Source organism: Heloderma suspectum, chromosome 6 (genome assembly GCF_057233095.1).
Source record: "Heloderma suspectum isolate Gila_16-S chromosome 6, 16-S_ref, whole genome shotgun sequence".
Classification (NCBI taxonomy): Eukaryota; Metazoa; Chordata; class Lepidosauria; order Squamata; family Helodermatidae; genus Heloderma; species Heloderma suspectum.
This window is the reverse complement of record NC_139463.1, coordinates 93,342,343-93,403,290: the sequence shown is the minus strand read 5'-3', so window position 1 is coordinate 93,403,290 and position 60,948 is coordinate 93,342,343. Positions and strand designations below refer to the sequence as shown.

Here is a 60,948-nt window from a genome sequence, read left to right as displayed (position 1 = left end):
AAATGTGTGTGGGGGAAATAGCTGAGCAAATGGATTTAACACTTAGGACCAGTTGGGGATGCTCCAGCCTTCACCAAGTTATGCTTTGGTGGGGAAATTAGCTGCATTCTTGGTGAAGATGAGCTCCAGGCCTAAAAGTAGCTCTCAAGATATTGGGAAGCAGTCTTCCTGAGGCTTGAAGCATGCGCACAGAGAAAGAGAGAGAGAGAGAGAGAGAAGGGAAAGTGGGGCTCGAGGCTACAATTTTTATTAAGAACCTCTAAAGCAATATACCTTTCCTTGGGGTGAAGCCCTTTCCTGCAGACAGGAACTAGTGCATATTGCAACTCCTGGTCTCAGGTGAAGAGGAAGGAAAGCCAAGAGCCTTGACTAGGGGAGGCAAAGCACCCACTGTTGGCATCTTGCTCTGGCAAGCAAGGAGCTTAGTGATTTCAGTGATTTCAGCACTGGGGGGAGAGACTCTGAGTGATTTCAGCAATAGTGTGGCACCATACCCCTGGAAGGCTGAGACACCTAGTGTTTTCTGCAGCATGGCCCCACACCTCTGGGAAGAGGGGCAGTGGGGACTGCCTTAACCTGAGGCCTCTTATACAGTTCAGAGAAAGGCAGTGACATCACAACTCTGATGAGCCAGACACTACAGGCACTGGAAATGGTGCTACTTGCTATGAGATAAAGACTGAGTTGGGCTTCCAGCCCATATAACAAAAGAGTGTGCTTGGAGATTATGGCTGTACTTGCCAGTTGCCCTTATTTTTGCCGTAGTCTACGTAAATCTTTACGTAGACTACAGTGACCAAATAAGGAACGGGAATGGCGGCTCCCTATGGGGGCCGCCATTATCCGTACGTGCTTTTTTTTTTTTTTAAGTCACCCGTGATAGGGTACGTGACGATTAACGTAGCCTATCACGGCTGACTTTGCAAATCTAGCCATGATAGGCTACGTTAATCGTCATGTAGCCTATCACGGGGGCATTTTTTCTTTTCTTTTCTTGGAATGGCGGCGGCAGCAGCTGGTCAAAAGACCGGCTGCCGCTCCCGCCCCGCACGAACACCCGCCAAACCGCCGGCCGGACCCGCCGCCAGGAGGGACATTCGGCAAAGGTAAGGCCCGTCCTGGGGGGGGGGGGTGCGGGGGCGGGGGGGTGCGGAGAATTTCTCCCCAAAACTTGTTCGGGGGGCCGAACACGTTGGCGCTCGGCCCCCCGAAGTTTCGGGGAGAAATTCTCCGCCATCCCTACTTGATCTAGTCTTGCATGTTGCTCTCCACCCCAACCCTGTGCCTTTCTCCCACCTTTGCTGAGGCTGGGGATGAAGGCGCCTGTGTCTCAAAACGGAGTCAGTACTGTTCACTCAAAAGAGAGCTACTTCAAAACAATATGCCATGCCACAGATTGGGGGCGGGGGAAGGGTCAATGTGTCAATTTTCAGCATTTTTAAATTTGCTCTTTAGCCATTTATATCAGATTAGTTTAATTTTGCACAATTGTAGACCTCATCAGGTAGGTCATGGATGCCAATATTCAAATTATTAGCTTAATAGTTTTCATTTTATAAGTAGTAAAATTATGAGCCTTATAATGGCAGAATGCTTTTGTGTGTGACACACATTAAGTAAAGGGGCATTCCCATGCACCATACCTACCTACCTACCTACCTACCTATCTTGAAATGCATTCCTGCAGTCTTTGGAGTACTGGAAGGACCAGAAGGGACATAAGAAGATGTACATTCTTCCTACAGACAACATCTGTGCAGGACTGCAGGTCATATTCCAAAACAGGCCAGTTCTGTTGTTTCCACACAGCATCTGAACTAAGATCTTCTATTTCTGGAATCTCTCTCTCTCTCTCTCTCTCTCTCTCTCTCTCTGTGTCTGTGTTTCATTCCAAGGAAACTATATCTTGTGTTATTATCCAACTAAGTGGAAAAGAAAGCTGTCTTCAGATGTGAAAAACATGTTTCCATTTGCATTTCCTAGAGAATCCACAACTTTGAATTGGTGATTTCTTTGCCCTTTAATTATCTAAATGACCACACTTAATACTTATACATGTCAAACCCCCATGGGAGTTTTATGAACACTAGCAAAATAAATACCAAAGTTAATGAAATAATTATAAATATAACCTGTGCCATTCAGAGGCAAGGGAGTAGGAAGAAAGAAGAATCACCAGACTGATCTTTGATACTTTATATTTTGTATTCCAGGGCTGAGAACTATCACTTCATTGCTGTCAAAACCATTGAAATGCTGAAGACTCTAAAGAACATGTTCTAGATTAAAATAGAGGAATTTGTAGAGAGGCAAGATTTGTACTTGTTCTCAGGATGGAGAAATTAGTATTGTTTCTGCTGATACTATTTCCTCGCAAACTTTGCAAGGCTCACATTGTTAAATGTAAGGTCCGCTATCCCCACCAGCCACTTCACAGTTATTATCAGTCAGGTGACCTCTTTCTTGGTGTCATTACATCACAGGCTTTCATTGTTTCCAGTTCAATAACCTTCACTGAAACCCTGCCGCAAGCAGTGTTTGAAGAACTTGCGTAAGAAATTGATTTCTTTTGTTGACTAATGTCTACCTTTTTGGTCATCTGAATGATCAGACCAATGAGCTGCAGTCTCAGAACAGTGGCTTCATGCCTTAATTTGTAGAAAAAGTCAATTCAATTAAGGGTGTGTTCAGTAAAATAAACTCCCTTTACAGGGAATAAAAGAAAAGGGGAACTATGCTGGATGTGTGTCATCTTTTAAACATTATTTTACTTCCTGTTACATCATCTCTTTATCCACCTGTTTTCAGTTCTTTATTCCCCAGTTACTCAATGCTTACTTTGTTCATCTTGTTCTTCCTTCTCTCTGTTCCTGCCTGCACTTTCCTCTTTTCTCAGAAGTGTAGCAATGTTAGTCAATTGTGACAAAAACAACAAGGAGTCTTGTGAGTGTGACACCTTAAAGACTTGACAAATTTATTCTGGTATAAGCTTTCATGGACACTGTCCACTTCATCAGATGCATGCAGTGTTAATCTCAAACTGACAGATCTTTATACACATGCCATTTTTCATAGTAAATGCCTATCTGTATATGTTCATAGGATATATTCCTAATCAGATCCTGAAAGGGTTAAAATGATCCTATTTATAATTTCTAAGGTACTATATTTAGCCCACCAAAGAATCACAAATACGTCTCAACCCTGTAAAAAGCTGGGTATTTGAATGCATACTACTTTTGCTGTTAATCTTCTCTCAGATTTCCTACAGAGGTTTGGTGTGAAAAGGGCCTCTAAAATGAATACACAAAACTTATTCTCAGCCATACTTTTTGTCTACGTAGCTCAGTATTAACTACTTCAAGATGGTTTGGATTATATAAGGCTAAACTATGGTTTGATGTTAAATGATGTTACATACATGCACAGTCCTTGGGCTCATGCACTCCTACCTCCCATTTCCTTCTTTGGTGTGGCTGCAAGGAGGGAACTGGAACCTTTTGCCTGCATTTTCTATTAACTGCAGTGTACTGTTGCATCCAAACTTGGAACTGTGGTTAATCTTAATATGATTAATGGGGAAATGCCAGAGCCTTAACCCTTAACTAAGACTAACCACAGTTTATGTGGGTTGAGACATAGTGGGCAAAACTTCCTACCTCCTCTTCGCAGCTGCACTTTTAGTTCTTGAATGCTAAAATTATAGCTAGGATATATAGCTATAGGATATATATATATATATATATATATATATACACACACACACACATACCCCCCCCCACACACACACACACATATATAAATAAATAAAAATTATAGCTGGGTCAGCTTGTCTTCATACTTAAATAGCCTTTGCTTTGAGAAGAAAATGTTATTTGCACTGTTATGTGCAAATTTCTGCCCTTTACAGTGGAATATGGTACATGTCTCCTCAAAAGTTAGCCCAGTTGAATTCGGTAGGTTGTATATCCTGGTACGTGTGTACATTTCTTTCTCCTTGTCTTGTTTAATAACTGCTATCTAAAATGTAACATATTAAAATTAAGTTTTTGGTTTTCTTTTACTTTGTAGCAAGAGATTTTCAATTTCCAGTTATCTGCCGTGTGCAATTTTTGTTCTAGTGTAGTGACTAAGAATTACCAGCACATCCTGGCCTTGGAATTTGGAATAAAAGAGTTGAATGAAAATCCACAGATCTTGCCCAATGTTACCTTGGGCTTCCACATCTATGACAGCTATTTCACTGCAAAGTGGGCCTTCTATGCCACAATGCTCCTTATTTCAACACCACAGCTATTTGTCCCCAATTACAAATGTGACCTGCAGAACACCCTGCTATCAGTCATTGGAGGACTAGACGTGGAAACATCCTTTCATGTGGCAACTGTTTTGGATATCTACAAGATTCCACAGGTAGGATGTATGTGTACAACACACACAGGGATGTTGAACCTCTTTTAGCTCAAGGGCTGAATCCAACTTGAGAGAAGCTCTTCAAGGCCACATTGCAATGGTGGACAGGGCCAAAGGGAAAAAAAGGTGGAGCCAAAGCCAAAAGGAGTGTGGCCAAAATACCAAAAATACCAGCATATTTCAGCCTAAAGGTCTCACTGCCAGTAACTGAACCTTTGGAGAGGCACTTTAACTTTTTTTAGAATGGGAAAAATTCCAAAACAAAAAAAGCCTGGAAACCAGCAAATAATTGGCAGTCAGGAGAAGGCCAGGGGAAGGAGCTGTGACTATCTGTGGAATCCTGGAGGGCTGGATTGGGACCCCAGACAGGCCTGATTTGGCTCAAGGACCTGAGGTTCAACAGCTCTGGTGTAAGTATAGAAATTTAACACTTCATTCACACTTCCTTTCTCCATTTAGATGTGATTAGAGACGGGGATGGGTGTACTTGCACTAAATACACAGACATTACCTTTCGTCATTGATAAGCAGAAATTTTTATGCAATACAATTCTATATTGGTCTACTCAGAATTATGCCCCGTTGACATCAGTGGCACTAAGTCCACTGTCTTGAAACATTAAAGTAGTTTAACAGTTACTTCTTTCTTAAAATTGGTTTTCACTCTTAATTAGCTACATTTTAGTAAAGGTAACGGGAACCACTTTTGTAACTATTTCAATGAAGTGAACTAGTTTCAACTATTTCTTTATAAATGCTCCCTTGCCCTGGTTGAAAATTAAAAATAAAGACTTTAGACAGGCTGGACATTTTTTTTTTTTTAAATAGCAACCTGAGACTTTTTGTGCCAACCATTATCTAACCTAATTAACCAATTACACCAGTAGGGGAGATACGACACTGCTATGCAGGTGTAACAGCCCTCAAATCCAGTAATATAATGGCAAATTCAGAAGTGCAGGGTCCCTTAATGATAGTCATAGTCACGCCCCCTCACAGTCATGCCCCCTTCTAAAATTATACAACCTTGTAAGATTATACGATACAAATGAGCTTTCGGTCACTTACTTTGTTTGGAATATCTGGTTACCCTAATTCAGAATTATTAAAAAGTCTATTTGAAAAGAAAACGCACACACAAAAAGTAATATCCAGCAACTTGCTAGAAAATATTATTTGGTTAGTCCTTTTTAATTCAAGAAACATGCATTATTATTATTATTAATAATAATAACAACAGTATATTTATTATTAATTATTATTATGAAGAGCCATTGCAACCAGGTGTGAAGTAATGCCCCATTAAAATAAATGGAACTTAGTCCGCGGTGACCCACAACTCCTTTAAGGCTGTAATCCTATACAGACATACGTATTTGGGAGTAAATCCCACTGAACGTAATGGTTGTTGTTGTTCAGTCGTTCAGTCGTGTCCAACTCTTCGTGACCCCATGGACCATAGCACGCCAGGCCTTCCTGTCCTGAGCACTCTCCCAGAGTGTGCTCAGGTTCATATTCATTGCATCGGTGATGCTATCTAGCCATCTCATCCTCTGCCGTCCCCTTCTCCTTTTGCCTTCAGTCTTTCCCAGCATCAGGGTCTTTTCCAGAAAGTTTTCTCTTCGCATTAGGTGGCCAAAATATTTGAGCTTCGGCTTCAGTATCTGTCCTTCCAATGAGCACTCAGGGTTGATTTCCTTTAAGATGGACTGATTGGACCTCCTTGCAGTCCAGGGGACTCGTAAGAGTCTTCTCCAGCACCACAGTTCGAAAGCATCAATTCTTCGGCGCTCAGCCTTCCTTATAGTCCAGCTCTCACAGCCATACATTACTACTGGGAAAACCATAGCTTTGATTAGACAGACCTTTGTTGGCAAGGTGATGTCTCTGCTTCTTACTATGCTGTCTAGGTTTGCCATAGCTTTCCTCCCAAGGAGCAAGCGTCTTTTAATTTCATGGCTACAGTCACCATCTGCAGTGATCTTGGAGCCCAAGAAAGTAAAATCTGTCACTGCTTCCAATTCTTCCCCTTCTATATGCCAAGAAGTGATAGGGCCAGATGCCATTATCTTCGTTTTTTTAATGTTGAGTTTCAAACCAGCTTTTGCACTCTCCTCTTTCACCCTCAACAAGAGGCTCTTTAGATCCTCTTCACTTTCTGCCATTAGGGTGGTATCATCTGCATATTGGAGGTTGTTGATAATTCTCCCAGCAATCTTAATTCTGACCTCTGATTCATCCAACCCGGCATTTCTCATGATGTACTCTGCATATAAGTTAAATAAGCAGGGTGACAACATGCAGCCTTGTCATACTCCTTTCCCAATTTTGAACCACTCGGTTGTTCCATGTCCGGTTCTTACTGTTGCTTCTTGACCCTCGTACATGTTTCTCAGGAGACAGGTAAGGTGGTCTGGTACTCCCATCACTTTAAGAATTTGCCACAGTTTGTTGTGATCCACACAATCAAAGGATTTAGCATAGTCAATGAAGCAGAAATAGACGTTTTTCTGGAATTCTCTTGCTTTCTCCATGATGCAGCGAATGTTGGCCATTTGATCTCTAGTTCCTCTGCCTCTTCGAAACCCAGCTTGTACTTCCAGTAGTTCTCGGTTCGCATACTGCTGAAGCCTAGCTTGTAGGATTTTGAGCATCACCTTGCTGGCATGTGAAATGAGTGCAATTGTGCAGTAGTTTGAACACTCTTTGGCGTTGCCCTTCTTTGGAATTGGAATGTAAACTGACCTTTTCCAGTCTTGCGGCCACTGTTGAGTGTTCCAAATTTGTTGGCATATTGAGTGCAGCACTTTAACAGCATCAACTTTTAGGATTTTAAATAGCTCAGCTGGAAGACTGTCATATCCACTAGCTTTGTTGTTACTAATGCTTCCTAAGGCCCACTTGACTTCACTCTCGAGGATGTCCAGCTCAAGTTCAGTGACCACACTATCATGGCTATCAAGGACATTAAGATCTTTCCTGTATAGTTCTTCTGTGTATTCTTTCCACCTCTTCTTAATCTCATCTGCTTCTGTGAGGTCCCTGCCTTCTTTGTCTTTTATCATGCCCGTCTTTGCACAAAACGTTCCCTTGAGATCTCCAATTTTCTTGAAGAGATCTCTAGTCTTTCCCATTCTGTTGTTTTCCTCGATTTCCTTGCATTGTTCATTTAAGAAGGCCTTCTTGTCTCTCCTTGCTGTTCTCTGGAATTCTGCATTCAGTTGGATATATCTTCCCCTTTCTCCCTTGCTTTTCGCTTCCCTTCTTTCGTGAGCTACTTGTAAAGCCTCATCAGACAGCCACTTGGCTTTTTTGCATTTCTTTTTCTTTGGGATGGATTTCGTTGCTGCCTCCTGAACAATGTTACGGACCTCCGTCCATAGTTCCTCAGGCACTCTGTCTATCAGGTCTAATCCCTGAAATCTATTCCTCACCTCCACTGTATATTCATAAGGGATATGATTGAGGTCATACCTGAATGGTTTAGTGGTTTTCCCTACGTTCTTCAATTTAAGCCGAAATTTTGCAAGAAGCAGCTCATGATCTGAGCCACAGTCAGCTCCAGGTTTTGACTGACTGTATGGGGCTTCTCCATCTTTGGCTGCAAAGGACATAATCAATCTGATTTCGATATTGACCATCTGGTGATGTCCATGTGTAGAGTCATCTCTTGTGCTGTTGGAAAAGAGTGTTTGCTATGAGCAGCGTGTTCTCTTGGCAAAACTCTATTAGCTTTTGTCCTGCTTCATTTTGTACACCAAGGCCATGCTTGTCTGTTATCCCGGTGATTTCTTGACTTCCTACTTTAGCATTCCAGTCCCCTATGATGAAGAGGACATCTTTTTTTGGTGTTAGTTCTAGAAGGTGTTGTAGGTCTTCATAGAACTGATCAACCTCAGCTTCTTCAGCCTCAGTGGTTGGGGCATAGACTTGAATTACTGTGATGTTGAATGGTTTGCCTTGGATTCGTACTGAGATCATTCTATCATTTTTAAGATTGTACCCCAGTACTGCTTTTCCCACCCTTTTGTTGACTATGAGTGCTACTCCATTTCTTCTAAGGGATTCTTGCCCACAATAGTAGATATGATGGTCACCTGAATTAAATTCGCCCATTCCTGTCCATTTTAGTTCGCTGATTCCCAAGATGTCGATGTTCAATCTTGCCATCTCATGTTTGACCACCTCCAGCTTACCTTGATTCATTGATCTAACATTCCAGGTTCCTAAACAATATTGTTCTTTACAGCATCAGATTTACTTACTTCTGAATAGACAAGTAGGATTGCCCTGCAAGGCTACAAGCATAACTACACTCACTAGGGGAGTAAACTGAAGTCCGAGACAGCACCCCCCCACCCCCCATCAGTAGCCATGGATGTAGACAAAACACACTCGAGTGGTGGGTTAGGAATAGACTTTCACTGGAGATATAACAAACTTCCATCTCAAGGTAAGCCAGCTGAGGTCAGCATCACCTGCAGTAGGAAGATGGAAGAAGATAGGAAAGTAGAGGGAGGAGACAAGGGAAAGGCAGAATGACCTCTCAGAGATCCACTCCCATCAGGTACATATTAACCCTTCAAGTTCAGGATAAGTGACTCATGGCCCTAGTCCCTCCAACATAAACTCCATTGAATTCATTGGGACTTGTGCAGTCGTTCAGTTGTGTACGACTTAGGGATGTACGAAAGTCACTTACCTTTTCGCAGGAGTGCTTCGCGGTGGGGGGGAGGCGCTTCGCTTCTCCCCCCGAAGTTCAGGCGAGGGGGGGGGAGGCGTCCCGCCTCGCCCGGCCGACATTCAGGCATGGGGAGAAGCGCCCCATCTCCCCGGCCACGAAACAAAAAGTAAAAAAACAAAAACAAAAACCCCGTGATAGGCTACGTAATGATTAACGTAGCCTATCACGGCTAGATTTCCAAAGTCAGCCGTGATAGGCTACGTTAATCGTTATGTAGCCTATCACGGGTGACTTTGGGAAAAAAAAAAGCGTGTACGCAAATGCATTTTGCATTTACGTTCCTTATTTGGTCCCGGTACTCTACGTAAAGATTTACGTAGACTACCGGGACCAAATAAGGAACGCAAATGGCGGTGCCCATAGGGCGCCGCCATTTGCGTACGCGCTTTTTTTTTTTTCAAAGTCACCTGTGATAGGCTACGTAACGATTTATGTAGTCTATCATGGCTGACTTTGGAAATCTAGCTGTGATAGGCTACGTTAATCGTTACGTAGCCTATCACGGGTTTTTTTTTATTTTACACTTTACTTTGTAATGGCAGCGGCGGCGGCCGGTCGAAAGACCGGCTGCCGCCCCCGCCCCTGACGAAAGGCCGACGAACTGCTGCTGGGACCCGCCACCGGGAGGGACATTCGCCAAAGATAAGTCCCATCCCAGGGGGGCAGGGGGGTGGCAGAGAATTTCACCACTGATTTCGGGGGGCCAAATGCGTTGGCGCTCTGCCCCCCAAAGATTCGGGGAGAAATTCTCCACCATCCCTAGTCCGACTCTTCGTGACCCCATGGACCATAGTACGCCAGGCCTTCCTGTCCTGCGCTCTCTCCCGGAGCATGCTCAAGTCCATATTCATTGCATCAGTGATGCTATCCAGCGATCTCATCCTCTGCCGTCCCCTTCTCCTTTTGCCTTCAGTCTTTCCCAGCATCAGGGTCTTTTCCAGTGACTTTTCTCTTCGCATTAGGTGGTCAAAATATTTGAGCTTCAGCTTCAGTATCTGTCCTTCCAAGGAGCACTCAGGGGTGATTTCCTTTAGGATGGACTGATTTGACCTCCTTGCAGTCCAGGGGACTCATAAGAGTCTTCTCCAGCACCACAGTTCAAATCATTGGGACTTAATTCAGAGTAAACAAGCCTAGGATCCTACTGTCAACAAGAGGAGTTGGATCCACCCCCTGCCCTCCACCTGCACCTTGAAGGACAAACTTGATGTGCAAACAAACAGCAGGTGAAAACTTTTCACTGCATGGTGCTAAAACACGATCCCCTGCTAACGTCTGCACATCAAGCCCACTAGAATCCCTCTCCCACACACAGCAAACCCCACACATAAGCATGAGCAACAGACAATGGTGGCAGCATCCCCGCCCCCCCTGCTCCTTCCATGGCCAGCAGCAACCCTGAACAGGTGGCCAGTGCTGCAGCACAACAAGGCCAGCAGAGGAGAAGAGAACTGTGGCAAATCTCACACAGCCCACCCAGGGTGCAGTGACGGAGCAGGAATGGGCAGCAGGGTGGGAAAAGGGGCAGGGAACTGAGGGGCTGGCTGGGAACAGTCGAGTTGCAAGGCGTGTTGCTCAGGGGGTAGAAGCCAAAGAAGCTGAGGGCTGAGGAGGAGAATAGGGGGTACCTCCTCCCCTGCTGAGGAGGGGAGCAGCTGACCTCGGGGCTACAGAGCTCCCTCAGGCTCCCTCTCCTGCCCCTTTGTCGGGCCTCTGGTGAGAGGCAGCAGCCAGTCACCCACACTCCCTTCCTCTGCTCTCTCCTCCTCCTGCCACATCTGTCCCTGCAGCAGCAGCGGACTGGGACCCAACTGGGAGCCAGCTTCAATAAAAGTGCAGGAGCAAAGCCCCAGTGTGACCCACCAGCACTACACCTATGTTCAAATCCTCTACTCCAGTCCAGTCCAGGATATGAGTGGGGAAACACATACCCCCCCCCATAAAAAAGGATAAAAAATGACAGTCCTGCACACACGCAGACACACACACACACAATTTCCATGGCAACACTGCCAGTGCCCACCACTTATGGGCCATTACAGCAATAACACCCCAAGGTCGGCTTGTTGGGGTAGTTAACAAACCACCCAGAACCCATGGCCACACCGAGAAAGGATAATTATGTAAATTGACTGGCACGGTGAAATGAATGTCATTATTTTTGGTTGTGTGTTCATGGTATGAGCATAGATCTGTTTCTCCCATGCCCCATCCATATCTCCTCCCTGTTTGGGCTGCTCTGTCACCAGAGATGCATTGGTGAAACAAAATCATATTGCAATGAAAAAGGATATGAAGAAAGCAATTCTGCATAACAACATGTGTTTCAAAGAGGTCTCTTGCATGAATAAATGTTCTACAATGATTGACTGAAAGCATAATCTGAACTCTGGATTGGGCTCTAATTGATAAAGAATAAAGTTGATACAGAATGAGACTTTTGATCCAATTAGTTCCCAGTGCAGTTCTCTCTGCCTTGAACTAGATGTCTTAAGGACAGCTTCCTGCCATTCATTTCTCAGTATCAATCAACATTGAACCTGTACTATGGAGGGGGGGCGGATCCCTTGGCATGCAGGGTTGTTGTATGGATCACTGTCGTAATATATTTGAAGTATATTGAGCATCTGAAATTGTATAATTATTGTTATTATATTATTCTCCCTTCCCTTTCCCCATTCCTTTATATCTCTCTTTAGCTCATATATGGCCTTGCTCCAGACATGAATGATAAAACTCCAGGCCTCTCTTTCTACCAAATGGCCCCTAAGGAATCCCTCCAGTATGCAGGGATTCTCTCTTTGCTTCTGCATTTTGGGTGGACATGGATTGGGGTCCTGACTGTGGATAATGAAAATGGAGAAAGATTTGTGCAAACTGTGTTTCCATTGTTTTCCAAGCATGGGGTCTGTTTTGCCTTCATCGAAAGAGCCACAAAAATAACTTTTGTTACTGAAATTGAAGCCATGCTGCTACAGGGGGCAAAAATATATGATAAACTCATGGGAAGCAAAGCCAGTGTATTGGTGACCTATGGAGATTCTTACTCCATGGTGACTTTGAGGTGGTTGTCACAACTTTCAGAAGTAGAACATGTGACAAATAAACCAACAGGTAAAGTGTGGATAATAACAGCACAGATGGAGCTCACTTCATTGGTCTTTCAAAGGACTTGGGATATGGAAATATTCCATGGCGCTATATCCTTCACAATTCACTCCAGTGACCTACCAGGATTCAAGTACTTTCTTGAGAGCAGAAACCCTTCCAGCACAACAGGAGATGGCTTCATCAGGGACTTCTGGCAACAGGCCTTTGGATGTGTATTCCCGACTATAGTTGTGAGTGAAGTCAAAGGAGATATTTGCACAGGGGAAGAGAAGATTGACAACCTTTCTGGGCCTTTTTTTGAAATGAGCATGACGGGCCACAGTTACACCATCTACAATGCTGTCTATGCCGTGGCCTATGCTTTACATGCCATGTCTGAATCTAGACTCAGACACAGAGCAATAGCAGATGAAGAGGGACTGAAGAGGGACCATCACCACTTACTGCAGGTGTGAATAAACAGGAATGTCTTCCATTGTTGTATGTAGTTTTGGGATGTTGTGGAGTTAATTTCTGGTCTGTGTGTGCTAAAACCAAGTGGTCAAAAGTACAGGCAGCCAAGGAACCTCAGATGCGCTCAGTGCCAATATGTCTACGGAGCAAGGAAGAGGGCAGGTGGTTCAGCAGAAGGTCAGGAGTCTTGCTCAGCTTTTTGGTTCCAAAATTTCTACACAGATTTGAGTTTTGCAACAAATTTGCAAGAGGTTGGAGGAAGAACACAGGCTGAACAGATAGGAATGTAGGGAAAAGCTGAGCCCTCCTGATTTGTCAGAGCTACAAAAGAAAAAGCTATTTTTAATATATGAAAGCTTGAGGCCAGGAGGAGAGAGAGAGAGGGAGAGAGAGAGAGAGAGATTGGAAGGAAGAAATGAAATTAATGAGAGGCTTGGGAGAGAGTTAAAACCAGGAGGAAAATGCAGGTCTTCTGATAATAAGGTATTGCTGGGAAGGAGGTTAGATAAAACAGGGACACAATCTAGGGCATCTCTAAACCAGCCTAAAATCCTGCATTTCAAATGGGGCTTCCTGCTTCTGTTTTAAATGCAGGACCACAATGACCCCACTTTTTCACGTGCTTCCTTTCTCCCCACCCCTTTCCCCTTCCTTCTCCCAGTATCTGAGTCTTCCATTATCTTTCATTAATCTCACTCCTCTTCTTGCTGCTTTAACCCTTTTGACGGAGGGACTGAAGCAGAACACAACGGGGTAATTTGATAGCTAATTATCTGTGATCTATTTAAAAAGGGAACAAAGGGCATTTAGTGCAGGAGATGCCTGGGATGATCACTGCGTCATGTAAAGAGCCCGCAAACTTCCGTGAAGGAGCAATCCCAATCGCAGGATAAAAGCCCGGTGTGAAGGTGAAGGAGCCTTAGTTAGGCTCACTGGATGCATGCAACTCTATTTTACTACCTTATTGCTTTTATGGTTCTGTTTTTCAGTCTGTGAAAATTCAAATTGTATCCCTTCAAAAGTTAACCCCTTTTTCATATTAGCAAACCTTTTCAGTAAACTTTTAAATTTTGTTGTTCAAACTTTTGGGTCTCATTTCTTGTTGAATTACCAAGCCCATACCTACTAGCCAACCCACACACTACCATAAAGTGGTTTCAAGCAACACAGGTATTTTTAAATTATTTTTTAAAGGCTGTTTGGTAAAGGTAACCAGGGAAAACAAAGATTTCCACCACATGGCAGTGGTGATATCACAGGAAGGGAAGGGAGTAAAGGAGTGGAGCACACTAGTTTGGTCTCCCTTCCATACATGGAACAGGGTATTGCTGCTCCATGACAGCAGGTAATAGTCTGAAGGGGGGGGGGAATACATGATGGGGAATGTTATTTTAAAACATTGAAAAACTTTTTCAACCATACTGAAAGGCTTCCTTAGGAAACCTCTGGCCAAAAGGAAAAGAAACTTATCAATCTATGTATTAAATTGTATCCGTCTGCAAAGTCTCATTCTCATATTTCTTTCTCTCGCATCAATGAGGAGGGCCAGCACTACCATTATGCAGGGCCATGTGCCCACATTAGGTGGCGGAGTGGGAAGAGTGGTGATTTGTGATGCTCTTCCCCTCCCTCCCCTTCTGCCAGCCCAGGAGGGTCTGCTACTGCTGCCTCCCTGCTGCCTTAGCTACAGCCACAGCCACATCCCCCCCCCCCGCCCCATTGCTCATTTGGTCTCCCTCACTTGCTCCTGCCTTCCCAGCCACTCTTGCATTGTGCTGCAGGCCTCCTGCAAGAGGTCACCCCTTTCTCTGCCAGCAACAGAAATGGGGGCACCACACAAGTCCATGGAAGGGCAACCCCAGCTTCAAGGCAGCCCCACTCCTACCCAGGCATGCATGGGCAGGGTGAAGGGAGCCCTGGGGAGGTGGTAACAGTGGCTGCTGCAGCAGGGGTCAAGTGAGGGAGCGGCTGGCTGATTGACCAACCAACCGAGTGAGTGTGGGTGGGCGGGCAGGGGTGGCAGCATTCCCCCCCCCGCCAAAAATTCTCCTTTCTGCTATATCTGCATCATAAAAGGTGAGCTCATCTTCCATCACTCACCCCAACTCTACAGAATACCCATCCTTTCCTTGTTGCTGCATACATATAAAACTTCACAAGGTCATCTCTATTTCTCAGCTCCTCTGCATGACTTCTTGTGGCTGACGAATACTGTAGAAGGTTGCGTGTGAGACTACATTTTAAAATGACCAGCAAAATGGTTTCAAACACAATTGATACTTTGAAAGGGATTGAAAGTGATCTTGGAAAATCGATGCAAGAACAGTTATCTTGCATAAGAAGTTACAATAATGTCATTCCACAGGTTATGTTTATATATTTTAATTTTGACAGCATTTAAAATGGAATTTTGACTTTTATTTTGTAATTAGGTATGTTGCACTGAGAGTTTTAGCTGCAGGGTGACCCATGATGGTGATGGTGCAAAAGAAGAAGACGAGTTCCAGCTTCAATGGGGTTAGGTGAACTTTTGGCCCTGGGGGCACATTTGGAAATTTGATCAACTGTCCTGGGCACAAACATAAAGAGGGTGGGCATAACTAGTCACAAGGACAAATAAACTGCCTAGAGTAATTCATGGGAAACTAAGATGGCAGCAGCTAGAGGATCCACTTCACTTTAAAACAATCCCAGTTGCCAGTACAAAAATATTAAAATATTGTTTAAATACAAACTGAGAGGAGTAGGGTGACTTGGTGGTCACAAAGCACCACATTGGCTACCCCTAATCTACCCCAGCTGTACCACTGCAACCTTTTTCTAAACCCTTGGTTTTCCCTTTTCTGTTTAGCTTCATCACTTTCTGAGGGGTGTCTCATTTAACAACAGTGCTGGGGACAAGGTTTCATTTGACCAGCATGGGGAGTTAATAGCTGGATTTGATGTGACCAACTGGATTATTTCTTCCAACCAATCTTTTCGTAAAGTGAACATTGGAAGTGTGGATCCCCAGGCTCCTCCAGACCAAGTGTTAATCATCAACGAGGATGCCATAACATGGCACAGCTGGTTTAACCAGGTAGCATCAAATTATCAAATGTCTGGGAAATATTCTAATAGTCCAGTTTTTAATCAGGTGTGATGTGCAATGTCAATGCTCCATTTTCCTCCAACTGTAAATAGCAGGCACGGAGAAGAGTGATTATGATCAGGAGCATGGTAGAAACAAAGGCATACAAGCCCCCTCTGCTTATGCAGCAGCCTCAATTCTGCACGATCTATATTTTTTGTATTTATAAAAGCCAGTTCCACCAAGGCTAAAGACATGCATCACGTTGTGTTAAGCTTGGCCCTCTGTCCTCTTCCCTTAAAGCTTGTCAGACAAAAACAGTGGTTCAAAAATATCCCCTTTCCTTTCTGCATTTCAAACACAGGTGTACCATATTTCAATATATATCCTTGGAAGTTCAACTGTGTTCAAGATGACTGAGTCAATGACATGTGACAACTGTTTCTCATGGTGCTTCCAGATGGGGATCTCCTAGTGGTATAAATGTAAAGGCATTGTGCAGCTATTCCTTTTCCCCCTCCTTAATAGGTTTTTTTTTCCTCATAGGAAAAAGCAAGATGGGCAAAATGGTGGGAAAACATGGGAGGGATAAAAGCGGAAGACATCATAATCTGGACTGCCCATAAAATTTTGTGAATAAGGCAAGACAATTGCACAATACAAGCCTTGTGTGAAGTACCCTAAATGATCAATATGCAGTATTATAGGGCCAGTGTAGAGGTCCTGAGTTAAAGGTGGGTTGGCTGCCACTATAACCAGAAATTGGGGTGGAGGCAGTAGATTCTATGCCTTATATAGGAAGGGGGGGGAGCTCAACAGCCTTATCTGAAAATTCTCAGTGTAGGACTGGGGGGGTTGAGTATGACCCATTCCCATTTGGAGGGAGGAAGGGCAATAAATGACTTATTTATTTGAGTTTAAAGTTTATCAAATGCCCACTAGCAGTTTGAAAGTTATTTGTAGGGATGTACGAATCCCTTACCTGGTTCTGGTCTGGGGCTTCGGCGTTGAGGGGGAGGTGATCTGTCCCTCCCCCTGGAATCCTCCACAGCCGGCTCCAAGCCGGGGCTGCCTGCAGCCGGACTTCCGGCTGTTGCCGGGCTGCTGCGGCAGCCATTTGTGTCCCTGCATTAAGCCATGATAGGCTACATAAGTATTTACGTAGCCTATCATGGCAAAGAGCAGGGGCACAAATGGCATTGCGGCTGCCATTTGCGCCCCTGCTCTTTGCCATGATAGGCTACATAAGTATCTATGTAGCCTATCATGGCCTAATGCAGCCACGGAAATGGCGGCTGCTACGATGGCTGCCATTTGCGGCCGCAGCAGCCTGGCAGCGGCCGGAAGATGAGCTGGAGATGCCACATCCACCGCCACCAGGTAGGTCTGTTCCAGGGGGGATTTCGGGGGGTGGCGGGGAGGGGAGGCTGTTCTGCCATGGACGCCGGGGGGGGGGCGGATTCTGAAGAATCCGGCCTCACTGGAGTCCGTGGTGGAATTCTCCAACATCCCTAGTTATTTGACATGGTATTTGGCATAGGGTTTACTCTGTCAGAACATTTCTCCGTTTGTACAGCATCTTTTGAATGAGTCTTTATTGTTCCAAGCCATAGGCCATCACAATTTAAAAAAGGCACACAGGATAAAATGCAGTAAAAACCAATTTAAAAACAGTTGGCAAACAATAGTGAAAATGACACATTTGCATCTCACTTAGCTGCAGATTCCTTCCCCCTAGGTTTATAAGGGGTTACAGCATGATGCCCGTAGGGATGGGGGAGAATTTCACCACGGACCCCAGTGAGGTCAGATTCCAAGAATCCGGCCTGATTGGGGCCTGTGGTGGAACGGAGCACTCACGTCTGCCTCCCCCCGAATCCATCCAGGTCGGATCCCTCTGTGCATTGTTGCTGCAGAGCTGGCCGCCTGCTCCGCATCGCTGGGGATATGGCCAGCAGTCATTGCTGTGCCGTATCACTGTGCTAAGTCTCTGGATGCAAATGGCGTAGTGGGCACCATTTGTGGCTGTAAAGCTGGTAGATTAGCCTAAATGCAGCCATTTACGGCTGCATTTAGGTTAATCTACCAGCTTTACGGCTGCAAATAGCGTCCACTACGCCATTTGCATCCCTGTTTTTTCACGTGATAGGCTACGCAAATATTTGCATAGCTTATCACATGAAAAAACAGGGATGCAAACGGCGTAGTGGGCACCATTTGCATCCCTGTTCACGTGATGGAAGTAGTAGGCAGGTAAAACTTCTGTGCTAAACCCATAAGTATGTAGGATATGTCTTATAGAATTTACCCAAAAACTTTGTGTTGGAATTTGCAGTTGTTCCAAGCAACATTTTTTTGGCATGCAGGAATCATTCATACAAGACAGCTTCAGCCAGTATCTTTTTGGGAAACAGCTTGTCATGTTAGGTAAGGGAGAATGTGTAGTACGTGTTGTGTAGGTTTTGAAAAAAAAAGTGATTTTTCACCCCATTTTTCACTCCATTTCACTGATGGTGTTAAAAAGTTCATATTTGCAGGATAAGAGGGGGAATAGAATTTATTATTTCTTTATTTCTTTAAAACATTTCTATCCCACCCTATATCATTAAGATCTCAGGGAGGCATACAGATAAAATCAATTTAAACATTATAAAACAATAAATAATTTAAACACCTAAAAACTTATTAAACGATCAAACAAGTTAAAACCAGTTAAAATCTAAAACAATAAAACAGTGAAAACAATGTGCTAGGGAATGCATTTAGCCCTCAAAGGCTTTGGTAAAAAGCCATGTTTTTACTTGATGCTGAAACAAGACCAATGTCTGCGCCAATTGGGCCTCCAAGAGGAGGGCATTCCACAACTGGGATGCCACAGCAGAGAAGGCCCTCCCCCACTTATTTATTTATTTATTTATTTATTGCATTTATACCCCACCTTTCTTCCTCTCGCAAGGAACCCAAGGCAGCTTACATTATCCTCCTCCTCTCCATTTTATCCTCACAACAACAACCCTGTGAGGTGGGTTGGGCTGAGAGTCTGTGACTGGCCCAAAGTCACCCAGTGAGCTTTCATGGCCAAGTGGGGACTAGAACCCATATCTCCCAGCTCCTAGTCCAACACTCTTGCCACTACACCCCACTGGCTCTCTTCCCACCATAGTGTATGTCTTGTACTGGGGACACACAGAGGAGGGCCCCACCAACAGATCTCAGTTCTTCGGCAGCATATATAGGAAGAGGCACTCCCTCAAATATCGAGGTCCCAAGCTGCATGTCAGAATGGCATGTCAGTGCAGAGTGACAACATCTCCACTCTTTTTGACCTTGATGAGCCACTGTAGGGTGATTCTGAAGGGACAGTGTAAAAGGACAGATTGGGCATGGTGAGGCGAGATTGTGAGGAGAAAGAGCATTTATAAAGGGAGGTTCTGAAGGAACTGTGAAGAGACAGAGACAGAAAACAGAGGTCTGGAGGAAGCTGAAGAAAGACCAGGAAAAGGAGCAGCTGTAGTAGCTTTCTGCCTTACAGCCAGTTAATAGTCAGCAGCAGTGGCCTCACCACCAATGGTCAGCGACTAAAGCCAAGTACAACTACCTGAGTCCCTTCCAACTCTGTCATACTATGTGAATGGTATTGGTTGAAAGCTGGATACCTGTAACATGACATTTTGCATGATAGTTGCAGGAGCTGCATCGATTCAGTGAACATACAAATCTGGGATTTAGCTTCACCACTCTGCCACTGAACGCCATCCAGGTCAAAGATGGTGGTAAAGCTTAAAACTAACAGCAACATAGGATACCATATACATACTGCCCTAATACCATGTCTCTTAAGGGTGTGGCCCTTAACAGCTGTAAGTTTTCAGCATCTTGGAGCTTGAGTGAACATGGAAAGCTTTTAACAAAACATGATAAACTGAAAGGGTACTTCTGCTTCCTGTTAATTGGATAGGTATTCACTTTCCACCAGATAGATATCTAGGGATGGCAGAGAATTCTGCCACGGATCTCGGGGAGGCCGAATGCCAGTGCATTCGCCCCCCAAAATCTGTGGCGGAACGGCCTGCCCCCCCGCCCCCCCGCAGATCCCCCCGGGATGAGACATACCTGGGGCAGATCTTCTGGGCGGCGGCTGCGGTGGCTGGTCTTCCGACTGGCTGCCATCGCCGCCATTTGCGTTTTTTTGGTGTTTTTTTTTACACAGACATGATAGGCTACGTAAGTTTTTATGTAGCCTAAAACGTCTGGGTAAAAAAAAAAAAAAGGCATATGCAAATGGCAGCGGCTATGGCCGCCGCCATTTGCGTTCCTTCTTTTGGGCCGTCTTACTCTACGTAAATAATTACATAGACTAAGACAGAGAAAATAAGGGGAATGCAAAAAGCGCCCGCTACGCTATTTGCGTTCCCCTTTTTTTCGCCGTCATAGTGTACGTAAATATTTATGTAGATTAAGACGGCCAAAAAGAAGGAACGCAAATGGTGGTGGCCATAGCCGCCGCCATTTGCATACGCGGAGTTGTTTGTTTTTTTACCCAGAGCCCTCCGCGGCCGGAAATCTGGCTGCAGACGGCTCTGGCCTGGCTGGGTCTGGCCAGCTGCTCTGTGGAGCTGCCGCGGAGCACAGCTGGCCACAGAGGATTCTGGGGGGGAGGAACGGAGCACCTCCCCCCCCGGCCAGGATTCCGGGGGGAGGGATGGAATGCCTCCCCCCCACACCATCAGCATAATCCGCGAAAGGTAAGTGATTTTCGTACATCCCTGTAAGATATCTGCAAGCATACTGAATGCGAAGTGCAAAATCTCTTCACATTTTGCTAGGGATGTACAAAAGACTTACCTGGTTTTGTCCAGGGACATACACAGTGGGGGGGAGGCGCTCCGTCCCTCCCCCTGAAATCCTCGATGGGGGGGAGGCGATCCGTTCCTCCCCCCAGAATCCTGCCCGGCCGGCTCTGCTCCACGGCGGCTCCATGGAGCCGCCGGCCAGGGCTGTCAGCAGCCAGAGTTCCGGCCGTGGACGGGCTGCTGCAGACGCAAATGGCGGCCGCCATACCTGCCACCATTTGCGTCCAGCAAAGCTGCTGTGATAGGCTACATAAGTATTTATGTAGCCTATCACAGCAAGCCCCCCAAAAAAACAACAGCGTACACAAATCGTGGCGGCTATGGCGGCCGCCATTTGCGTTCCCTATTTTTCACTGTTTTAGCCTATGTAAATATTTACCTAGGCTATTACAGCGAAAAAAAGGGGAACACAAAGAGCATACTGGGCGCTATTTTTGTTCCTTTTTCTTTTGCCGTTATAGCCTACGTAAATATTTACGTAGGCTAAAACAGCGAAAAAAAGGGAACGTAAATGGAGGCCACCGTAGCCGCCGCCATTTGCGTACACTGTTTTTTTGAGGGGGGGGGTTTGCAGTGATAGGCTACGTAAATACTTACATAGCCTATCATGGCAAAGAGCAGGACGCAAATGGCGGCCGTGGCCGCCGGTCGAAAGACCAGCTGCTGCTGGAGCCGCCGCCGCTGGAGCCCCAGGTAAGTTTCATTCTGGGGCTATTCCACGAGGTGGCGGGGGGTGGGAGGCCGTTCCGCCATGGGTTTCGGGGGCCTCACTGAATTCAGCCTCACTGAAATCCATGGAGGAATTCTCCGCCATCCCTCCATTTTGCTATATAATCTGGACTAGTCTCTTTTCATATTTACATGAAAAGCATCAAATATGCTATGATGTGTCCAGGATAATAGATTCAAATTATGAAGAAATACTTCTTGCTATTGTAACGCTTTCTACAGGGTCTCTAAAGGGACTCACGGCAAAGGTCTTATACAGGGACAATTTACACATATCATTTAATTTCTTAATTATCAACAATAATAATACACATATAAGATTTTTACATAAATAACAATTCACATATCACAAACCCCTAAAACAGAGCACAACCCTCCCAAAGTTCTGTCTTCCAGATGGGGTCCACAACAAAAACTTCTCCCTGAAGCTTTTGTCTGCAGGCCAAAGAGGGAAAACAGGCTCTTCTCATTTCACCTCAACTCCGCTGTAGTCTTCTCAAAGTGGATCAGAGTCAGTAACATGGGAACAAACTTTACAGGCAGCCCTTTATATAATATAAAAGAACATAATCAGACAAGGAACTCATAGTGTTTGTGAAAATCATGACTCTTTAAACATTTTAAAGGAAGCCTCACTACTCACCTGTCTCAAGGGTTCAGGGACTTACAGAGAGGAGAAAGCAAGCTTCTTCCAAACTGCATTGAGGAAACTGCCCATAACGGTGGCCACTCCTTATCTCACTCCCTTACTGACCATGCAGGAATATCTCCCCTCCAGAATTCTTAAAGGGGAATATACCAGCGGGTTACACTATCTCAGCTGGATCTACTGCCAATCATTTTTTTGTGGATGAACCCAAGTTCAAGTATTATGAGAAAGGGAGAAAAACCCACTTATAGCCAATTTCTTCAAAGAATATATACTTCTTCAAGGTTATACCATGTCCACTTTAGTTGCCTGGTTTTAAAAATTCCAACTGAAGAAAAACATTTTACCCCTTTGTTAGATAAAAAGTTCTTGCTTCTGGTTGAAAGAAAGGATGCCAGGCAGGCAGCAGTGGATCCAACACTATTTTATTTGTCGTTTTGCAAAATGGGTGCAGAGCAGTCTGGACCCCGAGCTAAGCATGCACAAATCTTTTATACCCCCCCTCTTTACAATTTTCTGTTAGCCACAAGACATGTCAACTGACTGAGCCGTTAGCTGACTCATTAGAGCATGACTGTGTCAACATGTTTATTTCTGATTATGCTTATGTGACTGTCTCGCTAGACTTCCCCTTTTTCTAACACCTTCATAGAATTGTAGGGTTGGAAGGGGCCTACAAGGCCTTCCTCAGAGAGGATCCTTTTCTTTTCTTTTTTTGCTGTTCTCTCTGCCAGCTTCCCAGTTCTAGAATACCATCTTTTTAAGATGGGGCAACCAAAACTATATACAGCAGGGGAGGTAACATGGTGCCCACCAGATGTTTTTGACTACAGCTCCCATAAGCCCCAGTAAGCGTGACCAATGTTCAGGATTTATGGGAACTGTAGTCCAAATATCTGGAGGGCACTAGATTGCCTACCCCTGGTATACAGTATTGCAAATGTGGCCATATAATAGATTTCTATAAGGCAGGGGCACAAAATCTCTTTCAGCCCATGGGACAAATTCCCTTATGGAAAAGCTCTTGTGTGTGTGTGGGTGGGGGAAGCATATTTTAGTGATACATGGGGCTGAAGACAAAAGGGGCCTGGGACAAAATACCAAAAATACCAGGATATTTTAGTTTAAAAGTCTTATTCTCAGTAACTAAGCTGTAGGAGTCTTTTAGTATGGGGAAAACACTGTACAAAAGGTTCATAGACTCACAGAGTTGGAAGGAACTATTTACGCCATTGCATCCAACCCCTGGCTCATTGCAGGAATCCAGTTTAAAGCAACCCAGATAGCTTGAATACCTCCAGCAACAGAGAGCCTATCACCTCCCTGGGCAGTTGGTTCCATTGTCTGGCTGCTAGGACTGTTAGGAGATTTTTACTGATGTTCAATCTAAATCTGCTTTTATGTAACTTAAGACTGTTATATTTTGTCCTACAGCCTTGGATGATAGAGAACAGGTTGTGGCCCTCTTCTGTGCAACAACCCTTTAGGCACTTGAAAAGTGCTATCATATCCCCCCTCCCCCGAGATTTCCCAAGGATAAAATACCCAGTTCCTTTTATTTCTCCTCACAGGACTTTGTTTCTAGTCCCCTGATCATCTTTGTTGCTCTTCTCTGAACTTGTTCCAATTTATCTGAATTCATCTTAAGTTGTGATGTCCAGAACTTGACACAGTGATCTAGGTGAGGCCTGACCAGCAAAGAGTAGAGTGGAACTATTACTTCCCATGATTTAGGAACTTTACATCTATTGATACAACCTAAAATTGTATTTATAAAATTGCATAAAATTGTATTTGCCTTTTTTGCAGCCATATCACACTGCTGACTCATATCCAGCTTGTGATTAATTACAAAGCTGAGAAACCACCAAACGATCAGTGGTTGAGAGAGGGGAGGGGCCCAGGAAAGAGGATGGGGCCAGTGGAAGGGGACATGGCATTCTGGGAAACCCTAGAGGACTTGACTGGGACCCTTGGATGGCAACATTTGGCTCCCAGGCCAAACATTGTGCACCCCAACTATAAGATCATCAGAATGCTGGGTTTTTTAAAATTATTATCACTCCCTTTACTAGGATAAGTATTAACTGCTTTTCCTAGCATAAAGTTTGCTTTTTTCCTGCTGCCACACACTGATTTGACATGCACCTTCAATGACTGAAACTGAAGCCGAATTTACTTCCAGGGTTGTTTCCCCCCACCTCTTCTTCTTTTCTTTTTTTAATAAAATACTTATCTGACTAGATGAGGTGCATTTCATTGTCAATATAGTTATAGGGTAGACACAGAGCAAGTATAAACCAATGCTAGCCCAAGGCATGTGATGTATTATTTTCTGGCTAAATATTTTGGGATAGTAATGAAAATTTAAATTATTAGTAATGTGACATGGCCCAAGATGACTGCTTGTGCAGATTAATTATCACTAGTGGACATGAACGTAGCACTAGGTAATTCCGGAAACCATGGGAAAGACTTACCTTGCATAATATCAGATGAAGAAGGATAATGTTTAGGTAGTAATATTTTAAGAGATACATCCTATGGCACCTAGACAGCATCTAAAGGGGACGTAGGGTGCTGCAGATCCCACCCTCCAACTGAGGCCGTAGACAGAGCTATGACCTTGGAGGGAAAGGTCCAACTGTGGATCTCCCCCAAGCCCCAATCATGGAGGTTGGAGTTCGGACCTCAGGAAGGGGGAAAAGAGGAGAGGATGGTGGCATGCTGGTGGTTGAGGAGGGGAGAGGCCATGGATATGTTGGATCTGACAACCTTTTGGCTCCTATCAAAGATGGAGGGTTAGATGGGCTTAGAACCCCGTCTAATCTAAAAAGCCGTTTAGCAAGGTAAATGGCAAGGTAAAAATAGCTTCTGATGTTCCTCGTGCCCAGCCAGCAAGAGTGCAGCAGGGTGCTGGATACTCAAATCACTCCACCACTGGAGCACTACGTCCTCAGGGAATCTATACTGTAGGATTGTGCCCTAAAAATCATGACTAGCTATAAATGGAAAGAAAATATGTTAGTAATACAGCAACAATAGTATCTCACGATCAATACATAGATAAATATCAAATGTGACAAATAACCATTGTTGCAGGTGTAATATCATTTATTTGTTCCTTTTTTTCTTTTTCTTTCTTTGCTTTAAGTGAGATTTTCTAAAATTAGCTTAAGATTTCTAAGCTTAATAAACCCCAGATTGACATTCTCCTTTTTAATTGCTGGATTAGGCACAGCCCCTTTCTCTCTGTAATGACAATTGCTATCCGGGTTATAGCAAGAAAATGAAGGAGGGGGAACCATTTTGCTGTTATGATTGCGTCTCATGTCCCCAAGGGAAGATTTCAAGTCAGAAGGGTAAGAAATGTATTTTACAGTTGTCACATGTATTGTCTGTAGCTCAGAGGAACAAACTAAATCATGCACCTATCGGGTTTAACTTCCATCAATGTTCAAAACATGATTAAATGGTTTATTGCAGACAGATTGGACTGAAGCTCTGAAAAGGAAAGAGTCTGACATTTGGAATCGCACAAGAGTTTGACTGGGGATAGCTCAAAATGGAAACTGTCTCCACATACAATAAAATCTGACCCTATTTCAAGTTGACACCAGTCCCCGTAAAGATAAGCCCAGTATGAAATGGTCTTTGCCCCATTTTCCCAGAGTTCTATGGCCCTCAGTGCTAACAGTGCTATCTATATTCTAGTTCCACAGATCTGGGTGGCCTAATCTGCATACCATCTGATAATGCATTAATTTGATATCACAAGGCAAATTAGATTTTAGTCTTTTAATGCTTGCTCTGATGAATGCCTTTATGAGGATGTGATTTCTTTTTCAGATGTTGATGACTGTTATAAATGCACAAATGGCTACTATCCAAATAAGAAACAGGATTTATGCGTTCCAAAAGGAATAAGTTTCTTGTCTTATAAAGAACCTTTGGGACTTAGTTTAGCTTTTTTTGCTCTTTCATTTTCTTTGATCACAGGTTTGGTGCTTGGGATCTTTATAAAGCATCATGATACACCTATTGTCAAAGCCAACAACCAGTATTTAACGTATAGTCTTCTCAGTTCCCTCTTGGTCTGCTTCCTTTGTGTCTTGTTATTCATTGGCCAACCTCACAAGGTGCTGTGTCTTCTCCGACAAACTGCTTTTGGCATCATCTTCTCAATGGCTGTTTCCTGTGTGCTGGCAAAAACAATTACTGTGGTTCTGGCTTTCAGGGCCACCAAACCAGGATCCAGAATGAGGAAGTGGATGGGGAAAAGACTGGCCTACTCTATCGTTCTTTTCTGCTCCCTTATTCAAGGAAGCATTTGTACTGTGTGGCTGGCAATCTCTCCCCCATTCCCAGACATTGATAGACACTCTATGGCTGAAGAAATTGTACTGGAATGTAATGAGGGATCCATTACTATGTTTTACTGTGTCTTGGGGTACATGGGCTTTCTGGCCATTGCCAGCTTCACTGTAGCTTTCCTTGCCAGGAAGTTGCCCGACAATTTCAATGAAACAAAGTTTATTACTTTTAGCATGTTGGTATTTTGCAGTGTTTGGTTATCCTTTGTTCCAAGCTATCTGAGCTCCAAAGGAAAATACATGGTGGCTGTGGAGGTCTTCTCTATTTTAGCTTCTGCTTCTGGGTTGATGGGTTGCATCTTTTTGCCCAAATGCTACATTATTGCTTTGAGGCCTGAGCTAAACAATAGGGAGCAGCTCGTATGGAGAAATCACTGAAGAAGTAAAGTAAGTTTTTAACTCCTGCAGGCCAAAATTGATTTCAGTGAACTTGCATCGAGAGCTCCTTCAAGGAAAATAGCAAATAACCATGATGTGCACAATTGAGGCCTGAATTGAACAACTGAGAAGAACTAATAATATAAAAAAGATGGGGCATGTATGTGTCTCTGTTGTTCACCACAATTAAAGATCTAGAAGGGAGTGTTTATGCCAACACTCTCACACACACACACACACATCTCCTGTTTTGTGAGTACCTCCATCTCAGCATGCCAAAGACCCTGTGAACATTCCCTCATTCCTCATATCTCTTTGGGGTGGTTGAAACATTGCCCCTCCTCCCATGTGTCTCTGTGAAGAAATGCCTGCATACAACTGTGGTTGTTGTGTAATGTTGACTTTGTGTGGCCCTGTGAAGTTACAATGTATCTGAGTTGACCTTAGGCCTTGTTATGTTTCTGTCAAAGGCCTGTGTTGCTGAATGACATTTTGAAGGGGGATAAAAAGACAGTCACTTTGAATATTGTTAGATGGGGCCTGGATAAGGTAAATATAATTCTGATTGGCTGAGGATTCTAGCTACGTGGGAGAGAGTGGTTGGGAAATGAGAGTTAAGGTATGAGAGTTGACAGTTAGGTGTTTTAGTTGGAGTTAGAGGGCATCTGTGGTGTCAGAGAGAGGGAGATGATCTGCTGGTTGGTGTGTGGTATTCTAAAAAAAAAAAGACTAAGGGAAAGCTGAGGAGAAAGTAAAAGCTTGAATATGAAGCTATTCTTTCTCTGGGGTATAACCATGTGTGGCTGGTGAACATCAGGAGTAGGGAGCAAGTGGCTGGTTATGCCAGGAGGCTGCCCTTGCCAGAAGAAGCTTATACAAGCAGGCAGTAAAAACCCAGATAAACTGTTGAAGCAGCCAAAAATACAATGGGAGGAGTTGTGGTGTCAGGAAGACTGTACCCATAAGATGGGCCTGGTTGGAAGGTTATTTGACTAAGGTGAAGGTTCAGGGAATTTGGCCTGAGGTAAAAGAAGTTCTTAGAGGCTTGTAACAGTGGCAGTGTCCCTTTAGACCCCAATAATTGCCACTAACCAATGTTTTGAAAATGACAATGTAAATATTAGTAATCCTTTATGCACAATCCCTTTAATAAATTCCTTGTTTAATAGTTCATCTTGTCTCTAGTGTTGATGCCTATCTCACACCTAAGCCTCTTATACCAGCTACTAAGAGGTTTTAAAGTATTCCGAATTGGTGACAGAACTGGTGACAGCAGAAAAGGGTCAGCTTGTAGAACTCTGAGCTATAACAGCAGAGAGTTCCTTAGGCCCAGAAATATAAACATTTGTTATAAGAAGAAACCCTATAGGTGGGGTTGTCCAGTGAAGGAACAGTTTTCCCATAGGTGATGGGGAGAGGAAATCCCACATAGTCCCTTTGGTCAATGGGGCAAGACAACACACTTATCAATACATAAGGAGAGTTCATGAGGAAAGGAGAGCTTCAGAGGAAAGATAACCATTTCTGTCTTAGACATATTTAGTTTGAGACTGTGATGAAATGTCCAAGCAGAAATATTAGAGAAACAGTTGGAGCTATGGGTCTGGAGGGAGGTAGAGCTGGATACCGTTGGAGTATAGGTGATATTGAAAGCCATGGGATTTAATAAGGTCACCCAGGGATGATGTGCAGAGAGAAAGAAGTGAAAGACCAACAATAGATCCTAAGGGACCTGAACAAGGAGAGGGAAAACAGAGGAAGAGGTTCTTTGGATGAAAACACTGAAACAATGAGTATACGAGTAGGAAGAGAACCATCCAAATCACAAAGACTTAGGTCAGAATCACAGAGAGCTAGGGCATAACAAGAATTATAATTAATTAAAGACTGAAACTTTAGACCAGAAGCAGGCAACTAGAATGGGGTGTGGGGGTGGATGATCCCCCACCCAGTCAGTCCTCTCTGTGCTGAATGATGTCAGGAGGCAAGGCCATACCTGTGATGTCATTTGATCCCCAGAGGGCATGTCAGAATGATGATCCTACTGGTGTCTTTGCCAGGAACTGATCTCGCTGCATGCAGATTTTCTCACATTGGAACAGACCCACCTACAACAAAGTCGCTTTGCCTACCCCATGCATTTTCGCAGTGGGGACATGGGGCAGGTGAGGCTGCAAATTTTGGCTTTGCTCATCCTTGGCCTTCTCTGCACAGGGAAGGCAAAGGACAAGCAAAGTCCACTTCTTCTACAGTGCTTGTAGGAACTCCTGTACATGCCAGATGAGTATTCAGCTACCACTATCCCAATTCCCTTATGATCAGAGGGGGTCCCCTGTACACTGCTCACCTGCAATCACAGATTAGAGATGACAATGGAATTCCTTTCCCTGCCTTCACACAAATCTAGGGATGTCAAAGAAATCTGCTGTGGATTCAAATGAGGCCGGATTCCTTGGAATCCAGCCTCAGGAATCCGCAGTGGATTGGGACCACTTACCTCCGCTCCAGGAGGACTGGAGGTGGAATGGCACTCGGCTGCTTCTTCCAGCCAGAGCCATTTGCCTCCTCCCTCTCCCTGCCAATTGCCTTTAAAAAAATGTCTTAAAAAAAGACAATCAGGAGGATGTGCCCATAGACTTATACGCAAATAGAGTCTTGAATCTATGTGTCCATAGGCTTATACGCAAGATTCACGGCTCTATTTTGCATGTAAGTCTGTGGGCACATGCGATCAGCAGGATGTGAATGGTTGAAATTTGGGGGGGGGGAGAAACGTTCAGTACAGCACTAGTAACACCACACACACACACACACACACACACACCCATAAGAGCAAAAGGGTAGGAAAATAACCAGGGTTAAATGCATCCAGCTAATCATAACTACACTGTTCCTATTTTATCTAAGTTCTTCTTCTAGAAATATCTTACTGTCAAAGATGTCAGATTTCTTGATCATATTTATTCCCCCATTCCAGCCTCTCAACCTACTTATCTCTTCTCTCTTCTCTCTTAAAACTGCCCTTTTTTGTCTCAGCTTTTATATGTTATAGATAGCCTGTTCTCTTGTAACCGTGATGAATCAGGAGGGCTCAGCTTTGCCATACATTGAGTCCCTATGTTCTTCTTCTGATCTCTTTGCAAACATTTATGTAAAAATGAAACAACTTGCAAACTACAGACCCTTCAGCACCACAGTGTACCCCAAAGCCCCTTTCAAGCTCCTTGTCTTGCTGGCTGTCTACTGAACCTCTAGTTTGTATTGCAAACTGGATGGCACTAAGGCCATCTGCTGTTCCTTTGGCTTTCTGAATCTTTGGCCTTTCGGTACAGCACACAGAGAAAATAAATTAATGCAATCACATTCAAAATGCTATGTCGAAAAAGAAGAAGAAAGAAGACAGTTCTGTTCCTTCGCACTCCCGCATTCAATTAAAACAAAACCTTTCATGTTCTTTTGTTTCTAAAGATGAAGAACTTTGCAAATCTTGGTAAATTCCTATTTACAAAATAATCTGAAATGAAATTATCATGCATCTGCACCAGCCTAATTCAATACCTACAGCCATTCCTAACATGAAGATGACTATATATCTGCCTGACATATAGCTGATGAGGAGCCTGTCAGAAAAAGAGAGAGGTAAAAACCCTAATTCAGCACTAATATGAATGAATCCACAGGAATTCAAACACAGATGTTTAAAAGCAAAACACTCAAAGCCCTGGGCCTGGATGGATGAGTCTGGCCATTTGGGTTTCTCCTGCAGGTTTGTTTTGTTTTTAAATCTCAACTTTGTCCCAGGTATCGAGAAATTTGGTAATCAGAAATGAACTGAAAAGCAGCTCTCAGTGATCCCTAGTCAATAGGGGTGTAGCTCAGTGGTAGGGCACATCTTTGCATGCAGGAGTTCCCAGATTCAATCTCTGGCATCTCCAGGTAGGGCTGGAACTATTCCTGCCTGAAATCCTGGAGAGTCACTGCCAGTAAGTGCTGTCAACACTCAGCTAGGTTGCCAAATGGTCTGACCAAGTATAAGGCAGCTTCCTATCTTCCTAAGTTCCTAACATTCTTTCACCCCCACATGAAAGCTCATTACTGCTTATGCCAGCCATCTATCCTAGCATGTACATGTGCATGAATGGCTACTGTTAGCAAACCTATTCTACTTGGATTCCAGGCCCATGGTCTTACAGCTTCCAAAGTTGTCTTTGAGAATTTCCAAAGTTTCATGTGCAGCTCATTCTTCACAACAATGCAGAGAATACCCTGCTCCATCCCAAGGCCCCTTGAGGTCTTGAGAACTTGCCTGATGTTTCTTCAGTTCAGCTCCATGCCCCCTCTGCCTATTGTTTCCCCTGGGTTGCTTGCTTTGCCACTTTTTGCTGTTATTCTCTTTACCTGCTAAGAATCCCATCATTATGCCTAAATCTCTGCCTGGCAGCATCATACACACTCTCATGTTCTTAATCTTAAGGGAGGTTTGCAATGCATTCAGTAGATAACTGGTAATTTTGTTCTTCTGTGATAAACATATATTATTCAGCAATGCTCTAGAGAATATAGGACTTTGAATTTACTGAGTCCTCTGTAATTACTAAAAGGACCCTAATTAAATTTGCTGCTTGCCAAATCCCCTATGGAGTTTCAGTGGCCACTGACAAACCTAAAACAAAACAAAACAAAATGTGAAAGATAGAACAAATGCACCCACCTGCATTTCAGATCTGGAGCAAGGGAGAAACAAGTCTGATTCTGATCACTTTTCCCTTATTATGCCAGACTTAAAGCCTATGAGCAAACGGAAAGAACATTCAATCCAGGTTGTTCTTTAGCCATGGAAACCTTTAGGATAATGGTGTAGATGCAAATGAAAACATTTTTTTAACTTTTTGTGTTTAGTATGGAACCAGGGCTAAATAAATGAATTAAAGTGATTTAATGTATATCCTGCTTTATTTCCATGGAACTGAAAGTGATTTGGAAAGGCTTCCCAGTAAATCACCTAGCCAAGTACTGACCAGGTCCCATCTTGCTTAGCTTCAGCAAGGTTACATCAACACATTCCTTCAGACCATGCCCTGGAACCACGTGGTGTTCCTGCTGGTCAGTCAGTCTCTCTTGGTGTACTGGGCAGATGCTGCTAAATGTGAGATCCAGGAGCCTCATCCCACTGTTCTTAAATATGACCAGTCAGGTGGTCTCATATTTGGTGGTGTTGCTTCTCAGACCATCGTTCTCTCCAGCCTAGTGAGCTTTAATGAATACCCTCCCGGGATAAGCTCTGAGGATCTCAAGTAAGAATCTACCCCCACCCCCATCAAAAGTATACCTGTGTTTATATTATATTCTCTAGTAGGTCAACCATGTGGGCAGGCTTGAGCTGTAGAAATGCATGCATTGTTGTTCAGTCGTTCAGTCATGTCCGACTCTTCGTGACCCCATGGACCATAGCACGCCAGGCCTTCCTGTCCTGCGCTCTCTCCCGGAGCGTGCTCAAGTTCATATTCATTGCATCCGTGATGCTATCTAGCCATCTCATCCTCTGCCGTCCCCTTCTCCTTTTGCCTTCAGTCTTTCCCAGCATCAGGGTCTTTTCCAGGGAGTTTTCTCTTCGCATTAGGTGGCCAAAATATTGGAGCTTCAGCTTCATTATCTGTCCTTCCAATGAGCACTCAGGGTTGATTTCCTTTAGGATGGACTGATTTGACCTCCTTGCAGTCCAGGGGACTCGTAAGAGTCTTCTCCAGCACCACAGTTCGAAAGCATCAATTCTTCGGCGCTCAGCCTTCCTTATAGTCCAGCTCTCACAGCCATACATTACTACTGGGAAAACCATAGCTTTGATTAGACGGACCTTTGTCGGCAAGGTGATGTCTCTGCTTCTTACTATGCTGTCTAGGTTGGCCATAGCTTTCCTCCCAAGGAGCAAGCGTCTTTTAATTTCATGGCTACAGTCACCGTCTGCGGTGATCTTGGAGCCCAAGCAAGTAAAATCTGTCACTGCTTCCATTTCTTCCCCTTCTATATGCCAGGAAGTGATGGGGCCAGATGCCATGATCTTCGTTTTTTTAATGTTGAGTTTCAAACCAGCTTTTGCACTCTCCTCTTTCACACTCAACAAGAGGCTCTTGAGATCCTCTTCGCTTTCTGCCATTAGGGTGGTATCGTCTGCATATCGGAGGTTGTTGATAATTCTCCCAGCAATCTTAATTCCGACCTCTGATTCATCCAACCCGGCATTTCTCATGATGTACTCTGCATATAAGTTAAATAAGCAGGGTGACAATATGCAGCCTTGTCGTACTCCTTTCCCCATTTTGAACCAATTGGTTGTTCCATGTCTGGTTCTTACTGTTGCTTCTTGACCCTCGTACAGGTTTCTCAGGAGACAGGTAAGGTGTTCTGGTACTCCCATCACTTTAAGAATTTGCCACAGTTTGTTGTGATCCACACAATCAAAGGCTTTAGCGTAGTCAATGAAGCAGAAATAGACGTTTTTCTGGAATTCTCTTGCTTTCTCCATGATGCAGCGAATGTTGGCAATTTGATCTCTAGTTCCTCTGCCTCTTCTAAACCCAGCTTGTACTTCCGGTAGTTCTCGGTTCGCATACTGCTGAAGCCTAGCTTGTAGGATTTTGAGCATCACCTTGCTGGCATGTGAAATGAGCGCAATTGTGCGGTAGTTTGAACACTCTTTGGCGTTGCCCTTCTTTGGAATTGGAATGTAAACTGACCTTTTCCAGTCTTGTGGCCACTGTGGAGTGTTCCAGATTTGTTGGCATATTGAATGCAGCACTTTAACAGCATCATCTTTTAGGATTTTAAATAGCTCGGCTGGAATACTGTCATCTCCGCTAGCTTTGTTGTTACTAATGCTTCCTAAGGCCCACTTGACTTCACTCTCTAGGATGTCTGGCTCAAGTTCAGTGACCGCACTATCATGGCTATCAGGGACATTCAGATCTTTCCTGTATAGTTCTTCTGTGTATTCTTGCCACCTCTTCTTAATCTCATCTGCTTCTGTTAGGTCCCTGCCTTCTTTGTCCTTTATCATGCCCGTCTTTGCACAAAACGTTCCCTTGAGATCACCAATTTTCTTGAAGAGATCTCTAGTCTTTCCCATTCTGTTGTTTTCCTCGATTTCTTTGCATTGTTCATTTAAGAAGGCCTTCTTGTCTCTCCTTGCTATTCTCTGGAACTCTGCATTCAGTTGGGTATATATTCCCCTTTCTCCCTTGCTTTTCGCTTCCCTTCTTTCGTGAGCTACTTGTAAAGCCTCATCAGACAGCCACTTGGCTTTCTTGCATTTCTTTTTCTTTGGGATGGATTTCGTTGCTGCCTCCTGAACAATGTTACGGACCTCCGTCCATAGTTCCTCAGGCACTCTGTCTATCAGGTCTAATCCCTGAAATCTATTCCTCACCTCCACTGTATATTCATCAGGGATATGATTTAGGTCATACCTGAACGGTTTAGTGGTTTTCCCGACGTTCTTCAATTTAAGCCGAAATTTTGCAAGGAGCAGCTCATGATCTGAGCCACAGTCAGCTCCAGGTCTTGTTTTTACTGACTGTATGGAGCTTCTCCATCTTTGGCTGCAAAGGACATAATCAATCTGATTTCGATATTGACCATCTGGTGACGTCCATGTGTAGAGTCGCCTCTTGTGCTGTTGGAAAAGAGTGTTTGCTATGATCAGCATGTTCTCTTGGCAAAACTCTATTAGCTTTTGTCCTGCTTCATTTTGTACAGCAAGGCCATGCCTGCCTGTTATCCCGGTGATTTCTTGACTTCCTACTTTAGCATTCCAATCCCCTATGATGAAGAGGACATCTTTTTTTGGTGTTAGTTCTAGAAGGTGTTGTAGGTCTTCATAGAACCGATCAGCCTCAGCTTCTTCGGCCTCAGTGGTTGGGGCATAGACTTGAATTACTGTGGTGTTGAATGGTTTGCCTTGGATTCGTACTGAGATCATTCTATCATTTTTAAGATTGTACCCCAGTACTGCTTTTCCCACCCTTTTGTTGACTATGAGTGCTACTCCATTTCTTCTAAGGGATTCTTGCCCACAATAGTAGATATGATGGTCACCTGAATTAAATTCACCCATGCCTGTCCATTTTAATTTGCTGATTCCCAAGATATCGATGTTCAATCTTGCCATCTCATGTTTGACCACCTCCAGCTTACCTTGATTCATTGATCTGACATTCCAGGTTCCTAAACAATATTGTGCATGCATTACTATAGCACATATCACATTCTGAAGGCTGATAAAGCACTATTCACAGATATAGGTTTGTTGCGTTATTGTTGTTGTTGTTGTTATTTGCATTATTATTATTTGCATTATTAAGTTTGTTGCATTATTATAACATAGAGTTATGTTTACTTCATAAAATGCTATATATCAATAGTTTCTGTACACTGATATAGTTTGATTGACATTCCTATGCAACCCATCCTGGATAAATGCTCTGTGCCCTGCAGTGCAACCCTGCAATTCATTCAGTATTTTTGCAATGCCCATGGATTTTGGCATAACACAAACTACAGCTTTGCCTTTTAAATAAAACCTCTCTGATGTCTGTCTTTTTGATGTAAATCATGTGTATGTGTGCATGCGAACATGTGTGCGAGCATGCTTACGCATATGCACATGTGGCCCCCAGCCTCCCCAGCATACTGCAGATACAACCCTTGGGGCCAAGGGTGCACTCCTGCATTAGGATGACACACTGACTATTAGTGGGTGGGTATTGCAGAGGGATCTCATGTTTTGGGGCGTGTTTTAGGGCTAGGTGTGATGTGGAAGGAACCGACTTCTTCTCCAGCTTGGATTACAGTTCTACCTGAAGAAATATGGGGTGATAACATTCACCTAATGTTGGAGACAAGCATTACAAGCTACCAATGCTCATATTTCCAGAGTAGGAAATAAGAGTTTCAGTGATATCTCCAGTACACATTTACATTGTTTGTATTGTTTCCCTGTAACTCATCCTGAATTAAGAACCAGCTCATAAAATGTGGCATTTTTATTTTTCTAATTTGTATTTATTTATTACATTTATATCCCACCTTTCTTCCATCATGGAACTCAAGGTGGCTACATGTGGTTCCCAGGTAGTCTCCCCTCCAAGCACTGACTAGACCCAAGCCTGCTTAGCTTCAGCAAAGTGGCTGCCTCATGTGCCTTCAGACTATGCCCTAACAGTGTTAATATTGTAATGAATAATTATTACTGAAGACAGTGCACAGCTATGTGGCAATAACATACTTATGACTGAGATTGCAAATTTCATTCTAGTGTCATGATGAAGAATTACCAGCACATTTTGGCTCTGGTATTTGCTATAAACGAGATCAATGAAAATCCTCAAATATTACCCAATCTCACTCTGGGATTCAATATTGATGACAGCTATTTGGATGCAAGGTTGACATTTCATGTCACAATGCAACTTATTTCCACAAGGAACACATTTGTCCCCAACTATAAGTGTGACAGCCAACACAATCTAATTGCAGTCATCGGAGGACTTCACACTGAAACTGCCCACCACATGGCAAATGTGTTGGATATCTACAAGATTCCTCAGGTAGGGTGTATGTTGGGCATATGAAAAACTTCATAAGTAGTTTGTGTTTGGGGAGTATGGGAATTTACAAATGATTCATACTTCTGTTTTTTTTCACATGTGATTTGAAGACAGAGATGAGTTCATTTCATGTCAATAAGCAGACCTTATAATTTGTGTGAATGCCAAATCCAGAACAAGGGAAGGGAGATATTTATTATCATACATTCATAGCTGGAGGGGGGGGATCCATATGGGTGAACAACAGTTTGGGAAAGGGGAGCATAATACCAGAATCTTTGTGGCTGGAGATTGCACTGCTGCAGTAAAAAAGTTTCATTCTTCCCTAAGGATTACTGGGGTAGGAAAAGGGACAGCATATTTTGCTTAATACATATGGTTCCTTCCGACAGATATTGCCTGAAGAGCCTAGGATGTGGTCATAAGAAAGTGGGTAATTCAATAACAAATTAATCAAACCCCTTTATTGTGGAAAAATGTGTCCTTTTTATGAAAGGGGAATCATACTGAAATTGTTGTATTTATGGTTCATGTGTACGTTCGGAAAGGAGCACTCCTCTTTCTGTACTCTGTTGCAGAGGCATCCACAGGGATTTTTCCAGATTGGAAAAGCTGCACAGTAGCATATGATGTTAATACGCATGCATAATGTGCACTGCTATGGCACACCTGCACATTTCTTTGTGTGTCTGCACATGCTTTGTCACTTAGAGTCATGTTCCATGATATTTAGAAGCCAACACAGTGGTAGAATATCCTGAGAATTTGGCAGTACTAATGGAGAAGATTATTATAGACCAACTTCACACAAGAGGCATTATGAACACCAACAAAATTGTATTGGGAGTGAGGGCTATAAGAAACAACAACCCTAAGTATCATAGAATCAAGAACAAGACTGAAAGAAAAAACAGCATCAACAACCAGACTTACAAATGCAGAACAGCAGTCTTAAGAATGTCATATTGGGGATTTTATAGCATTATTGTCCTTATAACATTGGCCACTTCACATGAGTTGTCTTTCTATTTCCCCTCCCAATGACATGTATTTCAGCTCTCATTTGGGTTTGCTCCAGGGATTGTTGATAATACTGAAGACTTTTCCTACTATCGCATAGTCCCAAATGAAGCACTTCAGTACACGGGGATTATCCAATTACTTCACCATTTCATGTGGACATGGATTGGATTCATTGCAGAGAATAATGAGAACAGAGAAAGGTTTGTGCGGAAGATGCTTCCAGTATTTTCCCAGAATGGCATCTGTTTTGACTTCATAGAAACATACCCCAATTTGGGTTTTGATGAACGTCTTGATGAAACAATTGATTGGCTGATAGAAACATATGATAAAGTGATGAACAGCACTACCAATGCATTGATCTACTATGGAGAACTTAATAGCATGATCCTTTTGAGATGGGTTCTACATCTACCAGAAATAGAAATGGAAGGAGCAATCCAAAAGCCAAAAGGTAAAGTCTGGATTCTGACGGCCCATATGGATTTCACCTCATTAGTCTACCAAAGGGGTTGGGATATACAAGCTATGCATGGTGCTATATCCTTTGCAATTCATTCCAATGAGTTACCAGGATTCCATCAGTTTCTTCAGCACAGAAATCCTTTGACTGCGAAAGATGATGGTTTTATTAAGGTCTTCTGGAAGCAGGCATTTGGCTGTGTATACCCAGATTCTTCAAAGGACAATGCAAGTGAGGATATCTGCACTGGGAAAGAGAGGCTGGAGAACCTTCCTGGGCCCTTTTTTGAAATAAGCATAACTGGTCATAGCTACAACATCTACAATGCGGTCTATGCTGTGGCTCATGCGTTAAATGTTATGCATTCATCAAAACCCCAAAGCAGAGGAATTATGGGGAAAGAAAAAAGGAAGACTCAGAATCAGCATCCATGGCAGGTAAGATTCTGCATAAGCTGGAGGCTTTTTCTAAATGATCTGCATTTGTATGGGAGATACTACAACATGGATTTCCTTGTATTTATTTTATTTTATTTTATTTTATTTATTACATTTTTATTCTGCCTGATAGCTGAGGCTTTTTGGGCAGTTGACAATTAAAACCATAAAATACAACATGAAAAGAGACAACATAAGTTTTAAAAGTTCAAAAGTACTATGTAAAACCAAAATAAAACCCAGCAGCAGTTACAGCCCAGGAAAATCATTTTAGACTCCCAGAAGTCATTTTAGACTCCCAGCTGTCCATGGAGGTTCAGGTGTCAGCCGTGAGCTGGACAGTGTTGTATCAACTGCATCAGATACAGTGGCTGCACCCCTACCTTCCCAACTATCTGCTCCCATCAGTAGTACATGCCCTGGTCTCCTCTTGTCTAGACTACTGTAATGCGTTCTACATGGGGTTACCCTTGAAGACAGTTTGGAAGCTGCAGATGGTGCAAAATGCTGCAGCTCACCTGATTAAAGGCAGCCACCGTCATGATCACATCACTCCGGTGCTGAATGAGATGCACTGGCTACCAGTTGTTTTCCAGGCCAAATTCAAGGTGTTGGTTTTGACCTTTAAAACCCTATATGGTTCTGCCCCAGCCTATATCAAGGAGCACCTCCAACAACACCAGACAGGCCTCTCAACAAGATCAGCCTCGTATGGCCTTCTCTCTGTTCCATCAGCCAGGACTAGGGATGGGCAGATTCCCTACCTGCTGGTCCAGCCGGGAATCCGCCCTTGGGGGGAGGCAATCCATTTCACCCCCCCCCCCCGGAATCCTCTTCAGCTGGCTCTGCTCCGTCGCAATTCCACGAAGCCACCAGCTGGCTCCTAAGCGCCAGCGATATGGCTGTCATGCCGTATCACTGGCTGAGGGGTATTGACTGTGGACACAAATGGTGTCCAAGATTCCATTGTGTCCGTGTCTTAGCTTAAGGTAAATGCAGCTATAAATGGCTACATTTAGATTAAACTAAGACCTTTAGGGCCGCAAATGGCATCCTGGATGCCATTTGCGTCCCTGCTTTTCATTCACGCGATAGGCTACACAAATATGGGAGGAAAGTATGCATTTGGGGCATGCATTTTTTCAGTTCAAAATGAAATAAATACAACCCTCACATTCAGGGATGTGAACAAGATGAACTGAGCTCAGAGGTGAAAATATGAGAATCTCAGTGGCAGCTCGTGATTCCAGTTCTGGAGGGGCAGTGATTCCATTCTGCTTACCAGCAGCCAAAACTCTAAAGGTGCTCTCCAATGTGCTGAGCCTTATCCCCAACATGGTTTCAGCACCTTGGAACCTCTAGAGTTTTTGGCTGGTTGTAACTAAAACCCAGAATGGACTCACTGCCCCTCTGGAACTGGAGTCACCAGCCACCACTGGAGAATCTCAGTAAGCGCAACTCTCATGGATTCTCCCACCCCTAATGGCTGCATAGGCCCACTCTGCCTTCTTCATTGTTCTGCTGTCCAATCTCTCGCCCTCAGGTTCCAGTGCAAGTGCTGCGGCTGGTCGCCCTTGGGCTGTGTAGGCATTCTTTTGCCTGTCCAGCAGATGGACCAAATTTTAGCCTTCTCTACCTGTAACTATTCTATCTGAATAGCTGTGGCTCAGGGGAGGGTGGTATGAAGGCATCCATCACCAGGCATAGGACTGGGTTAACTTGTCCTGAGTTATCAGTCAGATCACCAGGCGGCTTCCGTTTATTTAAGTATTTACCCACCCAGGGCTCTGTTTGTTGCAGATCTTATGTAGGAATGTACGAAAGTCACTTACCTGTGACAAAATTTCATTTGCGGTGGGGGGGAGGAGCTCCGTCTCTCCCTCTGAAATTCTGGCCGGGAGGGAGGCGCCCCGTCCCTCCAGCCATGAATCCTGCCGGCCGGGTCTGCGAATGGCGGCAGCCATAGCCACCACCGTTTGCGTCCCTGCAGTCAGCCGTGATAGGCTACGTAAATGTTTACGTAGCCTATCATGGTATTTTTTGAAAATCTTGCCATGATAGGCTACGTAAATCTTTACGTAGCGTATCACTTTTTTTTCTTTTCTTTTAACTTGGAAATGGCGGCGGCAGCAGTCGGTCGGAAGACTGGCCGCCGCCGCTGCCGCACCGCCGCCACACCACCGCCGGAGCCACCGCCGCCAGGGACATTCGCACAAGGTAAGTCCTCTCCGGGGGAGGGGTGGGGAGATGTCAGAGAATTTCTCCACCAATTTCGGGGGGCCGAATGCGCTGGCATTTGGCCTCCCCGAGATTCGTGGAGAAATTCTCTGACATCCCTAAATTAGTTAATTACATTGTGGTCCTCTTTCACTGTGTCATCTCTGTATTTCCTGGGTTTGTTCACAACACATCTCATTTCTATCTCAGCAGGAATGATTCAGATCCATGCTGTACAGTTGTATCTTTTAATGAATCGCTTCTGTTTTCCTCTTCACTGTAGCTCCACCACTATCTGAGACAAGTTTCATTTAACAACACTGCTGGGGACCAAGTGTCCTTTGACCAGAGTGGGGAAATGCAAGAAGGACTGGACATTATGAACTGGGTTACATTCCCAAACCAATCTTTCGTCAGAGTGCAAATTGGAAAGATGGATCCCCAGGTTCCCGCAGACCAGGCATTCTCCATCACCACAGACACCATTGTGTGGCACAGTTGGTTTAACCAGGTAGGACTTGAATGGAGGCATTTTGGAAAGTGTATGTCCAACTTTTGAATGAAATGTGTGTGTCCCATCACAGGACTAGAGGGGAAAGGATGCTAGTACTCTCAAGCATCACCTACGAATGATAAGAGTGATGGAGCAATTGACTAGGTTGCATATTGGTATGGAGCTTCATCACATGAGGCTGAAATACTGCATTGTTACCTGGGCTTTCTGCTTCCGGTTTCTTTGTGGGATTACAATGGGCTCCTTTACATAGGGACGTGTGATTTGAATTGAAAACTTCATTTCTCGGCAATGTTCTATATGTTTCATTATGCAGTGCCAGCAGTATTATACTGTAATACCATCATTTAATGGTGCTTTCATGAACTTCCACCATGCACTGAAAACTTGGTTGTTCAGGCATGCATTTGGGTGGGTTAGGGTATTTTTAGAATATGATGTTTTAATGCTGTACATCTCCCAGAGCAGCTGGGTGACTGTCCAGATGGGCTATTAATAAATCAAATAAATAAATAAATAAATAAATAAATAAATAAATAAATTCATTACACACTGCCAATATCGCACATTAACATTTGTTATTGGCTTATCTCCAATCTTTTAAAAATGGGTTGAAGCTCAAAAAGTACAGGAGATGCTCTGGAAGGTGACAATGTCACGTAAAGGACCCACAAAGTTCTGTGAGTGCCCAATCATGAGCATGCAATAAAAGCCTCATGTAGAAATGCTCTTAATGTTAGTCAATCATTAATCTGGCTAAGTTTGCAAAGTCTGTTCCCATGGCAGGAAGATTGACTACAACACCTCTTCATGTGGAATCTTTGGGGGAAGGACTATAGCTCAGTGGTAGAGTATCTGCTTTGCCTGCAAAAGGTCCCCAGCTCAATACCTGGCATCTCCAGGCAGGGCTGGGAAAGATACTTCTGTGAAACCCTGGAAAGCCACTGGAAGTCAGTGAAACCAGTACAAAGCTAGGTAGACTGGTTGTATGACCTAATAAAGGTCAGCTTCTTATAATTTTCCTTTTAGAGCTGAGCCTACATTTCTCATGAGACAGTTTTTCTGAGAACATTTCTGATGTTTTTCTTCTCACCGCCCACCCAAAATGGTTTTCAGAGTTTCCGTTATATATTCTCCATGCTTCTTTTTGTAGTGGCCTCCAGTTCCCCTCCACAATCGCCTGTAACAATGTGAGGGCTGAGGCATTGTGTAGGGCACAAAATGGTGGCCCGGCTGCCAACATAGTTGCTGTGCTGTCATTTGCAAGTGGTAACAAAAAAATGCTTAGTAAAAAACGAATCTGTTCTAGTGATACTGCTAATGGTGAGACCCATTCCCAAGAAGCAGTTAGGGAATTTCTCCTCTCTCTGGAGCCAGCTTAATGATTGGATAACCTTAAGGACCTCCATCCCGACATGCAGTCCATTTCTCTGCCCACAAATAGGGTGGAGAATTTCAAGAGGGAATTTGTGTAGAGCTTTAGCTCCTATGCATGTTGAACTGAGAACATTTGGAGTCATGGACACTTAAATGCCTTTCAGATTCTCTATGCTGGCTCATTAATAGGCCATCTGGGAGAAGAAGCACTGGGTTTTTGAACACCCTTCCCAACCATGAGAATAAACTTTGAGAACCATAGCGTATGAACACCAAAGTAAAACATCTTTACATAGACTACGGCGAAAATAAGGGCAACGCAAATAGTGTTGCCCTTATTTTCGCCGTAGTCTACGTAATCTTTACGTAGACTACAGTGACCAAATAAGGAACAGGAATGGCGGCTCCCTATGGGGGCCACCATTATCCGTACGCGCTTTTTTTTTTTTTTTAAAGTCACCCGTGATAGGCTATGTGATGATTTACATAGCCTATCACGGCTGACTTTGCAGATCTAACCGTGATAGGCTATGTTAATCGTCACGTAGCCTATCATTGGGGGGGGTTTCTTTTATTGCAATGGCGGCGGCGGCAGCCAGTCGAAAGACCGGCTGCCGCTCCCGCCCTGCATGAACACCCGCCGAACCGCCGGCCGGACCCGCCGCCGGGAGGGACATTCGGCAAAGGTAAGTCCTGTCCCGGGGGGGGTGCGGGGTGCGGGGGGGTGCGGAGAATTTCTCCCCGAAACTTGTTCGGGGGGCCGAACACGTTGGTGCTCGGCCCCCCGAAGTTTCGGGGAGAAATTCTCCGCCAACCCTAATGGGTGGGCTAATGAGAAGGGCCTCTCTTTCTGTTCTTAAAGTGCAGGCAGGCTGATATGGGTGTAGGCGGTCCTTCAAGTAACTTGGTCCCAAACCGTTTAAGGCTTTAAAGGTCAAAAACAGCACTCTGAATTGGGCTTGGAAACGCACCAGTAGCCAGCACAGCTGGCACAGTATAGGGGTCATATGATCGAATTGCCCCGCCCCCACCAATACTCGGGCGGCCACATTCTGCACAAGCTGGAGTTTCTGAACTGTCTCCAAATGCAGCCCCACCTATAGCGCATTACAATAGTCCAGCCTGGACATGACTTGTGCATGGATAACTGAGGCAAGGTCCGTCTTCTCCGGATAGGGCCACAGTTGTTGTACCAGTCTAAGCTGGTAAAAAGCACTCCTGCACACCGCAGCTAACTGGGCTTCCCCACTTATCTCAGAGTCCAGGAGGACTCCCAGACTGATCATTTGGTCTTTCAGGAGGAGTGCAACCCCATCGAAGAGCAACTGTAAACCTCCATCTGAAGTAGTTGGTTTCCCAACCCACATTACCTCTGTCTGGTCTGGATTAAGTTCCAGCTTGTTCACCCTCATCCATCCCAAAACAGCCTCCAGACTCTGGTTCAAGAGTTTCACAGCCTCCCTGGGATGTGCAAATGGAAATGAGAGGTAGAGCTGAGTATCATCCACATACTGATGACATTTCAGCCCAAACCTCCTGATGACTTCCCCCAGCGTTTTCATGTATGTGTTAAAATTGATCCATATGAAATGTATATGAGATTATACACACATGCGCACATGCACACACACACACACACACACAAAAGTACAGCTTCTGGAAAAAAGAAGAAATTATACATAAACCTCAGCAAAGGCAGACCAAATATCCATATATGTAACCCTTTCTGAGTGGCTCCTATATGCCACCCATTCAAATATTGAAAAGCATTGTTAGATCCTCAATCCATTGCATTATAGGAGGTGAGATTTATCCTTCCAGTGTTGTAATATCAGTCTTTTAGCTGCCAAAAGGTGCAGAGAACCCATTTACGCTGACCGTGCATTAACTTCCAGGTAGCAGGTAAAAAATTTAAGAGGACCTGTATGTCAGTAAACATTAAGGAGTGTTTCAATGCAAAGTGTACCTTCTCCCAAAAAGAGACAAATATTGGACATTGCCAAAACATATGATTAAGTGAAGCATTAGCAGTATCACACCTCCAGCAATTAGCTATCTAAAAAAACAAATAAACACTCATTAAAGAGACATTGTGGTGTGCAGTCCACAGAGAACAAAAGTTTTTGCAGAATAAGTAGACTGAGATCCATAGATGCTTCTGATACAGATGCTAAAATACTGACCCACTGATTAGGCAAAATGAGATAATTCAGTTCCTTACTTCATTCCTACTAAAGACTAGGGATGTTGGAGAAATCCGCCATGGACTCCAGTGAGGCTGGATTCTTTAGAATCCAGCCCTTTGGGGTCCGTGGCGGAACGGCCTCCCCCCCCCCCGAAATCCCCCCTGGGACAGACCTGGCTGAGTGTGGCTGTGGCGGTGGCTGCGGCAGCTGCTCCAGGTCATCTTCCAGCCACTGCAGCTGCAAATGGCGGCCATCATAGCGGCCGCCATTTGCATGCCTACATTAGGCCATGATAGGCCACGTAAGTATCTACGTAGCCTATCATGGCAAAAAGCAGGCACGCAAATGGCGGCTGCTACGCCATTTGCACCCCTGCCTTTTGCCGTTGTAGGTTATGTAAAGATTTACATAGCCTTATTACAGCAAAGAGCAGGGGCGCAAATGGCATAGCGGATGCCATTTGCATCCCTGCCTTTTGCCGTGATAGGCTACGTAAAGATTTACATAGCCTATCAGGGCAAAAGGCAGGGGACGCAAATGGCATAGCGGCCGCCATTTGCATGCCTGCCTTTTGCCATGATAGGCTACATAAATACTTTTTACGGACTTGCCACGGAGCAGAGCCGGCTGGGGAGGATTCCAGGGGAAGGGACAGATCACCTCCCCCCTACCGCGGATGTCCCCACCTGGAACAAGGGAAGGGATCTGTACATCCCTAATCTACTCTTTCTTTGATCGATTAGGCACAGCCCCTTTCCAAGTGTAATGACAACTGCCATCCTGGTTATAGGAAGGAAAAGAAGGAGGGGGAGCCATTCTGCTGCTATGACTGCATCCCATGTCCAGAAGGGAAGATATCTGACAAAAATGGTGAGATGCTGTTATTCAGAGCAACATATATGCCACAGTCATAGAATCATAGAATAGTAGGGTTGGAAGGGGCCTACAAGGCCATTGAGTCAGTTACAAGCTCAGCTCCAGGCACCCCGTCCTTTTAGGTGAGCTGAGTAGCTACCAAACTTTTTCAGTGGTGGCTTTGTCATTGTGGTATTCCTTGTCTTTATCAGCCTTTGTCATCATTTAGGGTGGCAGGTTTAAAACCATGGTTTTGAATTCCAGGCTTTTAATATTTCACCTCCTCCTGATAGCATTGCAGCTGCTGGAGATAGGGTGTTTTAATGGTTATCATGTATGTATTTTTAATGTATTTATTTTAAAGATTACCCACACTTCCACTCAAAATGTGAGACACTTTGTATGCGCAAGAAACACTGATACTGTGTTTGTGAGACTGAGTAAGTCCACAGTTCTTTTTCTTTTTCTTTCATCACATGACTTTTCAAGAACTAAAACAGGTTTTGAAGAGACCTATAATATGGAACCATAACTTGTCTGCTTTTCAGACATGGCTGACTGCTTAAAATGCTCTGATGGCTATTTTCCAAACAGGGACCAGTATATATCCATTCCAAAGACTGAAGAATCTTTGGGGATTGGCTTAGCTAATGGTTCATTTTTGCCTCTTTGATCACAGCTCTGGTGCTAGGAACATTTCTCAAGTACCACAACACTGCCATAGTCAAAGCCAACAACCAAAACCTCTCCTACACTCTCCTCATCTCCCTTCTGCTCTGCTTCCTTTGTGCATTGTTCATTGGCCAACCCCAGAAAGTCATCTGTCTCCTCTACCAAACTGTTTTTGACAAATGGAGTATAGAATGGCGTTCTTTTAAAAAATCCTCTTCTAGCCACACAAAAGCTCCTTGAAGGTAGTACTGAGGTGGTATTAACCCCACTAACTTTAAGCCATATATACAAAACAACATCACCAAACTGTTGGAGGGGGTGTAATACATGAGGTACGTACCATCATATATGGTGGGAATGTGGACAACTACATAGCTTTTGAACGGAGGCCTTTCAAGAATGCGGTGATATAACAGGAGGGGAGGTTCACGTGAATCCTAAATTGGCACTTCTATCTGTCTTTAGTGGCTTCAATGAACATGTACCAGACAAAGAAATGTTGATGTCTATGATGGAAGAGTCTCATCAACTAATAGCAAAGAATTAGAAAGGAACTACAGATCTATCAATAATTGTGCGGTATAACTGTTTTTTGGAATACTGTGTTGGCTGAAAAGCCAACTAAACAGATAAGGGCACAAAAGGAACAAAAAGTATCTGACACATTTGTTACAATCTCGTATAAACTTACTGACTTTATCGACAAATAGGTTCCTAGAGAGGACCACCAGCATGTGGTAGACAGATATGGAAGGATACATTTAGATAATTAGAACTAAATCTTAAACTTCTGATGAACGTCTGTAGATGAAGATAAAGTTATTAATATATTCAAACTCCTGTGATTCCTGTTAACTGTAGCTGGATTTCCTACCTAATGTATGTGTTTTGTTCATTGAAAAATTTGTAATATTTTTATATACTCATTATTTATATTTACACACACACACACATGTATATGTGTGTGTGTGTGTATCAGAGGTCGGAATTAAGATTGCTGGGAGAATTATTTATTTATTTATTTATTTATTTATTTATTGCATTTATACCCCGCCTTTCTCCCTCTCGCAAGGAACTCAAGGCGGCTTACATTATCCTCCTCCTCACCGTTGTATCCTCACAACAACAACCCTGTGAGGTAGGTTGGGCTGAGAGTCTGTGACTGGCCCAAAGTCACCCAGTGAGCTTCCATGGCCAAGTGGGGACTAGAACCCAGATCTCCCGGCTCCCAGTCCATCACTCTCACCACTACACTGCACTGGCTCTCTACACTACACTGAATTATCAACAACCTCAGATATGCAGACGATACCACCCTAATGGCAGAAAGCGAAGAGGATCTCAAGAGCCTCTTGTTGAGGGTGAAAGAGGAGAGTGCAAAAGCTGGTTTGAAACTCAACATTTAAAAAACTAAGATCATGGCATCTGGCCCTATCACTTCCTGGCATATAGAAGGGGAAGAAATGGAAGCAGTGACAGATTTTACTTTCTTGGGCTCCAAGATCACCGCAGACGGTGACTGTAGCCATGAAATTAAAAGACGCTTGCTCCTTGGGAGGAAAGCTATGGCAAACCTAGACAGCATAGTAAGAAGCAGAGACATCACCTTGCCAACAAAGGTCCGTCAAATCAAAGCTATGGTTTTCCCAGTAGTAATGTATGGCTGTGAGAGCTGGACTATAAGGAAGGCTGAGCGCCGAAGAATTGATGCTTTCGAACTGTGGTGCTGGATAAGACTCTTTCGAGTCCCCTGGACTGCAAGGAGGTCAAATCAGTCCATCCTAAAGGAAATCAACCCTGACTGCTCATTGGAAGGACAGATACTGAAGCTGAAGCTCCAATATTTTGGCCACCTAATGCGAAGAGAAAACTCTCTGGAAAAGACCCTGATGCTGGGAAAAACTGAAGGCAAAAGGAGAAGGGGACGGCAGAGGATGAGATGGCTAGATAGCATCATGGATGCAATGAATATGAACCTGAGAACACTCCGGGAGAGTGCGCAGGACAGGAAGGCCTGGCGTGCTATGGTCCATGGGGTCATGAAGAGTCGGACACGACTGAATGACTGAACAACAACAAAATACATATATATATATACACACACACACATATACATGTGTGTGTGTGTGTGTGTGTGTGTATCTCCATATCCATATCCATATCCATATCCATATCCATATCCATATCCATATCCATATCTATATCCACACCCAATAGCATGGCTGTGCCCCATTAGCCATGCCCTGAGACCCTTTAACACTTCCTACTGAATGCACAAAACACTGGGGACCAGAGGGGCACCCTGACACTGGGGACATGTCTAGCTCCTATCCCATGTATGCCCCCCCCATATCAACACAGTGTGCATCTGCGTCTGCAGCACAGAATCCTACATGCATAGTTTTCTACAAACGCTGGTTTCCAGGGCATGAACATGGCATGATTGGCATTTCAGTGAGCATGGATGCCTATACACATAAAATTATATCAACTTATGCCTGTGTGGACATCAGGTTGTTGGACCAGGGAGTTGTGCACTGATAGTGGTGGCCAAAGTGGCATAGCACTGCTTGCCCTTTACAGTGCATGGTCATGTCATGTCTAACATTTCTGAGATGGGCTTAGGTCTACTGACAGCAACATGTCCAAGGAGGAAGAGATCTCATCCAGCGCTTCATGCTTCATCCATAGGGATGTGGGGAGAAATTCATTCAGGTAAAGACTTAATGCATATTTAACTTATTTTGCACTTTCGAACCACTATGTGAACCAAAACTTTGTTATCCTTCAAAATTGCACTTCTCCCAATTTTGCAGGTAGAAAAATGCAAATATTAGAGAAAATAATTTGGGGGGAGGCGTCGTTATCTTGGGAAAACTGCTTGCAATAATGTGCATATTAGACAAAATGCATACAAAATGCATGTACTAGGATATGTGCTCACAAAAATATTCATGATCATTTTTTGTACAAAAAGTAACAAAAATAATCTCATTTTGGGGCAAACTGAAGACTGCAGAGATTCTGACATTTTGAGATGAGCTGAACTTCAGGTTGACACAAAAAAGAGAGAGACTGAGAGAAAAAGAAATTGGAAAGGTTTGTCCATCGATATAATGTATGGGCAAATGAACTACCTCAGTGAGACTGAGCACAGATATGATGTCTTCAAAATCAGCTTCCCCAGGTCCAACTGGAACTCTGCAGGGTCCAGAGCATACTATGTCACTGGATGTTTCTCTTTGCACTTGGTCAGCTTGATATTTGCAATACACTGTTTTGTACTGAATCAGTCATCAGTGGCAATCCTCACCATTATTCCCTGAAAAGAGTATCATGTCACATTAAAATGAAATACATTACCTAAAGGACCCTGAAATAAACTTACCATGTGCATGTTTCCTTCCTTTTCTTTTCAGATATGGCTGACTGCAATCCATGCCAAGATGATCATTATCCAAACAGGGACCAGAATTTTTGCATTCCCAAAGTTGTGACGTTCTTGTCCTATGAAGAACCTTTGGGGATTGGCTTAAATATTGCAACTCTTACCTTTTCTTTGATCACAGCTCTGGTATTTGTAACATTTATAAAACACCACAGGACTCCCATAGTCAAAGCCAACAATCGGAACATCACCTATACTCTCCTCATCTCTCTCTTGCTCTGCTTCCTTTGTGCCTTGCTATTCATTGGGCATCCTGAGAAGGTGACCTGCCTCCTCCGACAAACTGCATTTGGCATCATTTTCTCAGTAGCTGTTTCTTGTGTGTTGGCAAAATCCATCACAGTGGTTTTAGCATTCATGGCCACTAAACCAGGATCCAGAATGAGGAAGTGGGTAGGGAAAAGATTGGCCTTTTGCATTGTTCTTTCTTGCTCCCTTATTCAAGCAGGAATTTGTGCTGTATGGCTGACAACCTCTCCCCCATTCCCAGATGTAGACATGCACTCAGTGGCTGAGAAAATTGTACTGGAGTGTAATGAAGCTTCATCCATTATGTTTTACTCTGTCCTTGGCTATATGGGTTTCCTGGCCATTGCCAGTTTCATTGTCGCTTTCCTCAGCCGGAAATTACCTGACAGTTTCAATGAAGCTAAATTTATCACTTTGAGTATACTGGTGTTTTGTAGTGTGTGGTTATCATTTGTTCCAACCTACCTAAGCACTAAGGGGAAATACATGGTAGCTGTGGAGATCTTTTCTATCCTAGCCTCCAGTGCTGGGTTGTTAGGTTTCTTATTTTCCCCCAAATGTTTCATTATTCTTCTAAGGCCTGAGCTGAACAATAAGAAGCAGCTCATAAAGAGATAGCTCTGATGAAATGCCCTCAATAGCCTATCTCTGCACCCCCTCCTGCTTTCTGAATTCCTTTCAATTTTAGGGTACCTTGGTTTTTGAATGTGCATGAAGAACAAATTAAAGGAAAATAGCCATGGGTCTGCACAGCCTACTTTGTTGGTGAGTTGCTTTTTTAAGCCGCTTTGGTGAAGCAACAACAGAGTGGAATACCAAAACATTTGCAATTTGTTTGGGGTTCATATAGTTAATAATTATAGCATGTTCATGTGCTATCACATCCCTAGCAGTCAATACCTCAGAAAAGTAAATACAATTGTATCAGTTTGCCTGTCCTATAGAGCTATGTAGTCCACACCCAAACTGATGGTTTATTTTTCAGTCCTCTATTTAGTTCTATGTTGCTACACTGCACCTTTTTCTCATCATGTTCTTTGCATAAAATGCTTTGGTTTTTATCTAGACTAAGGGTGCAATCCTATGCATATTTGGACAGAAAAAGGCCTACAATTCCAAGTATGGCTAGCTGTGGAATACTGGGAGTTGTATGGCTTTTTTCTATCTAAACATGCATAGGGTTGCACCCAAAGTTAGTCTAACTTTAGTCCCATTAGGGAGAAAATGGGACAAATTAGTAATAATTAACCTAAGAGGCAAAAGCATTAATTACAAAGGGGCTCAAGCATGACCGACCTAGTCAGCATACAGTTAAAAAGGTAAAGGTGTCCCCAACCAGTCGTGTCCGACTCTAGGGTGTCGTGCTCATCCCCGTTTCTAAGCCGAAGAGCCAGCGCTGTCCGAAGACGCTTCTGTGGTCATGTGGCCGGCATGACTGAACACCGAGGTGCACGGAGCGCTGTTACCTTTCCCGCCGAAGCGGTACCTATTTATCTACTTGCAATTTCTTGTTTTCGAACTGCTAGGTTGGCAGGAGCTGGGACTGAAGACGGGAGCTCACTCCGTCATGTGGCACTCGGGTCACGAACTGCTGTTCTGCCGACTTTCCGGTCTGCAGTTCAGTGTCTTAACCTGAACACATTCTGTATTAATGGGGCACGGTAGTGTCTGTTTTGTTAAGGCAGGCAGCAAAAATAGGTTCCAGTGTTATAAGCCTCAACATCCTATTGCTTATGAAAATGACCGCTGTTGAGCTAATGGTGACATCTGGTCTCCATGATCAGTGTGAAGAAATCTATGATCATGCCTAAATTATACTCTGAAAGACACCACTTTGTTCAGCAAAGTCTATATTACCCAGGAAGAAGCTCAGCAGACAAGTTTATATCCTTTTACCCCTTTCCCTAGAACCTTAGTCAAACTGGAATGGATTCCCGGCTAAAACAATCAAGCTGCTACATGTTTACACAGTCTCCTATGACACATGTTAGTGTCCAGGATCTTTATACATTGCCACAGTACCCATACCATAGCCCTGACCAATTTCCAGCTTTTGGAGATGTAGCCTGAAGGATCTCTTGATCACAACTCTTTTTAGCCATGAAGAGCTGCCATAGGTGATTCTAAGAAGGAGCCTTTTATGAGACTCTTCTGATGGACAGTACAAGACCTGGGAGAGGAGGAAACAGAGTGGGGAGACCATGAAATAAAAAGCTCCAAAAGCCTTCCAGACAACTGAAAACTGGTTCCTGGTTTTGTGATTTTGGGTTATTCATAATAAACAGGGGTATAGAATGATTTGAAAAACCAGCCAGTGTAAAACCAGAGTTATGGCTATCTCACGTTGGCTCAAGATCCACGAAGCAAAAAACTGGAAGTTTACAGATGTGCCCCATGATTAGTAATGTTGTGCAATATCACAAATTGTGCTGGCTTATAACTTACCCACTATGCACTCACACATTTCTTTGGACTTTCAGGCCCAAATCTGCATGGGAAGGATGGAGTGCCTGGGATCAGCAAAGACAACCTATGTCATTCTGGTCTTTCATTGTCTTATGAAATATCTGAATCTTACTATACTGCTAGAGGAATTTTTATTAGTTTATTTTTTGTAGTGTGTGTATCCTGTAAGTGACCTTTGCTCTGAGTGAGGTTATAATGTAACCAAATAGGCCAGAAGACTGGCTTTGCTACTATATATTATTTGTTTGTTTGGGCTGCCTTGGTTACATTTACTATACAAGTGAAGCTTCAAGCTGACAGTTTGAAAATGATGACGAGGAGAATCTTTCTTTTTTTATAGAGGTACCGGGACGATAATACAGTATAATTTCAGTTGGTCAAGGTATCAACAAATGTGATCATTGGCTAGAGGACCCCTAACAGGCATGTTTGAACAAAGGTTCTGGGCTGGGATTTTTTTGGGGAAAAAGACCGTTAGGAGACACTTGATGGTCAGTTGTAAGGAAGTTGGTGGCCGAATGGAACAGAGTTCCAAAAGGAGTGTGCCTTTCAGTCTAAGAGAACCCTGCTGGAAGAAGTCCTGAAGACTCGGGCTGCTTGCTTAGGGGAACAGGAAGCTTATTTAAAAACAACAACAACCCTACATTCAGAGAGTAATAGATAATTTTGAAATAGGGATGTATAAGAAATTACTTTCAGTTCTTTTTTGATCAGGATTTACCCAGTTCAGACTTTCTGGACTGAACATGGACTCAAATGCAATCTGCAGCTGAAGTCTGTACATTTCTGAGTTTGCAATGTGATTCATGCACAAAAAAACTAAATGCATTCAACAGCATGCATACATTTGAAAAATGCACATGAACATGCATACTTTTTGAAAAAATGCATGCAAATATGTTTTAATTAAGGTAAGAAGAATGCCTACATTTCAAAGATGCATACAATTGATAACACACATTTGGAAAAAAAATATGCATGAAAAGACACACAAATCTTTGCACCAAAAAGCATCAACACACATGCTCAAAGCTCACGATCAGATACAGGCAACAGGATGGAATGAGCTTCAAGGTGGAATTTGAAGAACCTCAACGAGCTCGGGTTTTGCTAATTCACACATCTGTATTTTGAAACAGTTGTCTATCTCTTCATGGTAGATAGATAAATATAGATTCTCTGTGGCAGATTGCTTTAGTTCAGGGATTCTTTGCAATATGACTTTTGCATATAGTTGGTCTTGTACCTGCAATTAACTGGAAACAGCAGAGCAAATTATCATACAGTATAAGAGGGTTCTAGCCTGAGGTAATAGACTCATGATCATTATTTTTCAGGAACCAGTTTATGAAACCAGGTTTGTCAATTTTCCTCTTACTTATTGCAAATATAATTGTACTGCAGACTAAAAACTAGTAACCCCATATATGGCTGATACTTACATCGATCATGATAGCATGGCATACATTCAAATCAAATCCAGGCTTTCAGAAGAGCAAAAGTATAATAATTAATTGTGTAATTATATGCAGAATTAAAGCAAGAAATTGCAAGTAGATAAATAGGTACCACTTTGGTGGGAAAGGTAACAGCGTTCCGTGCACCTCGGTGTTCAGTCATGCTGGCCACATGACCATGGAAGCGTCTTCGGACAGTGCTGGCTCTTCGGCTTAGAAATGGAGATGAGCACCACACCCTAGAGTCAGACACGACTGGTTGGGGACACCTTTACCTTTTTTTTTTTTACTACTCAAAAGTACGTTCCATTCAATTCCACATTAATTACTCACATGTAAGTGTGTTTGGATTGAAGCCTAAGGCATCTTAACAGTCTTCTTAAACTAGGCAAATAAAAGTGTTTTCCATGAAAGAACTTAAGACTATGCCAACTGGCATCCCTTTTCTATCTTATTTAAATCTATCCAGTTTATTTAGTCACTTTATTTATTTTGAGTTAATGGCTGGCTAGTAAAATCCAGCTCTCTGACCAAAATATAATTCTACACAAAACATGCTTATTGTAAACATTCTTGGATACCATGGCATGTAATAGATGTGGAAGTGAAAAATGAAGGATGCCAACTCGTCCTTCCTTCAGCCCTGTATGTTGCACTTGGCAAACACACAGGTGTGCAGGAAGGGCAAGCCCACATTGAGTCCCCTTCCCTCTCTGTAAAGATCGCTCAAGCTGCTTGGATTTTGACAGTGATAGTGCAAGGAGGGGACATTCTGAAGGACTTAGAATCATAGAATCATAGAATAGTAGGGTTGGAAGGGGCCTACAAGGCCATCGTGTCCAACCCCCTGCTCAATGCAGGAATCCAAGTCAGAGCATCCCCGACAAATGGCTGTCCAGCCTCATCTTAAAGGCCTCCAGTGTGGGAGAACCCATCACCTCCCCAGGTAATTGGTTCAAAAACAAAAACTTCTTAATATTATGGACATGTACAAGGAAGGGCCATTGCTATGGAGCGGTAATGGTATCAAGACTCTTGGGGACTTTGGGGGTATTTCCTCTGTTGCCTGTAAGGGTTCTTGCTCCTTCCTGTGGGGCTGTTTGTTTCAGTCCAAGGCATTCCTATGTCCATTCTGAAGGACACATGAATATGATGGTAATGTGTAAGGAGGGGCCATTCCCATGGCACATGCACCGCATAGAGACGCTTAGCATGCTTGTGGAGCTAACTCTATCACTAGCGATGTACGAAAGTGACTTACCTTTTGCAGATTATGTTGATGGTGGAGGCAGAGGCGCTCTGTCCCTCCCCCCGGAATCCTTGCCAGCCGGCTGTGCTCTGCAGGGATTCTGCGGAGCCACCGGCCGGCTCCGCCAGCAGCCGCACATCCGGCCGCTGGCTAGCAGGGACACAAATGGCGGCGGCTGTAGCTGCCGCCGTTTGCGTCCCTATAGTCAGCCGTGATAGGCTACGTAAATCTTTACGTAGCCTATCACGTCTGACTTAAAAAAAACACACACACGCGTGTACACAAATGGTGGCGGCTACGAAAAAATATTTACGTAGACTAAGACGGGCCAAAATTAGGGTGTACAAAAGGTACTTACCTTTCCGCAGGTTATGCTGATGCTGGGGGGGAGGCATTCCGTCCCTCCCGCTGGAATCCTCACTGGGGGGGAGGAGCTCCGTTCCTCCCCCCCGGAATCCTGGCTGGCTGGCTGTGCTTCGTAGCGATTCTGCGTAGCCGCCAGCCGGCTCCGCCAGCAGCCGGACATCCGGCCGCTGGCTAGCAGGGACACAAATGGCGGTGGCCGTAGCCACCACCATTTGCGTCCCTGCAGTCAGCTGTGATAGGCTATGTAAATGTTTACGTAGCCTATCACAGCTGATTAAAAAAACAAAAACAAAAACATGCGTACGCAAATGGCGGCGCCCATGGGCGCTGCCATTTGCGTTCCTTATTTTGGCACATCTTAGTCTACGTAAATATTTACATAGACTAAGACGTGCGAAAGTAAGGAATGCAAATGGCAGCACCCATGGGCACCGCCATTTGCGTATGCGTGGGTTTTTTTTCTTTTTAAATCAGCCATGATAGGCTACGTAAACATTTATGTAGCCTATCACGGTGTTTTTTTTAAATTTAGCTGTGATAGGCTGCGTAAATCTTTACATAGCCTGTCACTTTCTTTTTTTTTTAACTTGGAAATGGCGGCGCCATTGGAAATGGCGTAAATTGGAAATTTACGTAGGCTAAAACAGGGAATCAAAAGGGGATGCAAATAGCGCCCGCTACGCTATTTGCGTTCCCCTTGATATTCGCCATCATAGTCTACGTAAATATTTACGTGGATTAAGAGGGAAAAAATAAGGAATGCAAATGGTGGTGGCCGTAGCCACCGCCATTTGTGTACGTGGTTTTGTTTTGTTTTTTTTACCCAGAGCCCTCCGTGGCCAGAAATCCGGCTGCGGATGGCTCTGGCCTGGCTGGGGCTGGCCGGCTGCTCCGTGGAGCTGCTGCAGAGCACAACTGGCCTCGGAGGTTTCCGGGAGGGAGGAACAGAGCGCCTCTGAGTGGCACAGGTTATATGTATACATATTTCATTAACTTTGGTATTTGCTTTGCTACTGTTCATAAAATTCACCTGGTTTTTTTTGACAAGCCTAAGTATTAAGTGTGGCCATTGAGATAATTAAAGGGCAAAGGAATCACTTATTCAAAGTTCTGGTTTCTCTAGGAATTACAAATGCCCTACGCCCGCGTCTGGCTTGCCTGGCCATGGGGGGGGGGGCATTGCGAGTGGGCGGGGTGAAGAGGCATCTCAAGCTGCCATTGGGCAGTACTTTGTGCCATTCATGAGGGGAGGGGCTGGAGAGATCTTTTGTTCTTGATCGGCGCCCTTCCCCAAGCAATCTCTTGCTCGCGTGGCTCCCTCCCACCCTCCCTTAAGCAGTGTGGGAGACAACCGGTTTCCTTTTTGGAGGGGCCAATTAGGCATTTTTGGCTCACAGTCCGAATGGCTGGGACTACATGTCTTTTTGCCTACTTCACACTGTTAATGGGGTTGGGTGTGTCCTGTAGGTAATTCTGGTCTAATTCTTCCTCAGTTTAGGTCACATTTCAGTTGGCGGCTAGGACAGACAAAAGGAGAATGAACTTAGGGATGGTGAGCATTCAGAGGCACCTCATGGTGACAGGTGATGCCTGAGGCCTCTCGAACAGGTTTTGCGGCTCAGTGGGGGGATAAGGGTTGCCTGGGAGACCGACTCACTTCACTCACCCAGGAGCTGTGCGGCCCTGGGAGGGGGTGACACAGGACGGTCTACCTCCCTCATAAGGGACAGCCCGGGGTGGTGGCGATGCTGACACTCTGCCCTTCAGGCTGGGTATGTTTTCGCCCATAAAGGTGCCAGCTAGCCACTGGCACAGACAGTGCCTGTCCTAGGTTTTCCCCTTTGCAGATATTTCAATAAATGTGGCCCAATTTCAATCCAAGCTTTGTTGTCTGTCTCTTCATTTCCATGTCTCCGCTGGCAAAAGAAAACATTTTTATCACATTTGAAGACAGTTTCCTTTTCCACTTAGATGTATAACAAGCTATAGTTTCTTTGGAATGAACCACACACACACACACACACACACTCCAGAAATACATGATCTTAGTTCAGATTTGTGTGGAAACAACAGAGCTGGACAGAAGTGGCCTCTTTTGGAATATGACCTGCATCCCTGCTCTGATGTTGTCTGCAGGAAGAATGTATATCTTCCCATGTCCCTTCTGCTATGTCCAGAACTCCAAAGACTGCAGCAATGCATTCCCTTCAATATACAAATATATTAAAGGAGCATGGGAATGCCCCTATACTTAATGTGAGTCACACACTCACACAAAAGGTTCTGCCATTATAAGGCTCATAATTCCACTGCTTCTAAAAATGAAACCCATCAAGCTAATAGTTTGAATAGTGGCATCCATGACCTACCTCATGAGTTCTACAATTGTGCAAAATTCCAAACTAATTTGATATGAATGGCCCAACACAGAGCAAATTAAAATGCTGAAAATGGACACACTGACCCTTCCCTCCCCCTATCTGTTGCATGGCATATATATTTCTTCCAAAATTTTGGTGAAAACTACTGATGCACTTCTGAATTTGATGTTGTGTTTGCCTGAACTCACCAGGTGCTTTATCAGGGAAAATGTCTCAAAAAGAAATCCACAGAGTCAGGAGTAGGGATGGCGGATAATTTCTCCCCGAAACTTCAGGGGGCCGAGCGCCAACGTGTTCGGCCCCCCGAACAAGTTTTGGGGAGAAATCCTCCGAACCCCCCCCGCACCCCGCACCCCCCCCCCGGACGGGACTTACCTTCACCGAATGTCCCTCCCAGTGGCGGGTCCGGCCGGCGGTTCGGCAGGTGTTCGAGCGGGGCAGGAGCGGCAGCCGGTCTTTCGACCGGCTGCAGCCGCCGCCATTGCAATCAAAGAAAAAAAAAACACCCCCTGATAGGCTACGTGATGATTCACGAAGCCTATCATGGCTAGATTTGCAAAGTCAGCCGTGATAGGCTACGTCAATCGTCACGTAGCCTATCACGGGTGACTTTAAAAAAAAAAAAAGCGCGTAAACGTAAATGTTTACGTAGACTACAGCGAAAATAAGGGCAACGCTATTTGCGTTGCCCTTATTTTCGCCGTAGTCTACGTAAAGATTTACGTAGACTACAGCGACCAAATAAGGAACGGGAATGGCGGCTCCCTATGGGGGCCACCATTATCCGTACGCGCGCTTTTTTTTTTTTTAAGTCACCCGTGATAGGCTACGTGACGATTGACGTAGCCTATCACGGCTGACTTTGCAAATCTAGCCATGATAGGCTACGTGAATCGTCACGTAGCCTATCAGGGGGCGTTTTTTTTAAAAAAAAAAAAACTTTTGCATTCGCGGCCGGGCGAGGCGGGAAGCCTCCTCCCCAGCCTGAATTTCGGCCGGGGCGAGGCGGGAAGCCTCCCCCCCTGGCCTGAACTTCACAGGGGGAGCAGCGAAGTGCCTCCCCCCCACCGCGAACGTCCTTCGACGACAGGTAAGGGACTTTCGTCCACCCCTAGTCAGGAGTGGCTGCATTTTATTTATTTATTTATTCATTCATTCATTCATTCATTCCTTTCATTTCATTTCATTTCATTTCTATACCACCCAATAGCTGAAGCTCTCTGGGTGTTTGACAAAAATTAAAACCAAGGAGCACACAATAAAACATGTCAAAAGACCCTGCAGTCCTGCCCAGAATGATGGCTCCTTTATTTTGGCTGCTAGCATCCTTAGCCAACTACTGATGGTTTGCATGTAGAACCATGGGTGGAATTTTGAAGCCTTCCAAGAGTCCGTGCTACAAGACCTCAGCTGCCTACTGATCAGGACAGCAGCTATGTACTTGGGCCAGGGGGTGGAGCTTAACTGGACCTGGGGCTGCCTCTCCATTTTTTTAGTCATTCACAACTCCTTGCTTGGCCCGCCAGTTCATAGGGCATGAGATCCAGGGGAGTGATTCACCATACACAGCACAAATGTTCCAAAATCACTGTCTCCCATTGGGCAGCTGAGAGTGAAAATTCAGATTTCTCCTCTCATTCCTTTCTCTGGTGATTGGTCTGGCTGAGTTCACATGGTATAGCCAAATTTAATTGTTATATAATCAGGAGGAACCAGCAAAATCCATAATGGCCATGCGCACAATGTCTGAATATATTCCCCAAGCACAGGGAAGTTGTCTCCCCATCCCGGTCCCAAATTTCTGCAAAAACAGGGCTGGGGGAAATGTAAAATACATCTCCAGCTGCAATCCAGATTGTGATCAGAGCCAGGAAGGGGGGATCAGCGGGGGCAAAGGGGTGGCAGCCCTGCCAATACACGGTTTGGGAACCACTGGAGGGGCTGTCACTGGCGAGGGGGAAAGGAGGGACATGGGCCGCAGCTTGGCCGTGATCGTGAATGGTGATTGAGGCCCTGCTCAGTGAGAGCAGCAGGGGTTTCTGCCACTCTTTCCAAGTGGCTTTCTGTCCAACTCCCTTTACCCACAATAGGTTGGCATGTCTGGGATCACATGACATGCCAAGCCATTGTGGGTAGGACAACCCCTACAGCAGTCCCTGGGTTGGGTTATCAGGGTGGATTGTTTGGGAAAAACAACCTAATGCTAAGAACCATCCTGGTTTGGGCGACACACTAACCACAATGGTTTGTTCCAGACAACAAGCCATCATTAGTTGGCATGTCATGTGAAATCTTGTGATACGTTCCATGGGGTTTTTGAATCACAAGGTTTCTCATGACATGCCAACTAATGATAGTTTGTTGTCTGGAACAAACCATTGTGGTTAGTGTGTCACCCAAACAAGGATGGAACAACCGATTGGTTCAAAATTGGGAAAGGAGTATGACAAGGCTGTATATTGTCGCCCTGCTTATTTAATTTATATGCAGAGTACCTCATGAGAAACGCCAGGTTGGATGAATCACAGGTCGGAATTAAGATTGCCGGGAGAATTATCAACAACCTCAGATACGCAGACGATACCACCCTAATGGCAGAAAGCGAAGAGGATCTAGGGATGTACGAAAATCACTTACCTTTCGCGGATTATGCTGATGGTTGGGGGGGAGGCGTTCCATCCCTCCCCCTGGAATCCTGGACAGGGGGGAGGCGCTCCGTTCCTCCCCCCCCCCGAATCCTGGCCGTCTGGCTGTGCTCCACAGCGATTCTGCGGAGCCGCCGGCCAGCTCCTCCAGCAGCTGGACATCCGGCCGCTGGCTAGCAGGGACACAAATGGCGGTGGCCATAGCCACCGCCATTTGCGGCCCTGCAGTCAGCCGTGATAGGCTACATAAATGTTTACGTAGCCTATCACGGCTGACTTAAAAAAAAAAAATTGCGTACGCTTAGACGCTACGCTATTTGCATTCCCCTTATTTTCGCCATCTTAGTCTATGTAAATGTTTATTTGCTCCGCCATTTGCGTACGCGCATTGTTTTTTTTTTTAAGTCAGCTGTGATAGGCTACGTAAACATTTATGTAGCCTATCACGTTTTTTTTAAAAAAAACCTAGCCGTGATAGGCTACGTAAATCTTTATGTAGCCTATTACGTGTTTTGTTTTTTTTTAAAACTGGAAATGGCGTTGGCGGTGGCCGGTCAGAAGACCGGCT

At 44.2% G+C, this 60,948-nt stretch overlaps 3 protein-coding genes across 4 annotated transcripts; all 3 read left to right on the top strand.

Annotated features, from left to right (window-relative positions):
* Window positions 1–968: 968 nt before the first annotated feature.
* On the top strand, window positions 969–14,244 carry LOC146341860 (vomeronasal type-2 receptor 26-like). 2 transcript variants are annotated; one of them, XR_014784131.1, is made up of 3 exons: window positions 969–1,106; window positions 4,072–4,823; window positions 11,857–14,244. XR_014784131.1 is itself a non-coding variant. In XM_084808431.1 (3 exons), exons 1-3 carry the CDS (start codon window positions 1,000–1,002, stop codon window positions 12,721–12,723), a joined length of 1,266 nt encoding a protein of 421 aa, XP_084664557.1. In that variant the 5' UTR covers window positions 991–999; the 3' UTR covers window positions 12,724–14,244. The 2 variants fall into 2 exon arrangements, 1 of the variants encoding a protein (XP_084664557.1); XM_084808431.1 differs by having other exon boundaries at window positions 991–1,106; window positions 4,122–4,413.
* Window positions 14,245–14,612: 368 nt separating this feature from the next.
* On the top strand, window positions 14,613–26,773 carry LOC146341859 (vomeronasal type-2 receptor 26-like). The gene is made up of 4 exons (XM_084807710.1): window positions 14,613–14,648; window positions 15,573–15,800; window positions 25,258–25,384; window positions 25,872–26,773. Exons 1-4 carry the CDS (start codon window positions 14,613–14,615, stop codon window positions 26,771–26,773), a joined length of 1,293 nt encoding a protein of 430 aa, XP_084663836.1.
* A 10,664-nt stretch (window positions 26,774–37,437) lies between these two features.
* LOC146341858 (vomeronasal type-2 receptor 26-like) lies at window positions 37,438–50,434 on the top strand. The gene is made up of 4 exons (XM_084807709.1): window positions 37,438–38,298; window positions 40,799–41,026; window positions 45,336–45,462; window positions 49,539–50,434. The coding sequence occupies exons 1-4, from the start codon at window positions 37,549–37,551 to the stop codon at window positions 50,432–50,434; spliced, it is 2,001 nt and encodes a 666-aa protein (XP_084663835.1). The 5' UTR covers window positions 37,438–37,548.
* The last annotated feature ends 10,514 nt before the right edge of the window (window positions 50,435–60,948 follow it).

Bases quoted from the DNA above. Each gene is read 5' to 3' on its own strand.
- LOC146341860 (XM_084808431.1), top strand. From the start codon at position 1,000: ATGGCGGCGGCAGCAGCTGGTCAAAAGACCGGCTGCCGCTCCCGCCCC. The intron at 1,107-4,121 runs GTAAGGCCCGTC...TTTTTGTTCTAG, and splicing joins AGGAGGGACATTCGGCAAAG to TGTAGTGACTAAGAATTACC. The intron at 4,414-11,856 runs GTAGGATGTATG...ATCTCTCTTTAG, and splicing joins ATATCTACAAGATTCCACAG to CTCATATATGGCCTTGCTCC.
- LOC146341858 (XM_084807709.1), top strand. From the start codon at position 37,549: ATGTGGACATGGATTGGATTCATTGCAGAGAATAATGAGAACAGAGAA. The intron at 38,299-40,798 runs GTAAGATTCTGC...TCTTCACTGTAG, and splicing joins AGAATCAGCATCCATGGCAG to CTCCACCACTATCTGAGACA. The intron at 45,463-49,538 runs GTGAGATGCTGT...TTTTCTTTTCAG, and splicing joins GAAGATATCTGACAAAAATG to ATATGGCTGACTGCAATCCA.
- LOC146341859 (XM_084807710.1), top strand. From the start codon at position 14,613: ATGCATGGGCAGGGTGAAGGGAGCCCTGGGGAGGTG. The intron at 14,649-15,572 runs GTAACAGTGGCT...TTTTCTGTTTAG, and splicing joins AAGGGAGCCCTGGGGAGGTG to CTTCATCACTTTCTGAGGGG. The intron at 15,801-25,257 runs GTAGCATCAAAT...TTGCTGGATTAG, and splicing joins GGCACAGCTGGTTTAACCAG to GCACAGCCCCTTTCTCTCTG.